Below are 72,089 nucleotides of genomic sequence, written 5' to 3' on the forward strand. Positions count from 1 at the left end.
ATATATATATATATATATTATATAAAGCTCGATTCCTACTCACTGACTGACTGACTGACTGATCAGGGGTATTTTTGGGGTATTTAGAGGGGAGGGGGGTAAAATTGTTGGTGTTTATTTTTTACTAGATTTTTTGACACCCAGGTTTTTTAGATTTTTTGAACCAAAAAACAAAATGGCGGCATTTTTTGAGACACCAACTTTTTTGTCTTTGGTCCTGAATTTTTTCTTTTTTGGTGGATTGTTGGGGTTGCCAAGGTGTGCTAAAAAATGAGGGAAAAAAATGGAAAAACAAAATGGCCGCGCCGCCATTTTGGATTGAAAACGCGTTTTCAGGGGTGTTTTTGGGGAGGTGTCATTCCGAGACGCGCAATTGTTTTTGAAAAATTTTTTTGGTCATTAAGGCGTTGTATAGTCTGCTTCAGAGTCCCATTCACAGATTGTCAAAAAACAAGATGGCGGCTGAGCCGTCGGCCATTTTGTTGCGAGCATAAAAATTCCCAAAGTTTGACAGCAATTTTCCGGTAGATGGCGACACCGGAGTGGGGTACAATGTTCCGGGCGATTGTTGGTCTGTTATTCGAGTGTTGCCATGAATCGGAAAAAACTACCATTTTGGTAGAAAATTTTCCACCACGGCCCCGGATAGTAGAAAATGGAAATTTCCAAAAATTCCAAAAACTTGGTATGCAGTCTGGTGACGTTTGGGGACCCAAATGACATTTCACCAATTTTATGAAAAAAGTCTGGCAACACTGAAAGTTATGGGGAAAAGATTTTTTTGCGACATGGGTGTCTTTAAAGTTAGTGACAGACAGAAAGAATTATGGCAGAAAAAAGATAAAAATGACGTTTGGTCGCATATACGACCCAGATTATAGGAAAAATCCGAAATGTCAGAAAATCAAGATGGCGGCGGCATGGGCGGCCATTTTGTGAAAAGTTGAAAATTTCGAAATTTTGGAATTCATTTTTCGAGTAGTTGGCAACACTTTGGAAAGTCGAGTTGTATGAGGCGGTTGTGTGTCTTGTCGAGAGGTTTTGCTTGGGTGACAATTTTTTTCCAGTGTTGCCACACTTTGGGAGATTTGGTCCAAAAATGTCGAAAGTAGAAATAACGACTTCCGGTCAAAAATTTGGACGACGCCTCCTGCAAAGGGGTCGTGCAAATGACATTTGACCATTTTCATCTCGATCACCTGGCAACACTGGGAGCTACGGGGAAAAGTATTTTTTTCGACATGGGTGTCTTTAAAGTTAAGGACGGACAAAAGGAGATATGGCAGAAAAAATCCAAAAATGGGGTTTGGTCGGTTATACGACCCAGACTATGGGAAAAATCCGAAATGTCAGAAAATCAAGATAGCGGCTGAGCAGGCGGCCATTTTGTAAAAAGTTTCAGATTTCTGATTTTTCAAATGCATTTTTCGGGCAGTTGGCAACATTTGGGAAAGTCGAATTGTATGGGGCGATTACGTAGTTTGTCAAGGAGTATCGTTTGAGAAAACTAAAATTTCCAGTGTTGCCATACTTTGAGAGTTTTGGTCCAAAAATGTAAAAAATGAAAATAACGACTTCCGGTCAAAAATTTGGATGACGCCTCCTGCAAATAGGTCAAACTAATGACATTTGACTATTTTTATCTCGATCACCTGGCAACACTGGGAGTTAGGGGAACTCAAAGTTTTGGGACAACGGAGGAATAAGGAATTGTAGAAACAAACTAGCTTTGGTCGCCCGCTACGCGGGCTACAAAAGCTAGATCTGCGATGCTGGCCGCTCCGGGCTTCGCCCTACGCGGCGCTCGGCCTGCGGCCTCGCATTCGGAGCTCGGCCTTCGGCCTCGCAAAAATTACAGGGGGTGTTTATTATCTGTCTCTGTGCTCTTGTGCTTTTTTGACGCAACACAAGTAAATCTATGGCGACTGTCGAGATTTGAACCATCGCTCGGCCTTCGGCCTCGCCTTTCTGTCTGTTACTGGGCTCTAGTCCTTTTTTGACGCATTAAAAATAAATCTATGGCGACTCACAGGCTTTAAACTATCGCTCGGCCTTCGGCCTCGCCTTTTTCTACGTTAACTGAGCCCTCCTGCATACAATTTCTATGGAGAATTTAGTCCCTTTAGGAAAACGGGTGAACGCTTGGCGGCCATCTTGGATTTCCAAAATTTTGCATTTTTGCCTTAATCTGGACCATTTTCCGCGCCGAACCCCATTTTCACTTTTTTTCTAACTTTACCCAATCCCGAATTCATTTGTTTCTACAATTTCTCATTCCTCCGTTGTCCCAAAACTTTGAGTTCCCCTAACTCCCAGTGTTGCCAGGTGATCGAGATGAAAATAGTCAAATGTCATTAGTTTGACCTATTTGCAGGAGGCGTCATCCAAATTTCTGACCGAAAGTCGTTATTTCCATTTTTTACATTTTTTGACCAAATCTTCCAAAGTATGGCAACACTGGAAATTTTTGGTTTCCCAAACGATACTCCTTGACAAACTACGTAATCGCCCCATACAACTCGACTTTCCCAAATGTTGCCAACTGCCCGAAAAATGCATTTGAAAAATCAGAAATCTGAAACTTTTTACAAAATGGCCGCTCACTCGGTCGCCATCTTGATTTTCTGATATTTCGGATTTTTCCCATAATCTGGGTCGTATAACCGACTAAAACCCATTTACAGTTTTTTTCTGCCATATCTCCTTCTGTCCGTCCTTAACTTTAAAGACACCCATGTCGAAAAAAATACTTATCCCCATAGCTCTCAGTGTTGCCAGGTGATCGAGATGAAAATGGTCAAATGTCATTTGCACGACCCCTTTGCAGGAGGCGTCGTCCAAATTTTTGACCGGAAGTCGTTATTTCTACTTTCTACATTTTTGGACCAAATCTCCCAAAGTGTGGCAACACTGGAGAAATTTCTTCACCCAAGCAAAACCTTTCGACAGGACACACAACCGCTTTATACAACTCGACTTTCCAAAATGTTGCCATGTACTCGAAAAATGAATTCCAAAATTTCGAAATTTTCAACTTTTCACAAAATGGCCGCCCGCTCAGCCGCCATCTTGATTTTCTGACATTTCGGATTTTTCCCATAATCTGGGTCGTATATCCAACCAAACGTCATTTTCATTTTTTTTCTGCCATGTCTCCTTCTGTCCGTCACTAACTTTAAAGTCAGACATGTCGTGAAAATTTGTTTTCCCCGTAACTTTCAGTGTTGCCAGACTTTTTTGATAAAAATGGTGAAATGTCATTCGGGTCCCCAAACGTCACCAAACTGCATACCAAGTTTTTGGAATTTTTGGAAATTTCCATTTTCTACTATCCGGGGCCGTGGTGGAAAATTTTCTACCAAAATGGTAGTTTTTTCCGATTCATGGCAACACTCGAATAACAGACCAACAATCGCCCGGAACATTGTACCCCACTCCGGTGTCACCATCTACCGGAAAATTCGTGTCAAAGTTTGGGAATTTTTTGATCGCAACAAAATGGCCGACGGCTCGGCCGCCATCTTGTTTTTTGATAATCTGTGAATGAGGCTCTAAAGCAGACTATACAACGCCTAAATAACCAAAAGAAATTTTCAAAAACAATTGCGCATCTCGGAATGACACCTCCCCAAAAACACCCCTGAAATCGCGTTTTCAATCCAAGATGGCGGCGCGGCCATTTTGTTTTTCCGTTTTTTTCTCACATTTTTTAACACACCTTGGCAACCCTAATAAACTCCCAAAAAGGAAAAAATTCAGGATGAAAAACAAAAAAGTTGGAGTTTCAAAAAGTGCCGCCATTTTGTTTTTTGGTTCAAAAAATCCAGTAAAGCTGGCAGTCAAAAAATCTAGTTTAAAACAAACACTAACAATTTTACCCCCCTCCCTTCTAAATACCCCAAAAATACCCCTGATCAGTCAGTCAGTCAGTCAGTGGTAATCGAGCTTTATATAATACTAGCTTTGGTCGCCCGCTACGCGGGCTACAAAAGCTAGATCTGCGATGCTGGCCGCTCCGGGCTTCGCCCTACGCGGCGCTCGGCCTGCGGCCTCGCATTCGGAGCTCGGCCTTCGGCCTCGAAAAATTACACGAGGCGTTTATCGTTCGTGGCAAGGCTCTTGTGCTTTTTTGACGCAACACAAGTAAATCTATGGCGACTGTCGGGAATTGAACCATCGCTCGGCCTTCGGCCTCGCCTTTCTGTCTGTCACTGGGCTCTAGTCCTTTTTTGACGCATTAAAAATAAGTCTATGGCGACTCACAGGCTTAAACTATCGCTCGGCCTTCGGCCTCGCCTTTTTCTACGTTAGCTAAGCCCCCCTGCATACAATTTGTATGTAGAATTTAGTCCCTTTAGGAAAACGGGTGAACGCTTGGCGGCCATCTTGGATTTCCAAAATTTTGCATTTTTGCCTTAATCTGGATCATTTTCCGCGCCGAACCCCATTTTTACTTTTTTTCTAACTTCACCCAATCTCCGTTGTCCCAAAACTTCGAGTTCCCCTAACTCCCAGTGTTGCCAGGTGATCGAGATGAAAATGGTCAAATGTCATTAGTTTGACCTATTTGCAGGAGGCGTCATCCAAATTTCTGACCGAAAGTCGTTATTTCCATTTTTTACATTTTTGGACCAAAACTCTCAAAGTATGGCAATACTGGAAATTTTTGTTTTCCCAAACGATACTCCTTGACAAACTACGTAATCGCCCCATACAACCCGACTTTCCCAAATGTTGCCAACTGCCCGAAAAATGCATTTGAAAAATCGAAAATCTGAAACTTTTTACAAAATGGCCGCCCGCTCAGCCGCCATCTTGATTTTCCATGATTTCGGATTTTTCCCATAGTCTGGATCGTATAACCGACCAAACCACATTTTTGGATTTTTTCTGCCATATCTCCTTCTGTCCGTCCTTAACTTTAAAGACACCCATGTCGAAAAAAATACTTTTCCCCGTAGCTCCCAGTGTTGCCAGGTAATCGAGATGGAAATGGTCAAATGTCATTTGCACGACCCCTTTGCAGGAGGCGTCATCCAAATTTTTGACCGGATATCGTTATTTCTACTTTCGACATTTTTGGACCAAATCTCCTAAGATATGGCAACACTGGAGAAATTTCTTCACCCAAGCGAAACCTCTCGACAGGACACACAACCGCCTCATACAACTCGACTTTCTAAAGTGTTGCCAACTACTCGAAAAATGAATTCCAAAATTTCGAAATTTTCAACTTTTCACAAAATGGCCGCCCACGCCGCCGCCATGTTGATTTTCTGACATTTCGGATTTTTCCCATAATCTGAGTCGTATATGCGACCAAACTTCATTTTTATTTTTTTTCTGCCACTACTCTTTCTGTCCGTCCTTAACTTTAAAGTCACCCATGTCGCGAAAATTTGTTTTTCCCGTAACTTTCAGTGTTGCCAGACTTTTTTGATAAAAATGGTGAAATGTCATTCGGGTCCCCAAATGTCACCAGACTGCATACCAAGTTTTTGGAATTTCTGGAAATTTCCATTTTCTACTATCCGGGGCCGTGGTAGAAAATTTTCTTCCAAAATGGTAGTTTTTTCCGATTTATGGCAACACTCGAATAACAGACCAACAATCGCCCGGAACATTGTATCCCACTCTGGTGTCGCCATCTACCGGAAAATTGCTACCAAAATTTGGGGAATTTTTTGATCGCAACAAAATGGCCGACGGCTCAGCCGCCATCTTGTTTTTTGATAATCTGTGAATAAGGCTCTAAAGCAGACTATACATGTCACAAATACTCAAAAGAATTTTTCAAAAACACTTGCGCATCAAAAAGTTACAGCTCCCCAAAAACACCCCTGAAAACGCGTTTTCAATCCAAGATGGCGGCGCGGCCATTTTGTTTTTCCATTTTTTTCCCACATTTTTTAGCACACCTTGGCAATCCCAACAAACCACCAAAAAAGAAAAAATTCAGGACCGAAAACAAAAAAGTTGGTGTTTCAAAAAGTGCCGCCATTTTGTTTTTTGGTTCAAAAAATGTGGTAAAGCTGGCAGTCAAAAAATCTAGTTTAAAACAAACAACAACAATTTTACCCCTCTCCCCTCTAAATACCCCAAAAATACCCCTGATCAGTGATGAGTGAGTCAGTCAGTGGTAATCGAGCTTTATATATTATAGATTATATAATATAGATAGATAGATAGATAGATAGATAGATAGAAAGATAAACTCTGATTTTTAATTCGACGGAATTTTGACATTTCAGAAGTGTTGTCAACATTGAAACATTCCCATTATGAATGGAGAGCATTTTCACAAATTAAAAAATAACCCTTTCTTAAATTTAAGGTTTCACTTGAAAAACTAAGGCTTAAAAATGTACTGATCATTTCAAAATGGTTATTTGAATTTTTATTTTCATATTTTTGAAGTTACAAAAGAAATTGGGAAATTATTTTTCTATTACTGGACTCCCTGGCCAATAATCCATGGGTTACAAACCTTTTTTATGAAAATCCTTTTGTTAATAAAATCTTAGGTTCATAAAATAACCAATTTAACAAGATGCCAATTTTATAATCCAAGTTGATTATGACGACGATAATGATGATTGATGATCAATACATATTTTCGTAAATGATAATATGTTGTTTTACTGTGTTAAAAACGCGTTTTTTTTCTATTTAAACTCTAAAATGTACACAATTATTAGTGTACATTGAATTGACACAACAAACAATAGTTCATTCTTGTAAGTTGTACTTGATGAAATTTCATTTCATATTATTTATTAATAATTCAAAACAAAAAAGGCTTATTACATCTGAATTGTCAAAAAATGACAGCTGTCAGAATTCCGTCGAATTAAAAATCGGACTATAGATATCAAAACGTTCAAAAGTTTGGCTGTACACGAGCACCTACACAAGATGTTGTTCTCTTTTAAGAAATTTGTTAGTACTAAGGTTGAATTATTAAATAATCACTGTTAAATGTGATTAATTTATCACTTTTACCGCGACTGTCGGTAATTATTCATAACTAGCTTTCCGCCCGCGGCTTCGCCCGCGTGGAATTTTGTCTGTCTCAGAAAAACAATATCGCGCGCGTATTTACTCATCGTTTAGACCTGGACTACGACAAACATTTTAAAACCAAAATCAGCTCAATCGGCCCAGTCGTTCTCGAGTTATAATCAGACTAACGAACATCAATTCATTTTTATTTAAATAGATAGATAGATGATAGCTAGCGGCCGCCCGCGACTTCGTACGCGTGGATCCCGTTTTACCCCCTTCATCTATCTTCAGCGGTTAACTCCCGTTCCCGTAGGAATTTTGCAATATCCTGTTGTAACTAAGCTTTAAGGTTACTAAGGTACCTGCATGCCAAATTTCAAGCGTCTATCTTACGCAGTTTAGATTTTTTCATACATATGTTTTTTCCCGCTAACTCCCGTTCCCGTGGGAATTTTACGATATCCTGTTGTACCTAAGCTTTAAATTTACTAAGGTACCTGCATGCCAAATTTCAAGCGTCTATCTTACGCAGTTTAGATTTTTTCATACATATGTTTTTTCCCGGTAACTCCCGTTCCCGTGGGAATTTTACGATATCCTGTTGTACCTAAGCTTTAAGTTTACTAAGGTACCTGCACACCAAATTTCAAGCATCTAACTTAAGCGGTTTAGATTGTTCATACAAAAGGATTTTTCCGCTAATTCCCGTTCCCGTGGGAATTTCGGGAATTCCTTTCTTAGTGCACCTCTACGGTACCTAAACTACGTCCCTTCCAAATTTCAAGTGCCTACGTTTAGCCGTTTAGGCTGTGCGTTGATCTGTCAGTCAGTCAGTCAGTTTCTCCTTTTATATATTTAGATAACCGGTTATTATTAATAATTTTCAATTTATCACATTAACCGTAACAGTAACATAGTGCCGTGCTCGTGTTCTAATGCGGTTTCCTATTATCGATAAATAGAAGTAAATTATAATTTTCTATTTTGTAATTTTAAATAAAAAAATGATGTGTTACTTGCGATTATAAAATTTTACAAAAAAAATAATAAGAGTAGAAGTAATTAGTAACTGTCAACTATGTAATTACTAATAAGAGCTAGTTGAAAGCCTAATATAGGCATTATTTTTGATAAACATATGCGGTACGCAGATCGCCATAATTAAAAAGTAAATGCAAGATAGTAGTTAATAATAACGTATAATTTTCAACCGACTTCAAAAAAAAGGAGGAGGTTCTCAATTCGACCCGTATGTTTTTTTTTTTCTATGTTTGTTACGCGATAACTCCGCCAATTATGAACCGATTTGAACAAATCTTTTTTCGGCGTATAGGTAATACCTCAAGGGTGGTCCCATTTAAATTTAATAATAGAAAAAACAACCCCCAAGGGTGGAAAATTGGGGATGAACTTTTTTATACGCAATATCTCCGCTGATTATAAATCAATTTGAACGATTATTTTTTTGTTGAATAGGTATTATCAAAAGGGTGGTTTCATGCGAATTTGAAGAAAATATTTCACCCCCAAGGGTGGAAAATTGGGGATGAACTTTTTTATACGCAATTTTTAGTTTTTTTTTGTGTTCACGCATTTGAAGTCGGTTTTATTTTTTTTAAAAGTTAATTATGTGAAACCGTGCCGTGTGGGGACGGCCGGAAAGAATACAATTCCCCACCGCCAACAGGAGGCGTGTCGTAAGAGGCGACAAAATCCTGTAGCGCGAGATGGGCAGCAGCGTCTGCGTGCGAAACATATAAAAAACTGCGCTCGCCAACCCGCCTGCCAAGCGTGGCGAGTACTGGCAATTCCCCCACAATGAAATACACAAAAGCAACCAGGCCCCCAGTCTCCGGTGGCCCCGCTGTTCCTGGCTACGGTAGCGGTCAGGGTGACAGCGGGGCGGGGGGTGCTAAGAATCTCCGGAGGCGGATTGGCTACCCACACCAACGACGACTGGCCCTGGTAACGCATAATATACGCACATTGAGGACTGACGAAAGGCTTATAGAGCTGGAAGATGAAATGAGTAGGTTGCAATGGAGCATCATGGGACTATCGGAAGTCCGACGAGAGGGCGAGGACACGATCACCCTGAAATCCGGCAACCTACTCTACTACCGGGAGGGCGAACAACTGTCCCAAGGTGGTGTCGGGTTTCTCGTCCACAAGTCCCTCACTAACAACATCGTCACCATCGGAAGTGTGTCGAGCAGGGTTGCATACCTGATACTCAGAGTATCTAAAAGATACTTGTTGAAGGTAATTCAGGTATACGCACCGACCTCTACACACCCAGATGAGGAAGTAGAGGCTATGTATGAGGACATAAGTAGGGCCATACATACTACTAAAACCTACTTCAATGTTGTTATGGGGGACTTCAACGCGAAGCTGGGCATGCGAGGTAATGATGAGCTGAGAGTGGGGCAATTTGGATGTGGGCAACGGAACCCCAGGGGACAGAGGCTGGCCGAATTTCTGGAGAAGGAGGACCTCTTTGCCATGAACTCCTTCTTTCAGAAGCCGCCTCACAGGAAGTGGACCTGGATAAGTCCCGATGGTTCCACGAAAAATGAGATTGACTTCATCATGACCACAAAGCGACGAATATTTAGCGATGTCTCCGTGATCAACAGGGTGAAAACCGGAAGTGATCACCGAATGGTCAGAGGCATACTAAATATTAACGTCAAGCTAGAAAGGTCCCGTCTGATGAAGTCTACGCTCCGACCCTTAAATTCCCATATTCACTGCCCCGAGAGCTTTCAGCTCGAGTTATCAAATCGCTTTGCATGTCTGGAAAACTGCGAGTCAGTGGACGAGATTAATAACGGGTTCGTTGAAACTGTCCAAGCTGCTGGGTCTAAATTCTTCAGACCTCGTCGCAAAAACAGGCCGCAAAAGTTGACCGACCACACCCTCAACCTCATGCAAGAACGACGCCTAATGACACTGCAGACCTCCGTTGACGCTAAGGCATATAGGCAGCTCAATAGACAGATAAGGAAGTCCTTGCGACACGATATTCGCAACTTTAATACCAACAGTATTAAAGAGGCGATAGAGCGGAACCAAGGCTCCAAAGTGTTCGCAAGAGACAACTCTATTGGGGAAAGCCAGCTGACTAAGCTAACGACGGCGGACGGTAGTGTAACGTCAACAAAAGCCGAGGTTCTGGGTGAGATCGAGAGGTTTTATGGACAGTTATATACCTCAGTCACTAAACCTGTTGATAGCTCAACCACAGATCCAAGAGCTAAACTAACTCGACACTATACCGAAGATATCCCGGACATCAGCCTATACGAGATTAGGATGGCTCTCAAACAGCTAAAGAACAACAAGGCACCGGGTGATGACGGAATAACATCGGAGCTTCTGAACGCGGGTGGAGCACCGATACTGAAAGTCCTTCAGAGACTCTTTAACTCCGTCTTACTCCAGGGAACTACGCCAGAGGCATGGAACAGAAGCGTGGTGGTGCTCTTCTTCAAGAAAGGTGATAAGACCTTGCTGAAGAATTACAGACCCATCTCGCTTCTGAGTCATGTCTACAAACTGTTTTCGAGAGTCATCACGAACCGTCTCGCGCGTAGGTTCTATGACTTCCAGCCTCCCGAACAAGCCGGATTCCGAAAAGGTTATAGTACCATAGACCACATCCATACGCTGCGACAGGTTATACAGAAGACTGAGGAGTATAACTTGCCACTATGCTTGGCGTTCGTGGACTATGAGAAGGCCTTCGATTCGATTGAGACTTGGGCAGTGTTACAATCTCTCCAGCGGTGCCGTATTGACTATCGGTATATCGAGGTGCTGAAGTGCTTGTACAAAAACGCCACCATGTCGGTCCGAGTACAGGAGCAGAGCACGAAGGCGATTCCACTGCAGCGAGGCGTTAGGCAGGGAGATGTTATATCTCCGAAACTGTTCACCGCTGCATTGGAGGACGCTTTCAAGCTCCTGGAATGGAAAGGATTCGGCATAAACATTAATGGCGAGTACATCACTCACCTTCGGTTTGCCGACGATATTGTGGTCATGGCAGAATCGTTGGAAGATCTTGGCACAATGCTCGAAGACCTTAATCGAGTTTCCCAACAGGTAGGCCTGAGGATGAACATGGACAAAACGAAGCTTATGTCGAATATCCATGTTGCACCCTACCCAGTTTCAGTTGGGAGCTCAATTCTCGAGATTGTCGACAAGTATGTCTACCTCGGACAAACGATCCAGCTAGGTAGGTCCAATTTCGAGAAGGAGGTCAATCGTCGAATCCAACTCGGCTGGGCAGCGTTCGGGAAACTACGTAACATCTTTTCGTCCAAAATACCCCAATGCCTGAAGACGAAAGTCTACAATCAATGTGTGTTACCAGTGATAACTTATGGCTCGGAAACGTGGCCTCTCACTATAGGCCTTATACAGAAGCTCAAAGTTGCACAGCGTGCTATGGAGAGGGCTATGCTTGGTGTTTCTTTGCGAGATCGAATCAGAAATGAGGAAATCCGTAAACGAACTAAAGTCGCTGACATAGCCCGACGGATTAGCAAGCTGAAGTGGCAATGGGCAGGGCACATAGTGCGCAGAACTGACGGCCGATGGGGCAGCAAGGTTCTGGAATGGAGGCCGCGTACCGGAAGGCGCAGCGTGGGACGTCCACCTACAAGGTGGACCGACGACATCGTAAAGGTAGCAGGGAAGCGCTGGATGCAGGCCGCTACCAATCGATCAATGTGGAAAGCATTAGGGGAGGCCTATGTTCAGCAGTGGACGTCCTATGGCTGACATGATATGTGAAACCAGTTTCGAGCCTTGCCCCTAGCGATTTAAAGTATCGATATCTTGTCGACTCCATTTTATCTTTGTTCTCTCACTAGCGTTTTCAAAGTGTGCGTCACGTCACACGGCCATTGATTGGCCATAAGGCACGCCTTCTGGCCAATCACAGCACTTTTAAGCCGGTTGCACATGTTGTTGTAGACTCTCAGTCGCTTTGTTTTTACACAGTTGAATGTGTGTGTGGGAGCTGTGGTGGGGGAAATGTGGGGACACTGGTTCTCGTTGTAGTTACGCGCGACTTCATATCTATTCTCTTTCTATGATCTGAGTTCACACCTATTTATTCGTGATCGGCTGTACTAAAGTGAACTAAAGGAATTACTTCCTGTAAGTACATAGTACATGTACTACACAAGCCTATTTATTACTCCTCCCATCATCCGGTGTCGATGGTGACGGTTTCGCAGTCGCGTCGCGCTGTAGGTCCGCACTCTCCGTATTTAGTTTCCTTTGGGCAGTGCCACCCTTTTTATTGCCCATACTGCCGCAAATGAGACACGTAACGATTCCATCACAAACAAGCTCCAGAAAAACATTGGACGGTGTCACTTACAGTTGCAATCCACCCTCAAACGAGTCAATTCGCGCGAGCTATGGCGGCAGCCGTACGATCTGTCACGGCGCCTACAAAAATCACCATGAGGGCTACGTGAATACCTATTCACGATTCCTAATAGGACTACGACGCGGAGTGCGTACACATCGCCTAGGTGACCTACCTCGATGCACACGTTCATTTAACGGCGGCATTCGAAATTCGAACAAACCCGACGTTTAACTGACCTACTTTTATCACGACACTGTCTACGAGAACAATCACGTTCTTTTTTATCTAGACGAACGCCCGGTCGTCTTAACTTTTGCACTGATAATCAAACTTGCACTAACACTGCACTGATAATCAAAAACTAAGGCAAAAATAGATGGCAAAAACGGTTAAAACGCGTGGTCAATCCCACTTCTGATCTTAAGGATCAGAGGTGAGAGTGCTTTTTTAAAAGTAATGTACGGCACCAGCAAATATCGATTTAATAAATAACCGAAAACAATAATTCCACAAATCAAATTAACGTAATAAAGAAATATGCTTATGGCAGAAATAATGATCTAGGTCACAAATATCACAGTCCCTGAACCGAGAGAACGTCCGTCACAGCCAAGCGCTCGAGCCACAGAATACATAATAGTAGCAACAGAAATTGCACTCCTTTGTGTAGGATCAGATGCTCGAGCTAAGTGTCGCGGTGCGCCGGCGGCCGGTTTCTCGTGCCTTCCCACTCTAACACAGAATCGAACGACATGACGTCACGCTGACGTAGCGGGTGTTATTTCTAAGAACAGAATATACCGCTTAGTTTAAAAGTTATTACTTTCTCTTTACAATAACTAATTGGAAGAAAAAAAATTATACAGTGTGAGTCACGTTAAAGTGTACATATGAAAATAGATGAAACTAGACCTATTTTTATTTGTTGGTCTTTTTTGTTTATTTTATGTATTTTTTTAGTATCGCCTGTTCTTTAGCATTATTACTGTTTTTATTTTAACAGAATATACCGCTTAGTTTAAAACTTATTACTTTCTCTTTACAATAAGTAATTGGAAGAAAAAAAATTATACAGTGTGAGTCACGTTAAAGTGTACATATGAAAATAGATGAAACTAGACCTATTTTTATCGATAAAAAAGAGATCAAAAATTTTTTGAGATTTTTTTAAATTTTTTATAGAATTTTTTTTCTTCCATTTACTTATTGTAAAGAAAACGTAATAACTTTTAAATTGAGCGGTATATCCTGATAAAATAAAAACAGTGATAATGCTAAATAACAGGCAATACTAAAAAACCGGCCAAGTGCGAGTCGGTCGCGCACCGAGGGTTCCGTACAAACCTGCAAGGTTTACAAAGTTCGTTCATTACGACAATCGAGTCATAACTATGGTATTTTTATTGCAAAATGAAATTCATAACATTACAATGGGGAAAGTAACTACTTAAAAGGAGAATGCCCAAAAGTGGTATCGCTCGAAATCTAATTGTACATTGAGGGTACCACACCGTAAATTCCTTTCTTCATTTGTAATGATTTGCGAAAGTAGTAAGAAATTGTAAAACCTCCGGAATAAAATCAGATTTTAATAAAAAGTATTGTAACAATGAGCTGCAATCAGCAATGAACACCTATCACCGAGCAACGACACTACGTAGTTCGCACGGTTGTCAATAGATGGCGCTGTTCGTAGTTAGCTCGCGGTATCATTTGATTTTTTCCTGTCCTTAAGTAGTCAGGGCTAACCACAAATCCCTTTCCCCTTGCAAAATGGTATAAATAACATTGGTATGCACGCAAGATTATTTTGTGTTTATATCTGATCCTTATCAAATAACGCTAGCTTTGGCGTAGCTAGGGTTTTTTTTAGGCAGGGTAACTATCTACAAATATAAAACAAGTATTCTAAGGTAAAACCTGTAGCTATGCCAATGGACACCATTCATTTCACTTAAACCAAAATTACGTCAAGTCCGGAGTTTTATAAAAAAAATATATGCGGTATGATTATTTTTTATTTATTAATTTTTCCTATATTTGCATTATAGGTAGGTTAGGTTAGGTTAGGTTAGGTTAGGTCTTTATATCTGATCCTTATCAAATAACGCTAGCTTTGGCGTAACTAGGGTTTTTTTTTAGGCAGGGTAATTATCTACAAATATAAAACAAGTATTCTAAGGTAAAACCTGTAGCTATGCCAATGGACACCATTCATTTCACTTAAACCAAAATTACGTCAAGTCCGGAGTTTTATAAAAAAAATATATGCGGTATGATTATTTTTTATTTATTAATTTTTCCTATATTTGCATTATAGGTAGGTACCTACCTCAGCGTTTTGAATTTTTGCGTTGATTTAGAATTTCTCACAGTTTAGAGGCAATTAGATTTAAGAAGTGTTTGATATGAATTTCAACTTTAATATCTCTACGCGTTCATGTGAAAAAGGGTAGGTAGTAAGTTTATAATTATTAAAAAAATATTTTATGTCATGTAAGCAAAAATAATATTTTAAATTTTATATAACTTCAAATTTATCATTTTCGCAATTTTTCCTTTATCTGTACTATATAACGTTGCTTCGTGCCGAATTTCAAGATTCTGAGTTCACAGGAAGTACCTTGTAGGTTTTGATTCCCTAGCGTGTGACGGAAATTCGTCTAAGGTGTCGGTATAAACTGCTGTATCTTTTGATCGCGTTAACTTAGAAGTTTGATTTTTTTACTTCTTAAAGGGACAATAGATCTAGGTATTTGGTATAAATTTCAATTTGATACCTTTATTCGTTCGTGAGAAATAAGGTAGTAAGTTTCATTTTATTAAAATATTTTTATTATATTATATAACTAAAAAAATGTAATTTTCGCAATTTTTCCTATATTTGCATTATATGACAATGCTTTATGCCAAATTTCAAGATTCTGAGTTTACGGGAAGTATCCTGTAGGTTTTGATTCCTTTGCGAGTGTCGAAAATTTGTTGAAAATATCGACATAATCGGCTGTATCTTTTGATTGGCTTGGCTTAGAAGTTTGATATTTTCACAGCTTAAAGGGACAATAGACTCAGGTCTATCATATCTCTATCATATATCTATTTCATGTGAATTTCAGCTTGATACGTTCACGCGTTCTTGAGATAAAGGGTCTTGACAGACGGACGGACGGACAACAAAGTGATCCTATAAGGGTTCCGTTTTTTCCTTTTGAGGTACGGAACCCTAAAAAATACATGAAATACCCAGAAAATGCCAACTGTGCCGGTATGCACAATACTTAATCTCTTCATATCTTATCTTGATCACGTTTACAGTGTCAGCACATTTATCACGTATAGTGCTGATGCTGTGACGTCATTTATCTATAATCTATATCGTATAAATATACGTGTAGTCCGCGTTAATAAACAGACTAACGTCAGAGACTAATACCAACTGTTGTATCATTCATACGGTCCCCCAACATGGCACAAATTGGTGACCCCGACGAAGAAGAAGAACCCGACGACGAACCCGACGAAGATGGCACAAATTGGTGACCCCGACGTGATGTGGGACGTAACCTCCATCACCACCATCTTCGGTATCAGCCTGTGCCAGCTTTCAACAAACATGGAATCAAATTGGTTACTCCGACTGAGCAGAAAATTTCGCGTCCGTGTCATCAACATCAATTATCGTGAAATCAACATCAATCAGCGAAAATTAATGAAGTCTCAGCAGTTAGCAGTCAACGACAACATCAGCAAAAATTCAAGACCAAACAATGGAAAATGTGCTAACACAGCTATAACATGTGCAATTGAAATAATGATTGTGCCATGACCGTGAAAATTTGCGACGCAGCAGTTACAGGCCAAGGTCGCCTAGTCAAGTAAGAAGATTTTGTTATTTAATAATATGTATCAACGTATGCAGATAAATGCGAAAAATCATGTGATTGGAAACAAACGAACCAAGAAAACTAAAAATCGGACAGCCAGCACGGCTTCTGTGCTATCTACCCGTCTAACCGCCTTATTGTTACCGACTGAAAAAGTGGTATGAGGTTTTTAATCGTCACGGGAGCAACATTTCAGTGATAATAATCAACAATGCTAAATGAGCAATATGTTATATACCACGAATGGTTCAAAGATAAACACTTACGGTGAGAAAAAGCTGACTCTTAACTTGGGAATTCAATCATTTAGAAAAATGTGAGTCCCTCCAGAGCGAATAATTTCTTAGGTTATCCGATAACCAGCCAAGGAATCGCCCAACAGAGCAGAAATCAAAGCAATCGATGAAGTGAAACACAGTTAAGGAATTGAGAAAATTACGCAGCCGCGTATCAAAGTATTCATAATGAATATTTAAAGAATGATAATTCGCCTATCCTTTGGTCTTCAGAAGCCGATAACGCTTATGAAATGTGCAAGGACACAAGGCATGAACGCTGTGACTACTGTTACTACAGCGCACCCATCGCGTAACGCCGAGCTTGCGCGAGGGCAACCCACGACTGTGAAAACGCCAGATAAGGAAGAAGCCAGTGGTTATATTTTGTTATATTCTCATCTTTATAAACATTTAAACATTTTTCACCACATGATTTGTATAACGTAGATAGTTATTGTAATTTGTATTATGTAATTAGCACATTATTTTTATTTCTTGTATGTAAGTATGTAGAGATTGAACATTGAACCTAATACAGGTTCGTAGATAATTTATGTATGTTATTGTAATTAGCGCATTATTTTATTTTTTCTTATTTAAAGGGGGGGAGTACTGTGCCGGTATGCACAATACTTAATCTCTTCATATCTTATCTTGATCACGTTTACAGTGTCAGCACATTTATCACGTGTAGTGCTGATGCTGTGACGTCATTTATCTATAATCTATATCGTATAAATATACGTGTAGTCCGCGTTAATAAACAGACTAACATCAGAGACTAATACCAACTGTTGTATCATTCATACGGTCCCCCAACATGGCACAAATTGGTGACCCCGACGAAGAAGAAGAGACGAACCCAACGAAGATGGCACACCAACAAATAATAAAAAATGATACTTTTTGAAAAAAATCTGCTTAAAAATTCGTATTTTTTTGGTTATTTGATAAATTTCTCCAAAAAATGCCCCTATAACAGGTGGTTTTTATTACTTTTTATTATTCTCTATCGTATTACTTTTGTAAAACCAAAAATCGCATGTCTCCATCCCTATCACAACGTTTGCAATGATCGCTCACACTGTCACACTCACACTGTATAGTATAGATAAAGGAAAAATTGCCAAAATGATAAATTTGAAGTTACATCTAAACTTATAATAAATCTGTAGAGAGGTCAATTCTGTACATGAAATATATTTTCAAAATAACTATCAGGGGGTGATAAGTGATCGATACTGATGCCAAAAATGCAATCAGTAAAATTTTTGTCTGTCTGTCTGTCTGTCTGTCTGTCTGTCTGTCTGTCTGTCTGTCTGTCTGTCTGTCTGTCCGTCTGTATGTTCCTTATAGAAACAAAAACTACTTGACGGATTTTAACGAAACTTGGTACAATTATTCTTCATACTCCTGGGCACGTTAAAGTATACTTAGGAATTCCCACGGGAACAGGAATTAGCGGGAAAATCCTTTTGTATGAAAAATCTAAACCGTTTAAGTTAGACGCTTGAAATTTGACATGTAGGTATCTTAGTAAACTTAAAGCTTAGTTACAACAAGTAATTCCCGAAATTCCCACGGGAACGAGAATTAGCGGGAAAATCCTTTTGTATGAAAAATCTAAACCGCTTAAGTTAGACGCTTGAAATTTGGCATGTAGGTACCTTAGTAAACTTAAAGCTAAGTTACAACAGGATCAGGATCAGGATCCTGTCCTCAGCGCCAAGGGCGAGCGAAAGGGTGTGTTACTTATATGCGTTTAACGCTGTAACGCTGCCAATTCGCTCATTGCACGGTCTGTCCCGGCCGCTTGCTTTGGTGTTGGCCTTGAGGGAGAGCGCTGGTTGTGTAGATCCTCAAGGCAAGCCTGACTGTTATCCTTCTCGTGGTTGCCGCCTGTTTTTGGTCTGGTTCCTTATGAAACAGACGTAACGGAAATGGTCAGACGCATCCCATGCTCCTTAACACCCTTTTCCTACCCCAATCCTGCTTTGCTTTTGCATTTCCTTCCTCTCCTAGGGATACCACAAACCTTGAGGTCCTTAGCCTCCTCAAAAAGTGTGGTCATGGCTACCTTGGGAAAGTACCATGGACGATTTCCCCCTAATTCAAGGTGTGATGCGAACCGTGCCGATGAACGCGTGGCTGAGAGGGAGCTCAGTCTTGAACGGTGCCTGCCCGAGACCAGAGCGATTCGGTGCAGTATTCAGCTCTTCCCTGGGCATGCGGGGCTCTGCCGAGGGTGACCGATTACTTCCCTAGCTACTCGTGGGAACTTTTATGAATACTTTTATAAAAACACCCAAAACTCCTCCCTTAGGGGAACAATTGGACAGGCCTGACGGAGAGCCTTCATTGACCTCCAAATCGCCTTGCTCCAAAATTTCGGAGAGTCTCTCGGCTATGTCTGTGGGGGGCACTAGTGCTGAACCACAAACAGGGTCGACAAAGACCCCGAAGGACACAAAGCGTGCCAGGCTTTGTGGTGCGGCCAGGAAGAGGTTCCGGAGGCTGATTGCAGCGGAACTTGGTGCTGAACAAGCCCTTGCTCTCTGCAGGAAGCCCTGGGATCAAATTCCGGTCGACAATCCTCCTCCCGATCCAAAGGCGAAAAAACGCCTACGTTCGGAGGAAGAATCCCCGCGGGAACAGCCGAAGAAAACCTCTAGGCTGGACGTCACGGCAACCCCCCTCCCTAAGGTACAATACAGCGTTGTAGCTGGCGCCGTGCGAGTGGGTGTCCGAAATTCGGCCCCCATGAGCGAGGACCAGATGCGACTGCTGCATGACGCCCTTCTCGAGTCCATCGCCAAGATGGCCGGGAAGAAGGGAGTCCCGCGACCAAGATTTGCTGGTTTCTCCTACAAGACGGGGTGGGTCCTGGTTAACTGTGAGAACCAGGAAAGCCATGACTGGCTTGTAGGAGAGATCAGGCAAATCAAACCGTGGCCTGAGGCGGAACTCTCGACCATACCCGAGAGCGAACTGCCTAGGCCACAGGTGGGGACCACTTTCATACCCATCAGCGAGGCGGCAACGGTCGAAAAGGCTTTGCCGCTGCTGGAGGCGCAGAATGATGGTCTCAACCCGGGGCTATGGCGAGTTCTCCATAAGCGGGCCGAGGCGGGAGGGACTGTGGTGACCTTCTCGTTGGACGATCCGTCGGCGGAGACTCTCCGTGCAAATAACGGCAGAGCTGGCCTTGGCTTTAAATATGTAATATTTAATGTCAGGGGGGGCTCTGCCGCGGAACAGCCCAACGTGGAAACACCTAGGCCGTCGACTTCTGCTGGAGTGCAAGAGGCAACGAAGAGCCCTGCGGGGACCTCGCGCCAAAGGCCTCCGCTGAGGTCGACCAAAGGCCGGGGTGGAGCCACGAGGGGCGGCACAAGTCGTAGGGGGGTAAGAGGAGGCGGAGGGAATAGAGGACGTCCACGTCCCCTACCCAAGAAGCCTCACACACCCGCCCTACGCTAAGCCAATGGCTCCCTACAACAGCAGAGCGAGGATCTTGCAGGGTAACCTCCATCATGCAGCAGCTGCGACTGCGGTGGTGGAGTGTTGCTTTGCCAAACAGAACATAGACCTCGCTCTGATCCAAGAACCTTGGATATCCAACGGCAACATCCAGGGGCTAGGGGCCGCCGGTAAGATTCTCTTCAATAATGGTGGCTATAGACCCAGGGCGTGCATCGTTCATAACAAAAATATTGACCTTTTACCTGTTCCAGAGCTTTGCAATGACGACCTGGTCGCAGGATACATCAATCTCCAAGGGTGGAGTGGGGCTAGAGTAATCGTCTGCTCAGCCTACCTCCCCGGTGATAAGCCCAATCCCACAGAAGACCTGGTGAACGCTGTGGCCTACGCACAAAGACACAACGCCGACCTGCTTGTGGGATGCGATGCCAATGCCCACCACACCTCGTGGGGGAGCACCGACATCAACAAAAGAGGTGAGTTACTTTATGACTTCCTTCTATCTAACAATCTGCATACACTCAACCTAGGATGCACACCGACCTTTGTAACGTGTAACAGACAAGAAGTTCTTGACATAACTTTCGCAACGAATGCCTTAGCCAGGCACGTCATCGACTGGCAGGTAAGTAATGAAAACTCTATGTCAGATCACCGACACATTCGATTTAACCTGGAAGCATCGCTGCCAAGGCGAATCGAAACCTACAGGGATCCAAGGGCTACTGACTGGGACCATTTCAGGGACCAGTTAAAAACCAACCTTGATGTGATCCCAAAAATCATCAGAACTGTGGAGTGCTTGGAATTAGCAGTGGAGGTAGTCACAGTAGGAATAACCAAAGCCTACGAGGACAGCTGCCCTGTGAAAACCAAAGCATCCACAAGTAAAGTCTCATGGTGGAACTCTAAGCTGCAAAAGCTACGAGAAGAAACCAGGAGACTCTTTAATAGAGCTAAAAAATCCCATGAATGGGACACATATAAGAAAGCTCTAACCAAATATAACACTGAGATCAGGAAAGCAAAGAGAGCATCGTGGAGGAAACTGTGCGAGGATGTCGAAAGTCTTCCTCGAGCAGCAAGACTCCAAAAAATGATCTCCAAAACTCCTGTTAGGCAGATTGGGCTTCTGAAAAGACCCGATGGAACTTTCACTTCATGTGAAAACGACACATTGGAGCTGCTGGCAGCAACCCACTTCCCTGGATCGGTGGGCAGCAATTGCTCGGCGACTACACATAGCAACCTTCGCAGGCCGAAGAATGACGACTGGCGGAGGGCTGCTATAATCATAAGACCCAACCAGGTAAAATGGGCCATCAGCTCCTTTAAACCATATAAAGCGTGTGGCGAGGACAACATATTCCCTGCTCAACTGAAGGAGGGGATGGAAATCCTCACTCCACATCTGGTCAAAATCTTCAGAGCCAGCTTGGCCTGGGGACATATACCGGAACGATGGACCACAGTAAAAGTCATATTCATTCCAAAGGCTGGCAGAAAGGACTACGCCTTGCCAAAGTCCTTTAGGCCAATAAGCCTCTCATCCTTCCTTATGAAGGTTATGGAAAAGGTAATTGACATCTATATTAGGGACGTAGCACTAAAAACGAAACCTATTCACCACACACAGCATGCCTACCGCAGAGGTAAATCTACGGAAACAGCCCTGATCAGCCTGATTGACAGGGTCGAAAAGGCACTGGAAGACAAGGAAATCGCGCTTTGCGCATTTCTAGACATAGAGGGAGCTTTTGACAACACTCCTACTACACTGCTGGTCGAAGGTCTGGTTGCAAAAAGCCTTGACCTGACGACCACGAGATGGGTGGAGTCGATGCTCTCCAACAGGAGAGCTAAGGTATCTCTGCTTCAAACCACTATGGAAGTTACAACCACCAGAGGATGCCCGCAAGGGGGCGTGCTTTCGCCCCTTCTCTGGACTCTGGCGGTTGATACACTACTGTATAAAATGGCCGACCTCAACATTGACACTCAAGGGTACGCTGACGACCTTGTTGTCATAGTAAGGGGCTTCTGCCAAAGTACAATATCTTCCATAATGCAAAGAGCGCTAAACACCATAGGTGGGTGGTGCAAAAGAAACAGTTTATCAGTTAACGCTGATAAAACTGTCATTATTCCATTTACCAGGCGTAGACAGTTGAACAAACTAGTCAAACCCTCTCTAAATGGAAAAGAGATCGAGTTTTCCACGGAAGTCAAATATCTGGGCGTCACTATCGACCAGAAACTTACATGGAATACTCACCTTAATAACATCATACAAAAGGCAAAAATTGCCTTAGGCTCCTGTAGCCGCATGATGGGCAACAATTGGGGCTTGAATCCCCGATCTGTCTTATGGCTGTATACCACTATCGTGAGGCCGACTATATCGTACGCCTCTGTAGTGTGGTATCACAAAACCAGCCAAAAGACAGTAACAGATAAACTAGGTAGTCTGCAAAGGCTTGCCTGTCTCATGGCAACTGGGGCAATGTCAACCGCACCTGGGGCGGCCCTGAACGCACTACTGTGCCTAACGCCCCTAAGTATGCACATTGCTAAGGAGGCGGAGGCAAGTGCCTACAGGATAGACGCTCAGGGGGGCTTCCATTGCATATCCCAGAGAATGAGAACATTACTGGAGGCTATAAAGAGCACACCTACTCTTTGCATGACTTCTGACATCATGGTTCCAAGTTGTAGCTTCCAAAAGAACTACAAAGTGGAAATACCACACAGGGAGGACTGGTTGAACAAGCTAGTCACCTGTGAGAAGGGCAGCCTTATATGGTTTACTGATGGGTCAAAAATGGGCCCTAACGTAGGCTTTGGCGTGTATGGAGAGCAGCCGAAGCTTAGGCTATCTCAAAGCCTGGGCAAATTTGCCTCTATCTTTCAGGCAGAAGTCTACGCCATTATTGAATGTGCGGAAGCTAACCTGCGAAAAAATTATGCCAACCACATAATTTACATTAACTCAGACAGTCAGGCCGCGCTGCTGGCCTTAAACTCCAACTTAATCACCTCAAAGTTGGTAGAAAACTGCATGAGTCGACTAAATACTCTAGGAGAACGGAACAGAGTAACGCTGAGATGGGTTCCAGGTCATGCGGGAATCGAGGGCAATGAAAATTCCGACGAACTAGCCAGAGCGGGAGCGGAGGGAACACAATATGGTCCAGAACCCTTTTGTGGTGTTCCCAAAAGTCTCGCTCGAATGACCCTGGAGAACATCTATTTAAACAAATCCTTTATGGCATGGTCAGACACGCCAGGATTAACTCATTCCAAAGCTCTCATAAAAGCCTATGATCGAAAAAGCTCTAAGCAGATCATAGGACTGAGTAGGACCAAAATGCGCATCTTAGTTCGAGCCCTCACTGGACACTGCAGCTTAAACAAGCACTTGTCCACTATGGGACTGTCCGAAACAAGAACGTGCAGGATGTGCCAAGAGGCAGATGAAACACCACTACACATTCTCACGGACTGCGGACCTCTGATGCGCAAGCGGAGCTTACACCTGGGCAAACACATCCTAAGCCCACAAGATGTAAAACATATCGCCCCCCAAAAGATACTGCACTTCCTAATGGATGCAGGACTCGGAGGCGAACTGTAAGGAAAACAGCGGCGATCACAATAGATCGATAACGGTCGCAGTGATACTAGGACTTTATTGAACTAGAATAGCCGCTCAACACAAATAAAAAAAAAAAAAAAAAAAAAATGTCAAGAAATAAAGATTTTACATTGGTTTCATTGAATTTGAGCAATTTTATATTTTTTGTTTATTTAGAAAGAGCGAGTCTGCCCACAGAGAGCGAGATAGTGATACTTAGTTTGTGCTTCAAGTAGGTATTCAGAGTGTGGCCTCCATTTTTACCCGACTACGGCAAAGCAAAAGGAGGGTTATTACGGCAAAGCAAAAGGAGGGTTATGAGTTTGACAGGCTATGTATGTATGTATGTATGTATGTATGTATGTTCATGTGTTCCCTCGTAACTTCTAAACTACTTATCAGAATTCGACAAATGACATATCATTAGAAGCGTCTTAATTGTCCGCTGGTTATAGGCTATATGGGGTTTCACAAAATCGAATGTGGCGCCCTCTAGCGGACAAAACATACAGAGTAAAAAAATAAAGTTAAGATAAATATGCCGTGTTTGGTATCATTTGAAAGCGCTTTACTTGTACATTTTGAATATATATATACAGGGTGTCCCGTAATGTAACGTCAAGCCGGAACTGGGTGTTGAGGCAAGTTGTGCTGGTTATCAGAAAAATATAAAAAAAAATCTATGTGGCATATTTTCAAAATAATAGGCATTTAAAAAAAATCTAAAAATTCTACTCCAGGTGACGGTCCTTTTACTCGTGTTGCCACAAATTTTTACTTTTTCCAAATTTTTTTTTTGTTATGTAACCCTGAATAATGCTTCTCTAAATTGTTATCAAAATTACAAAACCAGCTGCTCCAACTTGGCTGAAAAAAATACATTATTCCCAAAAAAAAAATCAAAATAAAAATTTTGCCTAGTTTAAACTGACTGTACTGAAAAAAAATTGTACTACGCGAGTGTGGCAAGTGACGTCATAATTTGGCGCATTTAGTAAGGATTCCAAAATGGTATAACACTTGGTAAATTTTTGCTGTAATTGTCGACAATTTTTGGTTTTTTGGAAATAGTCCCGTTTTTAACTTTATCTACCTTGGTTAAAAATTATTATTCTAATGTGCCCAAAATTCAAGTTTCTGTGACTGACTACCGTGCAGTCAGTCACAGAAACTTTTGTCACCATGACAGTAATAATAATTAGTAGTTGACATACTGTGACAAAAGTCACCCGTGCGCGCGCGCCTTTACTTTACTACCTGCTCTGCCTGCACTTGTACTTGGCAACAGGGATAATATGGATATTATGAAGTTTCGGTTATGGATACGGTTACGGATATTAGAATAATATTATACCGGTTTCGGTTACGGTCACGGATATGAAATCATTTCAGATTATCCGAAAGTTTCGGATAATTTCGATTACGGAATTATTAGAATTTCAAAAATGTAGGTATAATACAAATAGCAAGATGCTGCGTGAGCGTGACCCACATAGCTACTTTATGTACCAACTAAGACGACACCTATGTATGATAAAGGTAAAACAGGCTGGCATATTAGATGGTGCCAGCGAATGCCAGACAAGTTGGTAACAAATATTAAGATTTAAAGTACAATTCCAAGATGGGCCGCAGACCGCAAACTGCAACCGCAAACTGCAAAACTATGAAATCGACAGCGAGGCATTGCAGCTGCGGCGTGTATGTATACTGCAGATTTCATAGAGTTTTGCAGTTTGGAATGGTACCCTTAAGACTCCGCCTTTATCCGAAACTATCCGTAACTTTTGAATCAGTTTCGGTTACGGTTATGGATATTTTTTTATTTCGGATATCCGATAGTTTCGGTTACGGTTACGGATATCCATAACATCCCTGCTTGGTAAGATGGCCCTCTCCGTCCCGCTCATACCTTTTAAAATGGCTTCTCCACCTCACTTAAGCCAGAAACTTGAATTTTGGGCACATTAGAATAATATTTTTAACCAAGGTAGATAAAGTTAAAAACGGGATTATTTCCAATAAACAAAAATTGTCGACAATTACAGCAAGATTTTACAAAGTGTTATACCATTTTGGAATCCTTACTAAATGCGCCAAATTATGACGTCGCTTGCCACACTCGCGTAGTAAAATTTTTTTTCAGTACAGTCAGTTTAAACTAGGCAAAATTTTTATTTTGATATTTTTTTTGGGAATAATGTATTTTTTTCAGCCAAGTTGGAGCAGCTGGTTTTGTAATTTTGATAACAATTTAGAGAAGCATTATTCAGGGTTACATAACAAAAAAAAAAATTTAGAAAAAGTGAAGATTTGTGGCAACACGAGTAAAAAGACCGTCACCGGTAGTAGAATTTTTTTATTTTTTTTTAAATGCCTATTATTTTGACAAAATGCCACATAGATTTTTTTTTATATTTTTCTGATAACCAGCATAACTTGCCTCAACACCCAGTTCCGGCTTGACGTTACATTACGGGACACCCTGTATATTACTAGCATTTGCTTGTGACTTTACCTGTATTCATGGGCTGATTGCATATAATTCAGATCTTTTCGTTCATAGCTTCTTTACTACTTATAAGTTCATCAATTTAACTTTTGTTAATACATATTATGCGCCACAAATACACTTTAACACCAAAATAGTACAAATAATAAAAAGTAAAAAAACTAAAACCCAACTACGACAAAAAACGACGCTGAAAAAGTATAAAACAAGATTTTCAGAATACTGAACTGAACGAAGTTGCCAATGTAGTTGCATAGTAATTTTCATGTTTGGAAAGGCGTAGTCACACGTTACTTAAACCTACCTACCGTAGCACTTTGACAACTTTGTGAAGTAGAAGGTACGTATTACATATTAAACCAAAAAAATGTTCCTAAAGCCTATTAATTAATTAAGATATATGTAGAAATAAAATGAAAATTCGTATTTTTTCACGTTTTTCTGTATTTGCGAGACCAGGAACTACATGGCCCCTCATGTCCCCGGGCTGGATTTTTTATATGAAGTAGCCACATATGTGAGCTTCAAAAAATAGTAGGTTGTAGACAGCACACTGAAGCACAACTTTGATTTTTTTGCAGAAAACGTAGTGGCGGTGACCAGAAGCGAGTTTATCGAGATTACGAATGGTTAAAACACACAAAAACAATACAATTTCAGGACTATTCCATTATTTCTTAGCTAGATAAGACTAAAAAGAGGTGATGGAGAGTTGTTTAAGAAACATTATAAAGAATTTAGTCAGATTAGCTCAAAATTTGGCAAAAAATGGGTTTAGTTTGGTAAAATTCGGGACGATTTTGTGACAAGGCCGATTGGTGTTGAATGGCTGAATGGTGAAAACTTCAAATTGATACACGTGTTTTGCATCCATCTACGTCATCTTCAGAAAGTCAATCTAGTAGGTACTTCAAGTCCTGGTCGCCCAAAGATTGACTTCGTCCAAACCGCGTTCAAAACAAAAAGAAGACGCAACGAGTTGACGATTTATTTAAGTCCTACAGTACCTACTGACGATTTGGTAATGGCCGCCCAAATATTGTTATAGTTTTATTTAATTTCCATTATTTATTAACCAGCTGTGCTCGCGTCTTTGTATGCGTAAAAATAGTTTAAATAATACTTCCCGTTTTTGCAAAATTTTTCTTTACTGCTCCACCCCTATTGGCTGTAGGGTGTTATATCGACTAATGCCTTTCTTGATAAATGGGCTATTAAATACAAAAATAATTTTTCAAATCGGGCTGTAGCTTAGTTCCTGAAATTAGCGCGTTTAACCAAACAAACAAGGTCTTCAGCTTTGTAATTTTCAGTATAGAAAGCCATATTTAAAAGTAATTAGGCTTAGGTTTAGCATTATACCTTAGTACTTTTACAGAACTAGTGCAAAGATGTTAAAATATCAAGTACCAGTATAAAAAAACAATAATTTACAAGTCCAGTTTAACTAGACCTCCATACACGTACAAAATTTTTAATAAAGAGGGTCAGCTTATGCTGGTTTTTAGTTTTATAATTATCAAAAGCTTTCTGTTCATTTTTTTTAACATATTATATCAAAGTAAGAGTTTTTAAAGCGTTTAGTACCTATTCCAAGCCTTAAATAATTTTGTCCAGCTAGATTGGCCTTTTAGTTCACAGTGCGGCGGGGCGCTTCGCTGTAGGTAATTATCGGATGTACCGCGCGGAGTGAGCCAGGCCTGCCGCAAGTGCCTTGTGGCTTATCAGCCGTCGCTAGAAACCGCTCGGGTTCGATTCCGGCGCAGAGCGCGCCTACGCCGCCCACGCAGCGAGTAGTTGACGCCATCGCGGCGCAGCTGTCCCTTTTACACGCGAGTGCGCTGTCTATGCCGCCATCGCCATCACACGCGCAGCCTTCGTGCATTCATAGTAAGCCGGCCGCGGCGCCGATGGGCGGAGACGTCACTCCGGCCGCTCCTCAATGTAACGCATCCATCGCCGCGTCAAATAAAGTAAACAATCATTCTACTTCTGCGTGTAAGCAGCGATGTATGACGAACTCAACAATATTATTGTCAACTGCGACAGTGATTGTTCGGGACTCATTTAATAATGAACACCTCGTTCGCTGTTTATTAGATAGCGGTTCACAAATTAATTTTATCACCGCAGACTGTTGTAAACGATTAAGTTTAAGTAGTCAATTTTCAGATACTCTCTCTGTCAAGGGTATCGGTGGTACGGAAAAATCCGTTAAGGGTTCCGTATATTTTCAATTCGCGTCCCGCTTTAATTCAAACGTCAAATATAACGTAGATTCGTTAATTGTCGATGAGATAACCGACGATCTTCCTACCGTTCCGGTAGATACTTCCGCATTGCCTTATCTAATGGGTTTACCGCTCGCCGACGAATCGTTTGGCACCCCCGGGCGCATCGACGTGCTGATCGGGGCTTCGCTTTTCCCGCATCTGTTGCTACCTCGCGTGGTCAGCAGCAACTCCTCCGCTCCGCCTGCTGTGCAGACCGTCCTGGGCTACGTAATTATGGGCAGTGTGCCCACGTTGCCTGCGCGACGTAATAAAACATCGCTCGCTTGTTGTTCTTATATTCCGCGTCCGTCTGACATAAACTCATTAGAATCGGCTCTAAAACAATTCTGGCAAATTGATGAGGCTCCTGTCACTCGCTCGACAAGTAAATCATTTGACGAGTTGGAGTGCGAGCATTTCTACGCAGCGACCACGGAACGTGATAGTAATACTGGCAGGTACACAGTTGCCTTACCGTTTCACTCTGATGTTTTCTCTTTGGGAAACTCAGTAGATGTCGCGAAAAAACGCTTCTTCTCGCTTGAGAGAAAATTAGAATCCGCGCCTGAATTACGAGCCGCCTATAATGACGTCATTCGCGAGTATATTGAGAAAGGTTATCTATCTCTTGTATCACCCGATATATTCAACGACAGTCTTTCTGACTACGTTATCCCGCATCACACAGTTGTACGTTTAGATAAATCTACTACTAAACTACGCTCTGTCCTAGACGCTAGCTCTAAGACAAGTTCTGGCCTTTCGCTTAATGACATCCTTCATAGTGGCCCGAATTTACAGGGTGATTTATTTAAAATTCTTTTGAATTTCCGCCTTTTTGAAGTCGCTCTGTCGGCTGATTGTCGTCAAATGTTTTTACAAATTGGCGTAAGAGAAAACGATCGTCGCTATCAACGCATTTTCTATCGTTTCGACATGAACGATCCTTTGGTATTATACCAATTTAACCGCGTTTGCTTTGGACTCAAGTCGAGCCCGTACCACGCTCTCCGCACCGTACAACAGTTGGTTGAGGACGATGGCCATATTTTCCCGCTCGCCCGCGCCGTCGCTTCCGACTCGCTGTATATGGACGATATAGTTTTTAGTGAACTGTCTGACTCGCGCGCTATACAAGTCGCTAACGAATTAATCCTACTTTTCAAAGGAGGTCAGTTCGATTTAGTCAAGTGGACGAGCAATTCCCAATCTGTACTAAACAACATTCCTGCATCCCACAGGTTGTCAGAACAACTAGAATTCGATAAGACCGTAGAACAGAGGGTTCTCGGCCTTCGCTGGTGTAGGTCGAACGACTCCTTTGAATTTCCCATCACCGCGCCCCCTGATACGTGTTCAAAACGCGCTATTTTGTCTGTTGTCGCCCGTCTGTGGGATATTATGGGTTTTGTCGCGCCAGTGATTCTATACGCGAAATTGCTTATAAAAGAGCTGTGGCTGTTGAAGCTCGACTGGGACGATGAGCCCCCGCTTTCTATTATAAATCTTTGGCAATCCTTTCGCTCTGCCTTACCGCTTTTAAATGACTTTAAAATTCCGCGCCATTTAGGTGTGTTTGAAAATTGTATTCTTCGCATAATTGGTTTCTCGGACGCGAGCGAGCGCGCTTACGGCGCCGTCGTTTACGCTCACATTACTTGCGGTGATCAAGTAACTGTGCAGCTGGTCTGTGCCAAGTCTAAGGTTTCGCCAGTCAAACCCATGACCATTGCTCGGCTAGAGCTTTGCGGTGCAGAGCTTCTGTCGAGGTTACTTCGTCGTGTTCATGACACATATGACCCGCGTTATAAGATTACCGGACTTTACGCATTCACCGACTCAAAGGTGACTCTTTGTTGGATTAATTCATCCCCGCACCGCTGGCATACATTTGTGGCCAACCGGGTCGTCCGCATCGTAGACAATGTTCCCGCGGAGCATTTTTACCACGTAGCTGGCACTGAGAATCCCGCGGACTGTCTCTCACGTAGCTTGACGCCCGATAAATTCATTGAGCATCCATTGTGGTTGCACGGACCTGCTTGGGCCCAGCGTGACCCATCTGAATGGCCTATTTTTAAAAATATCCGACTTGGGTTCAAATGCCATTCCAGAGGAAAAGGTACACGCATACTCAGTGGTTTCCGACCCTGAAAATTCTCTTATTCTCGAACTTGCAGAACGCACGTCATCGTGGACGAAGTTACTGCATATTATCGTTTTCATGTATCGTTTTATGAAAAGGATACCTCGCCGCTTTAGCGCAGTCACCGCGAGCGATTTAATATTCGCTGAAAATATCTTGTTACGTCACGTTCAGAGAAGACATTTCTCTAAAGACTTAGAGTGTTTAAATGATAACAAATATTGTTCACCAGCTCTTATAAAACTCAGACCATTTCTTGATAATGACCTGATTCGCGTCGGTGGTCGATTAGATCACTCGGCTGAAGTTTACAGTACAAAACACCCTGTGGTGTTACCACGCCGCGACCGCGTAGTTGATCTTCTTATAGATTATTATCACAAAAAATATTTGCACGCCGGTCCCGAACTTGTAATGACATTATTACGTCATAAGTATTGGATCTTGTCGGCCAGGCGAATTATCCGCTTCAGAATTTATAAATGCAACGCTTGCCACAAGTGGAAACCGCGACCTCTAAATTCGCCGTTAATGAGCGACCTACCTAAATACAGAGTGACCGCTGCTAGTAAAGCATTCTTACATACAGGCTGTGACTACGCTGGTCCTATGCAATATGTGCCCATCCGCTCAAGGGGTGCGAAGAGCCGCAAGGGCTACTTGTGTATATTTACATGTATGACTACACGCGCAATTCACATTGAATTGGCTACCGATCTTTCTACCGCTTCGTTTATCGCCGCGCTTAAACGTTTTTTGTCTCGCCGCGGACCGGTACAATGTTTGTACTCGGATAATGCTACAAACTTTCGCGGGGCCAATTCTTACTTACGCGACTTATACAATTTTATCAATAAAGATTACCGCCCGTATTTTGAGGAAGAGCTCGCTGAGCATCGCATAAGCTGGCAATTTATTCCACCCGCTTCGCCCCACTTTGGTAGCTGTTGGGAGTCCATGGTCAAAACCGTGAAAACTCATCTTTTTAAAACTATAGGTCAACAACTTCTTTCTTATGAAGAGCTTGTTACTATAATAACTCAGATCGAGTGTTTATTGAACTCTAGACCCCTGACCGTTCTTAGTTCTGACCCTTCAGAACCTGAGGTTCTTACGCCTTCACATTTTTTACACACATTCCCGCTTTATTCTTTGCCTGCCGCGGAGATAGGTCCTTCCCTTGAGAACCTTATCGAACGACACTCACTTATGGACAAGATGGTCCAGTCGTTTTGGAAGAGGTGGCGAAGTGAGTATCTTCATAGTTTACAAACGCGTCTTAAATGGAATAAACCCGATGGAGACACGATTAGGGAGGGAACAGTAGTAATACTTATTAATGACAACGCGCCTCCACTATCGTGGCCTTTAGGTATTATCGAGAAGTTACATACTTCTAAGGACGGTGTCACACGGGTTGTATCCGTACGCACTTCTAAGGGTACTCTGATTCGACCAGTGGTACGCTTGTGCCCAATTCCTACGCAGTAATTTATAACTTTTCTCACGCCATTCCCCTCATTCATTTATTAACCGCTATATTTATTATAATACATTTCTTTAAAGGTGACCCTTTAAGGCCGGGGGGGAATGGTGCCGCCATAATATAATCTTTTCTATTTTTAAACTTTCGCGCCTAATCTAAGGTTTTTTTTTCTAATCACATGAATATCGGTGTTTCGCCAGCAAAACACTAAAATCCTTCCTCCTTCCGCATTTCTTATCTTCCCTCTCCCTTGCACGCATACAAGGTGCCCTTGAGCGAGCGAGAAGAAAGCATCGAAAGCGAGTGCAACATTTTGCGCCCACTACGTGGACTGGAAGATTTTTTTTGGCTCGCAATGTGACGTTGGAAAGAGCTCCCGCGCCGCGTTCAGTCCCACAGCTCTGGACTGAATTTATTTATCGTTTTATATTGTGTTAATCGCATTTTGGAGATCTCCCGCGAGTGTATTTCGTGGACCACATATGGTGCAGTACATTGGGTGTGTGAAATACCTCCTAACTCGATCATCATCATCGAAGAAGACGTCCACGTAGACGATACCACCTGGATGCCAGCGCCCGGAAAACCCAGCTCATCATACCAAGGATCTTGCCTACAAATATCTCTCGTGAGTCTTTACCTTTCACATTTCCATCCTTCCCATGTGTTTTGCTGGCCCACGTTCACTTTTATTTCTCATTATTTTATGGAGATCAATAAATTGTCATTCAAAGCAAAATAGTACAAACCGCAAAACCAACACCTACAGTCCACTCCAGGAGTTTCGACTCCTAACCGCGGTGTGAAGGGAATAATTTACTTTCATACTAACGGTGGCTCCATATTGTTTTTGGCCACACCACATATATTATCAAAAAAAAAATCAAAAACAAACAATATTATTTTTTTGTATAGGGCTTATTAAAACACCGTGTTCGAATAAGGCCTACACATAAAACCTTTTAAATAAATCAGTTTAGGAACATCATTTAGTCTTGAATTTTTGTAAACAAAATGAGATCTCAATTTTTGTTAGAACCAGGGCATAAAAAGGCTTTTGAATCATCTTTACGAACTCCTACACAATCTTTGTGATACCACCAAAAGCAGTCCTTTATGGTAGCATATCTGCTACATTGTCTTCGATACAGGCACGATAATACCTTTCCTTTAGAATTATACATACGCCTTTTTTTATCTTTTTTTTTTATTGGTTTTGTATTTTGTTTCTTTTTTTACAGGTTTAGTAATTTTTATCGACTTTGTTTTCTTTTTCTTTTCTGTGCTGTAAGTAACATTCTTATTAAATAAATATTTAGTTACTCTTTGACTCATTTAGTTTGATGAATTTTTCCGTAATCACGTGTTGACATAAGTATCTAATATGGCCTACCATGCTGAAATAAGGCCTAGGCCTTATTAGATATCTCGCTCTTGTTGTCTTTAAAAATTTACAAATAATGCATCTATAGCCAGTAGTACAAATTAATGTAATTATTAGCTAGTAAGAAATATGTAGAAACGATTACCAAGAAAAGCTTAATCTAAAACAGCGTCATTTTACCGAAAATTTAAGATGAAATCGCCAGATTTTTATAAGAGGGCACGAAATCACCCACCACCTTAGAAGAACGCGTGCCAATTGGTGCTGGGATCGTGGATCGGGACGCTCTTGCACTCTACCGGGTTATAGGGCATATGAGTACGTGTCCTTGAAGTATTATCCCGGTTGGATTTATTTATCTGTGTTTTCTGATGTATAGGCCTTATTAGAACGTAGGCCTTATTTGTATCAAGTACCTTAGTTAATTGACTTTGGATGAAATACATAGAATGCATTCTTGTGATTATATTATTATAGCCACAGATGCTAATTCACATTAATATTATGATTGAGTTTACAACGAATAAATTACACCTTAATAATTTATAAATTTTTCTGGTTATTACTTTCAAACTAGTTACACATTAACAATATCACAAATATATTGTACACCTTGATTTTAAATCGAATGAATAAATAATACATTACAGAATTTGCTTATTCATCAAATTATAATATTAAACATGCAATTATCACTACATATTATTAAACAATAACGCTTAAATTAAGATCATGCAATTTTATTACAACAAAATTAATTACAAATAATTAGTTAACGGTAATTAACTCGTATTTATTTGAATGTTAACTTATAGTATTGTTTCTAGATTTTATTTATTATATTAATTTTATCACATTTTGGGAATTTTCATTTATTAAACTTATTTACTATCACTACATTATTATTATTTCACATTAATTTGTGTTGCCTCTTAAGGCAACTTTAAATAACTTATTATTTAAAGTTAGGAGACGTCTTGGTTTTGTGATACATAAGATAAATTGAAACATTTCATTGTAAGCAGATTGTATTGTGAACATAGGTGATGCTTTATGATAGGTACATTTTTGAATATATTCCGATACATAAGATAAATTGAAACATTTCATCGTGAGCAGATTGTATTGTGTATATTGGTGATGTTTAGTAATAGGTACATTGTTAAATATATTCCATTTTAAAAAATTACATTTACATAACTAATTTCAATAATTCAGTATTCCATTCAAAACATTACATTTACATAATTAACTTTTAATAGTGTAATATTTTATTTAAAATATTGCATTTATACATAATTAAATTTCAATAACACTAAAATAATATTTTTCAGTTATAATAATTTTTGCAAGTGAGATTAAATGAATATCTACCATAAATGCTTGCATCATTACCTTGGTATTGGAATTCCAGGATGAGAGTATTCCAAGCGATCAGGTGGTCTCACTATCCTGCCAAAACGAGTTATATATTGATTATTGTTATTATCACTGAATATCGGTGACAGAGATGTTAACTGAACGCTGGAGCCTATGTTTGTATTTATTTGTCTTGGGGCCTGCGCGGGCTGGCCTTCCCTGCGCTGACACGGCTGGGACGCAACTGAGGAGTTGACAGTTATATCATCATAGCTATGATTATACTCATTACGTGCACGCTCCTGGCAATCGATTATGATATGTTTCCTATTTCTACGAATTACATTGTTAGTTTCTAGTCTAATTAAATATGACCTATTATCCAAAACACATTCCACAGTGCCAGAAATCCACTGATTGTTAACTCTGGCTTTTACTTTTTGTGCTATTTTGAGAGGTTTTAAGTTTCTAGCACCCCTGTCAAAATATTTCTTTTGGTATACCTGACGCTCTTTTAGTTTATTTGATATATCTTTATGTACCTTAGGTAACAGAAGCCGTGGTGAACGTAACTTCCTATTATACAACAATTCAGCGGGGGAGGGCAAGTCGCTATTAATTGGTGTGTTTAGGTACTCTAATAGTGCTAAATTGAAATCTGAATTATCATAGGCCGTCTTCCTCATCATTGTTTTAACAGTTTGAACCGCTCGTTCTACTTGCCCATTTGATTGAGGGTATCTGGGTGGCGTCTTTCCGTTCTATACATGGCCAGAACGCACCCATAGGAAACTGCTCGTGTATATTTTGGAATGTCCCTTTGTAAATCGGTCACAACAAACTATACACGAATTTTGCGTACTGATCGTGTATAGTTTGTATCGTGGATGGATTCCGTCTTCGCTCCAAACTATACTACACCACTTACAGTTGACTAGTGTGTTTAGTTGATTTGATTTAGTAAAATATGGAATTATTACTTTTATTAGATATTATGCTCGTGCTTTGTCCTCGAGATTAGAAATAAGAACTACCTATGTAGTATCACGTACGGTGATGCCATTTTTTATACTTATAATAAATCTGTAGAGAGGTCAATTCTGTACATGAAATATATTTTCAAAATAACTATCAGGGGGTGATTAGTGATCGATACTGATGCCAAAAATGCAATCAGTAAAATTTTTGTCTGTCTGTCTGTCTGTCTGTCTGTCTGTCTGTCTGTCTGTCTGTCTGTCTGTATGTTCCTTATAGAAACAAGAACTACTCGACGGTTTTTAACGAAACTTGGTACAATTATTCTTCATACTCCTGGGCAGGTTATAGGATACTTAGGAATTCCCACGGGAACGGGCATTACCGGGAAAATCCTTTTGTATGAAAAATCTAAACCGCTTAAGTTAGACGCTTGAAATTTGGCAAGCAGGTACCTTAGTAAACTTAAAGCTTAGTTACAACCGGATATTGCGAAATTCCAACGGGAACAGGAGTTAGCGGGAAAAAACATTTGTATGAAAAAATCTAAACCGCGTAAGATAGATGAAGGGGGTAAAATGGGATCCACGCGTACGAAGTCGCGGGCGGCCGCTAGTTATTACATAAAATATTATTATTTTACTGAATCTACATACATATAATAAATCTAGATTTATAACACTAATGTAAGTGGTTTCTGAAATTAAATTGATTAGGTAGATTTAAAATTAAATAACAATTATTTATTAGTGTAATCATAAATTCATTTAAAATGAGAGAGAGTGAATGAAGAAAGTTAAACGTGCGTTATTAACTAAAATTGTCGACCGTTTGGTGTAGTGGTTCGAAACGGATAACTGTTCCGGAGGTAGCGGGTTCGATTCCCGCACAGTACAAACATTAATTTGTGTGCATGAACATATTTGTTTGTATTGGACTGGGTGTCTTCTATGTATAATAAGTATGTATTTACAAAAAAAAGTATTTAAGTATGTTTGTTTATATCCGTTATCTAGTACCCATAGTACAAGCTTTGCTTAGTTTGGGACTAGAAGCGCAGTGTAAAATGTCCAGGGATATTTATTTTTATTTATAAGCTTTTATCTCAAGAACAAAATCATTTTGACATACATAATTCTTAATTTAAGAGTTATTGGAGAATTGATAAAATATCAGCCCCAAAACAAATATATTTTCTATGGCAGAATACAAACACCAAAAAACTCAGTTATGAATTAATATGTAATAGAAAGAGAGGTAAATAAGTCAAAATGACGAGCATGCAACTACTCGCGTATATATTGTAATCGCGAACTTATTACAATACATACATGATTAGTCCGTATGCGTACTGACGATGGAGGAAGATAATTAAAATAAAAAAAGAAGAAGAATAAAAATTTTGGAGGAAGATAATTGACCTAAGTCACTACAAAGTATACGCGAGCAGTACGCAGCGTATGCGTACTGGTCGTGTATAGTTTGGAGGAGCTTAGTAAAAAAAGTCATATCCAAACTATACTCGATTAGTTTCACACCCTTGCGTTCTGGCTATGTATAGAACGGAAAGACGCATCTGGGTGAGGAAGTTATGTGTTTAAAATTCAAATTTATTGAAAATTCTCTAAAAGTTTTTGATGAGTATTCAGGACCATTATCTGACATGACAATTTGCGGTATTCCTTGACGCCTAAATATTTGTTTTAACTGTTTTACAATTTCTACTGACGTTGTCGTACGCAATTCTACTATTTCTATAAATTAACTGAAATAATCTATGACTATTAAATAACATTTCGTGCCAAAGTGAAAGAGATCCGTTCCAACTTTGTACCACGCCCTGTTAGGTATTTCATGCGATATAAGTGGTTCTTTTGTGTTTTGTTTTTTATAAGTTAAGCAAGCTTGACAACGTGATAAATGATCTTTTAATTGTGATGACATGTTCGGCCAAAACATAATTTCTTTAGCTCTAAGGTTGCACTTTTCTATTCCTAAATGACCCACATGAATGCTTTTAATCATTGCACTTCTCATAGACTTAGGTATAACAATCCTACTACCTTTCCACACCAGGCCGTAATTTATTGTGAGATCTTGTTTGCTATCCCAATAAGGTTTTACAATATCACTTACTTCACTTTTATGTGTAGGCCAACCACGTTTAATGACTTTAAGTAATTCTTGTAGTTCCCTATCTTCTTTCGTGTGTTTTTGATTTGTATGAAGTGCGAGTCGGTGAGCGGATTATCTGCCGATATTGCACATACTTGCGCCTGCGCATCGAGATGGTCGCGCGGCGACGTGTTGCTATAATTGCCGGGTACGACTGCCCTAGACAGCGCGTCTGCTATGTATAGGTACCTACCTGGTTTATACACTAGCGTGAATGAATAAGGTTGCAATCGCATTAGCATCCTTTGTAGCCTCGGAGTGCCTCGGAGGTGCGCTCGCTAACGGTTTGTTTATAATGTTTACTAGTGGTTTGTGATCTGTTTCTATGACTACGTCGTGGAGGCCGTAAATATACATATAGAATCTTTCGCATGCAAATACACACGCATACAGCTCTTTCTCAATTTGTGCATAGTTTTGTTCAGTTTTAGTAAGCGACTTTGAGGCGTAACATACAGGCAAGCTGTCTTGCATTAAGCATGCACCTAACCCATTTTTACTAGCGTCCACTGATATAACAACTGGTTTCTGTAATGTGTAATATTTTAAATTGGAGGACTTGTTAACTGTTCTTTGATTAAATTGAAGCAATAGTCGTGTGTGTGATCCCAATGCCATGCTATATCTTTTTTTAACAATTCCCTAAGAGGAGCAGTTTTTTCAGAAAAGTTTGGGATAAAGTTACTTACATATGTTACGATGCCTAAAAATCGTTCAACATCTTTTACATTACTCGGCTTGGGCATGTTTTTTATTGCTAAAACATGTTTCTCGTCTGGTTTGATGCCATTTTTTGTGATTTTATGACCAAGATAAGTTAGTTCATTTAATCCAATTTTACATTTTTGTTTGTTTAATTTAATATTTATTTTTCTACACCTCTGTAAGACTGAATATAATATTTTATCGTGAATTTCTTTAGTTTTAGCGTATATTAAAATATCATCAATAAATTGAATTACTCCTTCTATGTCATCAAAATGTCCGTATAGCCTCTTATGAAAGATTTCTGAAGCTGAACTTATACCGTAGGGCATTCTCAAGAATTTAAACCTACCAAATATCGTATTGAACGTACATAGGTCCGTAGAGCTGTCATCTAGTTTAACGTGCCAAAAGCCTTGTTTGGCGTCCAATGTGCTAAAGTACTTAGCACCCGATAAGCTAGCTGCTATTTCCTCAAAAGTAGGCAACTTAAAGTGTTCTCTTTTAATTGCTTTGTTTAGGTCACGTGGATCTAAACATATACGGAGGTCACCATTGGGTTTCTTTACGACTGTCATACTGTTAACCCAGTCTGTTGGACCCTCAACCTTTTGAATAATACCGTCCTTTTGCATTTCTAATAATTTATTCCTAACTTGCTCTTTCAAAGCTACTGGTAATTTCCTAGGAGCGTGCACTACAGGTTGTGCGTCCTCTTTTAATTCTATTTTATAAGTGCCTGGTAAACAACCTATGCCTGAAAACAAATCTGGAAATTTATCTAAAATGTTGACACTGGTGTTTGTAATATGTTTAACTGCCATGACCCGCTGAATTAGGTTCATTTCTTCACAAGAACTCCTTCCCAATATTGGTGGGGATTGAGTATTAACAACAATGAATCTCAGTATGTATACATTTTGTTTATAGATAACTTTAAGAAAACATTTGCCTAGTACTTCAATTTTGCTACCAGCATATCCTTGTAATTTCAGGGTTATCCTAGCTAATTCCCTGTCTAAAATGTTGAGATCTTTTAAGTAAGTTTTTGGTAAGATGTTAACATCGGCTCCAGTGTCTAATTTAAAGTTGATTGGTGTGTTTTTTATCAATAGTACAACTGACCAGTCATTATTACTAGAATTATTATTTATTGTATAAATTACCTGATCACTGGACTCCTCCTGGACCTCGTAAACTTGGCACATTCTTGCGTAATGATTCATTTTATTGCAAGCAATACAGCGTTGCCCAAAAGCTGGGCAGTTGAATTTGTTGTGATTTATTCCACACTTTCTACACATTATGTTTTTATTGCCTTTGGATGTGGATTGTTCATAATTATTTGAAAACACATTTTTCCGCCTCACTGTTTGTTGATTGTGCGATGACACTTGCGTTTGCGCGGAACCGGTGCCGCTATCGCGACGTCGCGCAGGTTGCCGCCATTTTGAAGTTCGATGCGTAGCTGCTGGCGAGTTACGCGGTCCGCCGCGTCTAGTAGGGAATTTAGTGCAATGATTTGTATGGAGACCCCTCCACTTTGGTATAGAAGGCTCATTTTTGCAACAGTGTTTCTTTGGGTGCTCCTGAGTGGATTTCCGTCGGTAGACATCGGGAGCCCCCCCTGTGGTAGCAGGGGGAGGGGGGGGCAAGTTTCCTTCCGCCGCGCTTCACTTTAAGGCCCATATCTTCAAAACTATGGGTATTAGGGCAAGTGTTGTATCATTTTCGGATAGTTAAAGGATGGCGAATTCATTTCTAGAACAAACTTTTTGCCTTTTCATACAAAAAAATTGAAATATTGAGTAAAATTCACAAAAATCAAAAAGTATTTTTTTTAAATAAACGTCGTTTACTTTTAAACCACTGGAGATAATCTAATAAAAAAAATATGACCTGAAAGCTACATTTATCAGGATTATAAAAATATAACACTGTATGGTACTTTTTTCGCAAAAAGTAGGTGAAAAAAATTTTTTCTTCAGGACACAGCGGGCGAATTTTATTGCGCATCGGAAAAAAATATTTATTTTATCCATGAATTCATACTATTTGGTTCATAAGCAAGCAAGAATTATTATTTTAGAATTTATTTAGAGTTGCTGGCACATCAATCTACCATGATTTGTATTTTTTCGTCAATTGATTTTGAACTCTATGTGTGAGACATAAGGTTGAAAATAATTTAAATACATTTTAATATTGAAAATATCATAAGAAGAAAGCACTAAATAAAGAACTTTAATTTGTCTAAACGTCTTAATGATTATTATTATTTTAATTAACACTTTTATTTGTACATACTATTGTACCAGTGATTTAACGGAAAGGTAAGTGTGAGGAAAATGAGGTTTCACAATCATAGTACGGGAAATATTTTTAGCACAAAGGTTACGGCTGTGACCGTTTTAGTTGTTTTTTTCAGACAGCACCAGCTTCTGCACTACTTCTTGCACTTACATCTCACCATTTCCAGGCAAGCCTCGGCAGCTACGGGCAAACCGGTCCATGTAGGCTCCATCTTGCTATCGGCTCTGGTCCACCCCCAACCAGTCGGGTAAAGGGAAGACTGAGTCGGTTGCTTGCAACTAATCCTATACGCGAACCCCTTGGATTGATCTAATAAGAAAGTGGATAGATCTTGAACAAGGGACGACTAGAAAAGAGGACCAAAATCCCAACAGAACAGCCTAATCTGGTTTACTGATAGCTCAAAGATGCAGTAGCGGCGTAGGGGGGGGCCGGGTGCCAAGCATCAGAGGGTGACACATGTCGCACAGATAAGTACTCACTGGCGCATCTGCATAGCAAGTCTGCGGTCTATGTCATTGTCTTTCAATCTTGGAATCGGTAGGTAACCCCAAAATCGTGGGGGTTACCAGGGGGTGCCTTAGGACTTACGCCGCCACTGTAAAGATGGCCTTGGGAACGGGTGTAGGGAACCTACATTATTATTACACTTATACTATTTATTACACAAAACAATCACACAAAAAATATTTCTACAGCTTATAATTATATTATTAACACATTAAAATCATACACATTACATTCATACATCACGCTAACATACATACATTACGCAAATACAAAATATTTATCCGCACAAGCAAACCCGAATGATACCTCGAGTATGCGGCGGGCGATATACATCGATGCCCTATAGCTACGTATGCGCGTGGAATGTTCAGGACTGGGCCGCCGCTCGGCTGCGCCCGCGGCGATATATTATCGCCAGTCGAGAAAACACCGTCCTACGCATGACCCGTGCCGCTCGACGCGCCCGGCTCGCCTTCCGCGCGTTATCGTATTTGTTTTCGCGTGATAACAATCAACTTTCTGTATCTTTCTTCTTTCTGACTTTCTACTTCACGTGCTGTGTTACTCCTTCTATTCTGTGTTGTCAAATAAACTCTAATAACTGTGATTTGGAACTTTATTTATCACAGTAGTTTACCTACCATAGACACAATATTTAATAGCGATACTCAAACGCTATACGGGAACGGGCGTCTACTGTAAACACTTCGAACATAGTGAACGCTTAAGGAGGTTTGCTACAGTGTTTCAAGCTGAATTCTACGCTATAATATGTGTGCACTAAAGAACAGGGGTGTAAAAAACGCAATATTTACATCCTGATCCACAGCCAGGCGCAACTCAAACAAAAAGCCATCGCCTCAGTGAAGGTTGAGTCTAGAATTATTCTAGATGCAATCTTAAAGATGAACAAACTCAGAAGGCATGAAAGTGTCCTTGATGTGGGATACCTGGACATACACGGATCAAATGCAATGGGAGAGCCGACAGTCTAGCGAAACTAGGGTCAGAGGCGATACCTATTGGGTCAGAACTGATACTTACCTTTATCTAACGGCATACCTCATGGCCATAATATGGCCATATCCAAGAAGCACAGTGCTGAATGGGAAAGCTCCAACGATATAAGATAAGCCTCTCCAAATCATTCCTAAAGGGAAACACAGGGTCATGGAGAAAACTCATTAAGCATTAAGGTATCTAAGCCCAAGCAATTACTGGTACGCAAACTGGGCATTATGGAACGAACCACATGTCCCACAAAATGGGCCTAACAACAGAAGACAGCTCTCGAGCATGTGGAATACATGTGGGGTCCATGAATCAATACTGTAAGGATGGGTCTGCTTGGGTCAGCATATCCGGCATCAGAAGACTTAGAAGGCTTTCACTCAGACGCTTAATTCACCTAATGGATAGGATTTTTTTGGATGATAGGGAATAAAAAATGGAGCATAAAGATCCTAATGGGTCGCTGTGGACTACGCTTAGACCCTACATAAGATAACCCAGACAGCAGCAGCAGCTTTGTATCAGCCTTGGTTACTGGCAGTATATCAAGGGATTCGCGTATAGGATCAGGTGCAAGCAACCGACTCGAGTCTTCCCTTTACCCGACTGGTTGGGGGTGGACCAGAGTCGATAGCAAGATGGAGCCTACATGGACCGGTTTGCCCGTAGCTGCCGAGGCTTGCCTGGAAATGGTGAGATGTAAGTGCAAGAAGTAGTGCAGAAGCTGGTGCTGTCTGAAAAAAAACAACTAAAACGGTCACAGCCGTAACCTTTGTACTAAAAATATCTCCCGTACTATGATTGTGAAACCTCATTTTCCTCACACTTACCTTTCCGTTAAATCACTGGTACAATAGTATGTACAAATAAAAGTGTTAATTAAAATAATAATAATCATTAAGACGTTAAGACAAATTAAAGTTCTTTATTTAGTGCTTTCTTCTTATGATATTTTCAATATTAAAATGTATTTAAATTATTTTCAACCTTATGTCTCACACATAGAGTTCAAAATCAATTGACGAAAAAATACAAATCATGGTAGATTGATGTGCCAGCAACTCTAAATAAATTCTAAAATAATAATTCTTGCTTGCTTATGAACCAAATAGTATGAATTCATGGATAAAATAAATATTTTTTTCCGATGCGCAATAAAATTCGCCCGCTGTGTCCTGAAGAAAAAATTTTTTTCACCTACTTTTTGCGAAAAAAGTACCATACAGTGTTATATTTTTATAATCCTGATAAATGTAGCTTTCAGGTCATATTTTTTTTATTAGATTATCTCCAGTGGTTTAAAAGTAAACGACGTTTATTTAAAAAAATTCTTTTTGATTTTTGTGAATTTTACTCAATATTTCAATTTTTTTGTATGAAAAGGCAAAAAGTTTGTTCTAGAAATGAATTCGCCATCCTTTAACTATCCGAAAATGATACCACACTTGCCCTAATACCCATAGTTTTGAAGATATGGGCCTTAAAGTGAAGCGCGGCGTAAGGAAACTTGCCCCCCCTCCCCCTGCTACCACAGGGGGGGCTCCCGATGTCTACCGACGGAAATCCACTCAGGAGCACCCAAAGAACTACTGTTGCAAAAATGAGCCTTCTATACCAAAGTGGAGGGGTTCTTGCACTAAATTCCCTACTATCTAACAAAGTGTACACAGGTCTCATCTTGCCGCTGATCAGATACTATTTCGTCGACATGATGCATCTGGGTGTCTGTCTTTATGCTGTTCGCCTGTAGTCTTGATATTTCAGCCAAAGTACAAATGTCAACCGCTTTTGACAATGTTAATTCCGTTTCTCTTAATAATCTTTCACGTAAAGCTCCATCCCTTATTCCACATATCATTCTATCTCGTACTAATTCATACTATTCGTACTATTCCACATATCATTCTATCTCGTACTAAATCACTCTTCAGTTGTTTAAATTCACATTTTGCCGCTATTTTGTTCAATTCGAAAACATATTGTTCCACCGATTCTAATTCTCGCTGATTCCGCGTAAAGAATGCATGACGTTCAATCGTAATGTTTTTTCTCGGTAAGAAAAATCGATCGAATTACTTCAATAAATCCTCTATAGTTTTAATGTCGCCTTTGAATTTCTCATATACCTCACGACACTTTTCGCCTATGATATGCAATAAGATGTTTATTTGTACCTTATTATCCTTTTTCTGTAATTCACAGGCTTCGAAATAAATCTTGAAGGCATTTTTCCACTTTTCCCAATCCTTACTCAGATTTCCAGAAGTAACGTTCGTTATATCATTTTCAAAAATAAACGGTTGCGGTGGTTGCAGAATTGACTCCATAATTATTGCTTGAGGCTTCTTTGTTGATAATAAATGTTGTTATGACACGTATGAACTTCATTAATTCCCACTTATTGCATTATGTTAATGCTAACATAAGTTCTTTTCGTATTTTACGACCTCCGACTGCGCCATGTTAAAGTGTCAGGGACGGGGCGCGTTAGTGAAACAAGCTGGCTAGAACAAGACTGATTTATTTCTATCATTCGTGGTTTACACCTACCTCACATTGAGCAATATAAAAATATAGAATTACCCACAGGGTGTGGTTTTGTAAAAAAAACGCTCATCTCAGGGGTGTTAGTGCACATGAAAGTAATTACAAGAAAATATAAATATTTTTTTTTTACTATTACTTTATTAGTAAAAAACCTTGTTCAAACGTATCTTAAAACTTTCGAGACGCGCTTGTTACCGTCCGCCTCATCCCCCCGCTTACCCTACACCCCGCTACACCACCGAGCACAGGCGGGCCGCCGCCTCGAGAGAGCGGGGGGAATGACCGATAGCTTGCCCGCGTAATAAAACCATAATTTCCTGATTTCATGGATTTTCCTTGAAAATTTAAGGTATTTTTTTGGCATCAGTGTCGTGTATACTACCACCCCTGAGATGGTTGTTGTTTTACAAAACCACAACCTGTATTTTGAAATTGTAAGCCCAACCGAAAATAAACATTTCTTGATTTTTAATACTTTACTACATCGTGTTAATGAAAAAGCGCAAAGCCTCAGACACAACAACTTTTTTTTTTATAAAATAATTATAATTATAGAATTTAATTTACGAGGATTATTTACGAAAACTAGTTTTTTTTGTTTTCTTGTATTTTTACAAATTAAAAAGTCTATAGTAATTACGCTCCATCTAGTGCGACGTTGCCGCTCCGCGTGCTGCCGCAATTTTTATTAAGTCAAAGCTTTGTGGCGAGCTGTTGGTGAGTAGCGACACCACGGGGTCAGTCGTTAATCCGAGTGCTCCCAAGAGTCGGTCAAGACCGCCGTCTTCGGTTTGCCGAAGTGGAATCCAAGAGGTCTGCAGGTCTCTCACCTCTGGCTTGCCTTAACCGGCCGGCCAGAGTGGAGTCGCTAGAGCTATACGCTCCAGGGGTGGAAGTGTTCAAGGGCATAACGCCGAGAGTAACCTCGGAGAAAGCGCAGCACACCTCTCTAAGACCCTGAGCTGGCAGACGCCAATGTTGCCCCTCAGTCTGGTCTATACGACCCATGACGCCAGGGGGGCCCATTTAGTCGCTGGCTAGTCACAGAGACTATGAAGCAGGCAGGTGACCCGTAATCTCCATCCATAGCCCAGTAACCAGTCCATCCATCCTTCATCCATAACCCTAGTCCATTCTTCAATAACTGCAATAGCTCCTATGCACAGGTTGGGGATAGTCTCTGGCTACATTCCATGATATAGTCTAAAACTAGATCCAGCATGTGCACCACTTTCACTTTTGTAAATTATTTTGCGCTTAAAACGGCCTCTACGTGTTGGATCTGTATCCCCACGCAAGCCTTATAAAAGACCGGGCCACTTTTGAATAATAATAATAATACATAATTTTTTTTTCAAGTTTTAAGCTTAGCACGCTATCAGCAGAGTTTTGAATAGATAAGTTCACGGTTTATTGACATTTTATTTAAACTTGACATTTTTGAACAATAAATATCCAAGGCTAGATGACACAATTTCAATTATTTGTCCGTCAGACAGATAATTAGAAAATATTACTCATATTTTTTTATTTTCTTTCATAATTAAATGATAACAGTGCTACATCGAGTTGAAATGGCGCGTTACGTCATGCTTGAGTAGATTTTTTACTCAAAAGTGACGTCACGCGACATTTCAACTCAATATAATACTGTAATTATTCGACTATGAAAAAAAAATTGGTATAATGCCTCCAAATTTTTTTTTTGTTTTCTGTCTGACGGACTAAATAGAATTTCGATTTCATTACCCGTCATCATCCCTTAAAGATTTAGATAATTTCCTTTGTTATAGATTTCCATGGACACCGTGCGGCGGAGATTAAAAGAAGCCGGCAAAAAATGTTGCCGTCCAGCCAAAAAAATTGAGCTCAACCAGAACCATAAAGAAGCAAGACTTAGTTTTTGCTTAGAGTTCTACAATTTTGACTTTGTAAACAATATCGTAATTTTTGTGGACGAAAAGAGTTTTCGCTCCGATCTGGACGGACGAAAAATATTATGGCGTAGCCGTAACTAGCGTTACTCGGAAATAAATACACTTCCTAACAGAGCTAGTGGGAGGATAAGTTTAAATTTTTGGGGGTGGATGAGTTCGATGGGTCCGGGTGAGTTAGTGGAGGTGAGTGGTCGGAAGGGGTGCGATGTTGAGCGACCTCCTCGTGGTGCACCCTGGGCAACGTCCGCGTGGTCTGTTCACGCGGGCGGCTAACTTCTCACCTGCGCGGCAGGTCTCGTCAACTCGGCGGGTCTGTCGGGCAACCCGTAACCCACAATTGAGTGGGCCGGGGGCCGTCGAGGCATTTGCCCGGGCCACGATGCAGGGGACATCTTTAAAAACCCCCACAGGTGGGGGCTGGCGGGGCGTTTGCCCGGGCTCATTCTTTGGAGGGCCGCTCTCGGTACTTCTCTGATCAGCAGAGCTGACCGAGCAGCGGCATAGAGCAGACCGTAACCCGCTACGGCGGGCCGGGGGTCCTGTTATACCAAAGCCGCGAGGAGAAAACCTCTATAAAAAACAACTGGAGGAGGGGACTGGGGGTTCCCTCGAAGCCAGAGAGGCTTGCTCGTGAGCGAGCCTCTAGCCTGAGGCGGAGCTGCGGACGAATGTCCAACCAGGACAATAACTCGCGGCTCCGTTTCTTTGGGCTCTGGTGGAAACCGTCGGGTTTTAGTGGGTAGGCCCCGCCTTTAGTGGGTAGGTGGGGAGAGTCCCACATAACCCACTGGCCGTCCCCATAGACCAGTGGGTATGCGCAAAGCATTTCCCGACGAAAAAAAAAAAAAAGAAAAAAAAAAGGTGAGTGGTCGGATGAATGCCGAGCAATATGTGGAGATACTGCGAGACGTCATGATTCCCACCGTTCGCCTTCACTATCCAGAGGGTATTATTTATTTGTGCCAAGACAACTGTCGGGTCCACACCTCCCGAGTAGTGGAGCAGTGGCTGGCGTCACGTGACGACGTTGTTCGCCTGCCATGGCCCGCAAAGAGCCCTGATCTCAACCCGATCGAGAACTTGTGGGGTCTCATGGTTCTCGATTAGGACGCCACAGACATTCGCAATAACGAAAACTTGCGGCGTGAGGCACACACAACATGGGAGCGTCTTCGAGGTACCGACACTTGTTGGAATATGGTGACTGGCATGCGAAATAGGTTTGACGCTGTGTTAGATGCGCATGGAGGTCCCACCCGATATTAAATTATGTAATTTATTTGTTTATACAGGGTGGAAACGATAAGTGATCTCACTCGATTATTTCTAAACTATACAAGATATCAAAAAACTAGTTACTGATCCTGAAAGTGCTTCACGAGCTCTTTCAAACGGTACCAATAATAGGTTACAGAATAAACTGGAACTATCCGAAAATTCAATGTTTCCAGCTTCCATAGATTTGGTAAAGTTACATAATATTAAAAACTACACAAGATATCGCAAAACTAGTTACTGATCCTAAAAGTGCTTCACAAGCTCTATCCAACGGTATCAACAATAGCTTACAGAATAAATTGGATCTATCCAAAAATTTAATGTTTCCATCTTCCATACATTTAGTACTATCACCGTCATGGCACTCATCTCTTGATAATATTATAGCAAGTAAAACCTAAAACTAATGTTTTCCACAAATAATTTTAAATAAGATGCAAGTTACGAGCTTATTTAACCGACTTTTAAAGTTTATTATTTAACAAAAATTAAATTACACTTCTAATATTGTGTGGTTGGTATACATTTAGTATGAAAGCTGGAAACATTGAATTTTTGGATAGTTCCAGTTTATTCTGTAACTTATTACTGGTACCGTTTGAAAAAGCTCATGAAGCACTTTCAGGATCAGTAACCAGTTTTTCAATATCTTGTATAGTTTAGATATAATCGAGTGAGATCACTTATCGTTTCCACCCTGTATATTTTATATATTAAATTATGTAATTTATTTGTTTATAATTGCCATTAGTCGTTTGATTTTATAATTTAAAATTATTTATAAGTATTCGTATTTATTTATTTAAAATATGTATTTACATTATTCTCTGAAGACGCTTCCATGTTGTTTTTTTTTATAAGTATTAAAAGCCAATCTTATTGCATGTGTCTGGGGTTAGGTTTTGTGCTCTTTACAGGCTATGGACAAAACCTTCATTGCGAATAACACCTGAGCAAAATTGGTTGACAAATGTTAGTCACGTGGTTGTTTTACGGCATAAATAAATAAATTGCCATATAATTGTCTCGAAGCGCTGGTAGGGCCCAAAAGATAAGGAGACATGTAAAGTGTCCCATAAGGGCTATCTTTTTTTATTTACTACTAGCTTTTGCCCGCGGTTTCACCCGCGTGAAATTTAGTTTGTTACAGTATGTCACAGATCGTCATAAAATATAGCCTATATGTTAATCTGGTTTATAAACAGTAATACTGTAAAGTTTCAACAAAATCCGTGCAGTAGTTTTTGCTTGAAAGAGTAACAAACATCCAGACATCCAGACATCCAAACATCCAGACATCATGACATCCAAACTTTCGCATTTATTATAATATAATATAATATATAATAATAATATAATAATAATAATATATATATATATATATATATATATATATATATATATATATATATTCCTACTTAATATATATATATATATATATATATATATATATATATATATATATATATATATATTAAGTAGGATATTTTGACGTTCATAAGTGCCACCAGTGGTCTAAATTGAATAAAATATTTTTGATTTGATTTGAAAAAATGCACTCTTTTGGTGATTGAACTCATCTATTGCCCATCTACAGCAGAATGGAGAATGTTCACTAATTTTGTTTTTTAGCTTTCTATATTCTCTGTAAAAAATAAAAAATACACGTCAAAGAATTATTTGGATAAGTCAATTAGTTTTCAAGATATTAAATTTAAAAGTCGCGGCCGGCCAAAATTTGTATGAGTGGAGTCTTGCAAGCTGAATTAAATCCACTTCCAGACAACCAATTGAGCTGAATTTTCGCATACGCATGTAATTCTAATATGCTATTACGAGTATTATATGCTTGTCTTTCCATAGCTCTATTTGGTATGTATTTATTTAAGTTGTTCGTTATTGCTGTGTCGTAATAACTCTTTTCATTGTTCTATAATTCAGTTTTACATTTTTGTTTAACCTTTATTACGAGGATGCCAAATCAATGTGATTATCTAAGCAAAAACTAACTCTTGCTTTCTGAAGGCTTTTAAAACTATCAATAGATATTCATTACTTTTGTTATTTTCATTTGAAATTATTTTATTTTAAACTAGCTTTTGCCCGCTGTTTCACCCGCGCATAATTTAGTTTGTTACAGATCATCATGAATTATAGCCTACTAGCTTTCCGCCCGCGGCTTCGCCCGCGTGGAATTTTGTCTGTCACAGAAAAACAATATCGCGCGCGTATTTACTCACCGTTTAGACCTGGACTACGACAAACATTTTAAAACCAAAATCAGCTCAATCGGCCCAGTCGTTCTCGAGTTATAATCAGACTAACGAACATCAATTCATTTTTAACCGACTTCAAAAAAGGAGGAGGTTATATGTTCGACTGTATGTATGTGGCCTGATGATCTGAAATACAAGCTTCTTTTAGCTTAGTTTAGGCATCAGTCTCCCACAATAATCGAATTCTACCAGGCCTCCGTCACTCGCCTATGTCGGCCGAGATAATTACCTACAGCGCGCGACAACTTCAAGTTGCAAATCAGTCCGGGCCGCCACGCGCCTGTTTGCACACGCGTATCTATACACGCTCGGTCGATCATAGTCGCAATCAAAGTTTATTGTTCCAACAGCACTGTTATTCTTCTTTAATGAAAAATTTTAATATTTAGGAATAATAATTAACTGTAGTGATTTAAATAATAAAAAAAAACTACACTTTTTAAATAATAAATTATTTTGAAATACTTATGACAAAAAACTATAGCAAAAAAATTATTTTAGCTAATAAAAACATTAACTTTACTTCACCGTGTCTATTTTCCGACACTACACCTTTTAAAACTGCTTGTTTAATTTCGAATTATCGCAACACTGAAGTTTATTAATAGGTACTTTAGAGATGGTACGATTATACAAACTCCACTAGATTAAAGTTTTCTAATCGTAAATACAATAAATGCTTCTTAAAATTAAGTTTTTATTTATTTTACTTTGCTCATACAACCCTGACGCTTGAGCGGTGACGTAGATCAATTCTAAACACAAAAAAAATGCGCTCTTGTGAGCGTAGTAGTAAGGTGCGATTTCGAATGCACCATGTGCGTTGGATATTTTGCATTATTATTATTACCGTTAAAATGTCGGCATCTGATCCTACACAAAGGAGTGCGATTTCTGTTGCTACTATTATGTATTCTGTGATTCTACTATAAGTCTAAATTGTATTAAAAATATTGTAATGATTGTTGTGGTGAGGAAATAAAGCATTTTTATTTTATTTTTATTTTTTTATGTTTTTTTTTTCTATGTATGTTCACCGATTACTCCGTCAATTGTGGACCGATTTTCAAAATTCTTTTTTTGTTTGATAGGGTACACTTCTGAGGTAGTCCCATTGTCACCAAGTCAGGATCTGATGATGGGATCCTAGGGAAATCGAGGGCAACCCCCAAATTTTATAGGCACGTATATCGTTTTTCAAACGTTTTCTTAAGTTGTTCAAGTATTTGCTCCTGGAAATCATCATATCATATTGATAAGCTGATGATAGAAGGTAAAACTCCTTAATGTTTAGGAGTTGGAGGGTAATTCTTTTAATTTTATAGATAAGTATAGTTTCTAAAGTTATTCAAGTGTTAGCATTAGATAGTCATCATCTCATCATGATGAACTGGTCATGGTACGTACAACTCCTTAACGCTTAGGAGTTGGAGGATAATTCTTTAAATATTATAGGTACAAATAGACCAACAGTTGTATTTTTTCATGTTTTTAAGGTGGGCTGACGGTTTAAGGTCTTTTTAGGTTGCCGATATGGTAACCTGTATTTTGTAGGGAATATTATTTTACACTTGACATGAAGAATATAGTCTCAATGTACTGCCTACCTTCAGTGGTAATACGTGGTACAATAAGTTAACTAAAAAGCAAGAAATAAGTTAATTTGGAGTCGGTGCAGGCAAACTTCACACGTTTCATAATCTTGGCACCGACTCCAGAAGTATCAATAATGGTATACATAAATATTAATTCGTCCTAATAAATAAGTAATTACCTAGTAATTATTTTTCTACTTTTTAGTGTATGTTTTTTGGAGTCGGTTTTATTTTTTTTAATAAAAATTATTATTTATATAGATAGATAGATGATAGCTAGCGGCCGCCCGCGACTTCGTACGCGTGGATCCCGTTTACCCTCTTCATCTATCTTCAGCGGTTAACTCCCGTTCCCGTAAGAATTTTGCAATATCCTGTTGTAACTAAGCTTTAAGTTTACTAAGGTACCTGCATGCCAAATTTCAAGCGTCTATCTTACGCAGTTTAGATTTTTTCATACATATGTTTTTTCCCGCTAACTCCCGTTCCCGTGGGAATTTTACGATATCCTGTTGTACCTAAGCTTTAAATTTACTAAGGTACCTGCACACCAAATTTCAAGCATCTAACTTAAGCGGTTTAGATTTTTCATACAAAAGGATTTTTCCGCTAATTCCCGTTCCCGTGGTAATTTCGGGAATTCCTTTCTTAGTGCACCTCTACGGTACCTAAACTACGTCCCTTCCAAATTTCAAGTGCCTACGTTTAGCCGTTTAGGCTGTGCGTTGATCTGTCAGTCAGTCAGTCAGTTTCTCCTTTTATATATTTAGACTAGCAGCCGCCCGCGACTTCGTACGCGTGGATCCCGTTTTACCCCCTTCATCTATCTTCAGCGGTTAACTCCCCTTCCCGTACGAATTTTGCAATATCCTGTTGTAACTAAGCTTTAAGTTTACTAAGGTACCTGCATGCCACATTTCAAGCGTCTATCTTACGCAGTTTAGATTTTTTCATACATATGTTTTTTCCCGTTAACTCCCGTTGCCGTGGGAATTTTACGATATCCTGTTGTACCTAAGCTTTAAGTTTACTAAGGTACCTGCACACCAAATTTCAAGCATCTAACTTAAGCGGTTTAGATTTTTCATACAAAAGGATTTTTCCGCTAATTCCCGTTCCCGTGGGAATTTCGGGAATTCCTTTCTTAGTGCACCTCTACGGTACCTAAACTACGTCCCTTCCAAATTTCAAGTGCCTACGTTTAGCCGTTTAGGCTGTGCGTTGATCTGTCAGTCAGTCAGTCAGTTTCTCCTTTTATATATTTAGAAGATAGATGATAGCTAGCGCCCGCCCGCGACTTCGTACGCGTGGATCCCGTTTTACCCCCTTCATCTATCTTAAGCGGTTTAGATTTTTTTCATACAAATGTTTTTTCCCGCTAACTCCCGTTCCCGAAGGAATTTTGCAATATCCTGTTGCAACTAAGCTTTAAGTTTACTAATGTACCTGCATGCCAAATTTCAAGCGTCTATCTTACGCAGTTTAGATTTTTTCATACATATGTTTTTTCCCGCTAACTCCCGTTCCCGTGGGAATTTTACGATATCCTGTTGTACCTAAGCTTCAAATTTACTAAGGTACCTGCACACCAAATTTCAAGCATCTAACTTAAGCGGTTTAGATTTTTCATACAAAAGGATTTTTCCGCTAATTCCCGTTCCCGTGGGAATTTCGGGAATTCCTTTCTTAGTGCACCTCTATGGTACCTAAACTACGTCCCTTCCAAATTTCAAGTGCCTACGTTTAGCCGTTTAGGCTGTGCGTTGATCTGTCAGTCAGTCAGTCAGTTTCTCCTTTTATATATTTAGACTAGCTTTCCGCCCGCGGCTTCGCCCGCGTGGAATTTTGTCTGTCACAGAAAAACAATATCGCGCGCGTATTTACTCATCGTTTAGACCTGGACTACGACAAACATTTTAAAACCAAAATCAGCTCAATCGGCCCAGTCGTTCTCGAGTTATAATCAGACTAACGAACATCAATTCATTTTTATTTAAATAGATAGATAGATGATAGCTAGCGGCCGCCCGCGACTTCGTACGCGTGGATCCCGTTTTACCCCCTTCATCTATCTTCAGCGGTTAACTCCCGTTCCCGTTGGAATTTTGCAATATCCTGTTGTAACTAAGCTTTAAGTTTACTAAGGTACCTGCATGCCAAATTTCAAGCGTCTATCTTACGCAGTTTAGATTTTTTCATACATATGTTTTTTCCCGCTAACTCCCGTTTCCGTGGGAATTTTACGATATCCTGTTGTACCTAAGCTTTAAATTTACTAAGGTACCTGCACACCAAATTTCAAGCATCTAACTTAAGCGGTTTAGATTTTTCATACAAAAGGATTTTTCCGCTAATTCCCGTTCCCGTGGTAATTTCGGGATTTCCTTTCTTAGTGCACCTCTACGGTACCTAAACTACGTCCCTTCTAAATTTCAAGTGCCTACGTTTAGCCGTTTAGGCTGTGCGTTGATCTGTCAGTCAGTCAGTCAGTTTCTCCTTTTATATATTTAGAAGATAGAAGAAGATTAGATGATAGCTAGCGGTCGCCCGCGACTTCGTACGCATGGATCCCGTTTTACCCCCTTCATCTATCTTAAGCGGTTTAGATTTTTTTCATACAAATGTTTTTCCCGCTAACTCCCGTTCCCGTAGGAATTTTGCAATATCCTGTTGTAACTAAGCTTTAAGTTTACTAAGGTACCTGCATGTCAAATTTCAAGCGTCTATCTTACACAGTTTAGAGTTTTTCATACATATGTTTTTTCCCGCTAACTCCCGTTCCCGTGGGAATTTTACGATATCCTGTTGTACCTAAGTTTTAAGTTTACTAAGGTACCTGCACACCAAATTTCAAGCATCTAACTTAAGCGGTTTAGATTTTTCATACAAAAGGATTTTTCCGCTAATTCCCGTTCCCGTGGGAATTTCGGGAATTCCTTTCTTAGTGCACCTCTACGGTACCTAAACTACGTCCCTTCCAAATTTCAAGTGGCTACGTTTAGCCGTTTAGGCTGTGCGTTGATCTGTCAGTCAGTCAGTCAGTTTCTCCTTTTATATATTTAGACTAGCTTTCCGCCCGCGGCTTCGCCCGCGTGGAATTTTGTCTGTCACAGAAAAACAATATCGCGCGCGTATTTACTCATCGTTTAGACCTGGACTACGACAAACATTTTAAAACCAAAATCAGCTCAATCGGCCCAGTCGTTCTCGAGTTATAATCAGACTAACGAACATCAATTCATTTTTATTTAAATAGATAGATAGATGATAGCTAGCGGCCGCCCGCGACTTCGTACGCGTGGATCCCGTTTTACCCCCTTCATCTATCTTCAGCGGTTAACTCCCGTTCCCGTTGGAATTTTGCAATATCCTGTTGTAACTAAGCTTTAAGTTTACTAAGGTACCTGCATGCCAAATTTCAAGCGTCTATCTTACGCAGTTTAGATTTTTTCATACATATGTTTTTTCCCGCTAACTCCCGTTTCCGTGGGAATTTTACGATATCCTGTTGTACCTAAGCTTTAAATTTACTAAGGTACCTGCACACCAAATTTCAAGCATCTAACTTAAGCGGTTTAGATTTTTCATACAAAAGGATTTTTCCGCTAATTCCCGTTCCCGTGGTAATTTCGGGATTTCCTTTCTTAGTGCACCTCTACGGTACCTAAACTACGTCCCTTCTAAATTTCAAGTGCCTACGTTTAGCCGTTTAGGCTGTGCGTTGATCTGTCAGTCAGTCAGTCAGTTTCTCCTTTTATATATTTAGAAGAAGATAGAAGAAGATTAGATGATAGCTAGCGGTCGCCCGCGACTTCGTACGCATGGATCCCGTTTTACCCCCTTCATCTATCTTAAGCGGTTTAGATTTTTTTCATACAAATGTTTTTCCCGCTAACTCCCGTTCCCGTAGGAATTTTGCAATATCCTGTTGTAACTAAGCTTTAAGTTTACTAAGGTACCTGCATGTCAAATTTCAAGCGTCTATCTTACACAGTTTAGATTTTTTCATACATATGTTTTTTCCCGCTAACTCCCGTTCCCGTGGGAATTTTACGATATCCTGTTGTACCTAAGTTTTAAGTTTACTAAGGTACCTGCACACCAAATTTCAAGCATCTAACTTAAGCGGTTTAGATTTTTCATACAAAAGGATTTTTCCGCTAATTCCCGTTCCCGTGGGAATTTCGGGAATTCCTTTCTTAGTGCACCTCTACGGTACCTAAACTACGTCCCTTCCAAATTTCAAGTGCCTACGTTTAGCCGTTTAGGCTGTGCGTTGATCTGTCAGTCAGTCAGTCAGTTTCTCCTTTTATATATTTAGAGATAGATTTTACGATATCCTGTTGTACCTAAGCTTTAAATTTACTAAGGTATCTGCACACCAAATTTGAAGCATCTAACTTAAGCGGTTTAGATTTTTCATACAAAAGGATTTTTCCGCTAATTCCCGTTCCCGTGGTAATTTCGGGAATTCCTTTCTTATCTTATCTTATCTTATTTTAGGGCCGCGCATGGGCGCAGTGCACGTCGACCCATTGGGATCTTTTGTGCTTCCCTATACCTTTATCCCCCCTCATCCGCAAAGATCCTATCCATATAGTGGATCAAGTGCTTGGGTGAGAAGGACCTATATTCTTCTGGTGTCGGATAAGCCGACCCCAGGAGACCCATTCTAGTTCTAGCTAACGCGTCACATTCGCAGAGTAGGTGTTTCATGGACTCCGCATGTTCTCCACATGCTCGACAGCTGTCATCCGTAGTTAGGCCCATTTTGTGGAGCATGTGGTTTGTAGTGTAGTGTCCTGTTAGCGCACCCGTGATCACTCGGGCTTGCCTTCTGTTTCCATTGAGTATGAGCTTTTCCCATGATCTTGTGTTTCCAACTAGGAATAGTTTGGAGTGGCTCATACCGTTGGAGCTTTCCCATTCAGCTCTGTGCTTCCTGGATATATATTGCCTCATGGCCATGTGTACAGTGCTTATAGATAAGGGCACTATCGGCTCTGGCCCAATAGGTGCCGCCTCTGACCCTTGTCTCGCTAGACTGTCGGCTCTCTCATTGCCTTCGATTCCAGTATGTCCAGGTACCCACATGAGGGTCACCCTGTTGTGCCTTCCAAGTTTATTCAGTGCCAAGATTGCCTCCAAAACGAGTCTGGATCCAACCCTCACTGAGGCAATGGCTTTGAGTGCTGCCTGACTATCACTTAATATGTAAATGTCACGCTTTTTATGCGCCTGTTCTATATTCCTTACTGCGCACATGATTATAGCATAGGTTTCAGCTTGAAACACTGTTGCAAACCTCCCTAAGCTTTCACTGTGCTCAGATTGTTTGGAGTAGACGCCCGCTCCTGTTCCTGAGTTCATCTTGGAGCCGTCAGTATACCAGATCAGGCTGTCTTGTTGACGTTTTGGTCCTCTTTTCCAGTCTTCCCTTGTTGGTATAGACACTTTAAAATCCTTGCTAAACATGTACCTAGGCTGCATTGTATCACAACCCATGTCCATTATTGCATCTAATTGAGGATCGCTCCCCATCCTTGTGTGCTTGGTGCAAGGTTTGGATGTACTCCAAAGTCCCGCCCCCTTCAGTCTGTGCAGCGCCTTCCTTGCATCTACTTCTAGCGCCAAGTGCAGTGGGGGCAATCCCAGAATAATTTCCAATGCTGCAGTTGGCGTAGTTCTAAACGCACTCGTTATTGCTAGGCATGCAGTTCTTTGCAATTTGCCCAGTGCCGTTCTGCACGTCTGTAACCTAATTCTAGGCCACCAGACAATGCTGCCATAAAGTATTATTGGTCTCACCATAGTTATATAGATCCACCTCATCACTCTGGGACTAAGTCCCCATGCCTTCCCGTATGCACCACGACACATTCCCATCACTCTCATAGCCTTAGCTATGACCGTATCTTGGTGTTTACGCCATGTAAGTTCCTTATCTAGGATTACCCCTAGATATTTCACTTCATTGGTCCAGGTTATTTGCTTACCATAAAGGTAGAGATGTCCTAGCCCTGTTGTATTTCTCATTTTTGTAAATGCAATAGCATTCGTTTTTCCCGGATTCACCGAGAGGTGGTTTTTATCACACCACTCTTCCAGTGTGTTGAGGGCTCTTTGCATGATGTCTGTCACAATAGTTGGGAACTTGCCCCTTACCATAATTACCAAATAATCTGCATATCCAACCGTGTAGAGTGGTCCTTTGTTTAGTTTCACAAGTAGTGAGTCCACGACCAGGCTCCATAGCAAGGGTGAGAGTACCCCCCCTTGCGGGCAGCCCTTGACAGTCCTTACACTCATGCACTCTCCTTGCAGTTCTGATTGAATAATCCTGCCTTTAAGCATACAGTCTATCCACCGGCATAGAGGTAGTGGTACCCCATGGTCAGAAGCAGCAGCTCCTATAGAGCAGAAGGTAGTGCGGTCAAATGCCCCCTCTATGTCGACAAATGTCCCAACAGTAACCTCCCTACTCTCAAGAGCCGCCTCCGCCCTGCCGGTTACATAGTGTAGCGCAGTTTCTGTCGATTTCCCTGCCTGGTATGCACATTGAAGCTCATGTAGAGGAAATCTTTTTAGTGGTCCTTGTCTTATGTACTTATCTACAAGTTTTTCAAGCGATTTGAGAAGAAAAGATTGTAGACTTATTGGCCTATATGCCTTAGGGTCGTTGTAATCCGGTCTACCTGGTTTAGGTATAAAGATCACTTTGACTTCTCTCCATACCTTAGGTATGTATCCAAATGCTATGCAGGCCTTGTATAACCTGCATAGATGAGGAGTCAGAATGGAGATTCCTTGCTGCAAGAGAATTGGGTAGATCGAATCTGGGCCTGGTGCCTTGTATGGTTCAAAGCTCCCGATTGCCCATCTCACCTTAGTCTCATCCACTACTCTCTTAGCCGTAACCCAGTCGAGCTTGTTTGTTGTTCTATTTTGTTCCTCCACGCTGATTGGATCTTGATCATCGTTTAGGACCTGTGATTCAGGAAAGTGCGTTGCTATCATTGTTTTCAACGTATCTTTGCCTGCTTCCGTATATCCCCCCCTCTCACTCCATACTGTAGTGAGTGGGTTCGCTTTGGTTGTTGACATGGCCTTTGTCAGTCTCATGCCCTCGGGAACTGAGTTGATCATCTCACAATGATCCCTCCATGCCTTCCTCTTTGCCTTTCGCACCGCTTTGCTATACTCCGTCAGTGCTCTTCTATACTCGGTAAAGTCATTCCTAGCTCTTGCTATATTGAATGCCTTTCTTGTCTCCCTTCGTAAGAGGGCTATTTCCTTGGTCCACCATGGAAGTTTCTTCGATCCCGCCTCGCGTTCCGGGCAGTTATCCCTCCAGGCAGTCTTCAAGGCATTGGTAATTCGATCAGCGTCAAACTCTATTTCAAGCACAGAGTTGAGTTTGCATTTTGGTTCACTAAGTTCCGTCCTTAGGTCCCGTTTGAAGTCTTCCCAATCAGTGTTCCTGGGATTCCTTCTTTTAATTGCGTCTTTTCTTATAGGAGCATTATACTTAAAGCATATATAGTTATGGTCAGACAATGATATCTCGTCCGAAACATACCAGTTAGTGATTTTCCGGACTGCCTTCTTACATGCAAGCGTCAGGTCAATCACCTCTGCCCTCCGGGCATTGAAGAATGTAGGTTTGTTACCCTTGTTAATAATATGTGTTTCAGAACTCACCAGAAAATCCAGTAACCTCTCTCCTCTGGCGTTGTTGTTTGAGCTGCCCCACACAACGTGATGAGCATTCGCATCGCAGCCAATGATGGTTTCCAGATCTTCTTGGTTGCCGTGTTGTATCAGATCCTGCATTTGCCTTGACACAGGATCTGCCTTTTCATATGGGAGATTTGCCGATGCCACTATCACTCCTCGCAAATCCCCCTCCCTTTGGATCTTCACTGCTGTGAGATCCCTGTAAGAAAACCTGGATAGAGGAATCGCACTTATCCCATTTCTGACATAAATGCAAGTCCTCGTATCATTAGTAGAACAATCATATATTTATATTCCACCTGTGCCGCCGAGTCCTTTCACCTCACCTTTGTACAGGTAGGGCTCTTGGATTAAGGCGATATCATATCTTTTGACCTTGAGCTCTCGTGCCATGATGGCAGTCGCCGCTTTGCAGTGATGCAGATTAATTTGTACGCACCTTAAACCCCCGAAGAGAGCTGCAGACGTCAAATTCTGTCCCCGAGCTCGGTCTCCTCATCCGCGGAGATATCATACTCCAGCGGCGAGGACCGTCCCAGGTCCAGGTCAGCTATGGCCTCCAGCGAGCCTATGGATGCGGGAGACGGAGCGGCAGCAGGTTCATCTACCACCAGCTCCTCCCCCGCACCCCCAGTCCCTCCGGATAGCCCTTCACTGGCACTAGGTCCCGCTATTGGTTCCAAGGCCTGCTCCTCTGTCCGCGGGCAGTCTTCCGGCACCGCCACCGCATCCCCTCGCTGTTCAGCCGTCACACTGGCACTGACCGGTTCATCCCCACGCCTTACATCGTACTCGAGGAGCTTGAAGATGCTCCGGTCAATCCCAGTGTTCAGGATGTACTGGCGGTCTTTGATGTACGCCGCAGAGGCCTCGTCCATCAGGACGATTCTCCTGACCGTCATCCCCTCTACAGTGGAGCCAACAATGCTCCAGTTCGAGGTCTTCAGGCTCGGATGCAACCTCTGCAGCAACCTCATGACCCGCCCTGTGTCCTGCCTCGTGACGTTCCTGGATTTCCAGGCCATCTTCACCGGCTTTGGGAGGTTCTTAGCCTCCACCACCCTAAGCTCCACACCATTGACGGCAGTGCCATCGAGTGTGCGAAGCCACTTCATTGAGCTCTCCCCCTCACATCTGAAGAGAATCGCTCCTGACTTCAGGTTTCCCATGCTGACGACGGGGATGGGATCCGGCGTGATCTCCAGTTTATCAAAAATGATACCCTGAAGCGCCAGATACTCCTCCTCGCCTAGCCAGGTCCCTGGAAAGTCCTTAGCGGTGATCGCCATCTTATAGATGTTCAGAGCCGCGGCATAGGACTGAGTTTCCTCAGTCTTAGCACGCTTGGCGCTGACCAACACTTGGCTCTCTCCGCTGATTTCCCTCGCCCTTTTAGTTCGGTCTGCCGTTGAGGTGGCGTCCTCAGCCTGTTGCCTCCGCAACTCAGCCTTCACCCTCCTCTGGCATCCCGACCGCTTTTTGCGCCTCCTTCTCCCCTGCAGATCGCCGCCCTCCGCTGCATTAAGCGCAGTGCCACTGGTGTTACCCTGCGGCCCTAGCGCCTCACGCACATCAGGCAGTCGCTGCTCGGGTGGTGCACTGTGTGGAGCCACACTGCCAGAGCCGCCCCCATGGTTCAGGCCGCCTTCGCTTCGCACAACGAGACCCCGTGGGTTCTCGGCGCTCCGCTTAGGTGCCCGCCCCATGTGGGGAGCATTCCCCGACGGTGCCACCCCACTCCCTGCACCTGGTGCGCCCTCCACTTCACCTTTCGGTGCCTTTATCCCTTTCGGGACCTTTGGCCCTCCCAATTTGGTCTGGCCCCTGCTGCCTCCTGCAGCTCCTCCAACACGCAATTGCTTGCCCCCCCCAGAATACGTAGGGCAGCCTGAGCGATGCTCAGGGAGGGATTCTCCAGCCTTGCTGGTACCCTCCTGGGGTAAATCAATTTTTGCCTTTGCGCTCATGTTGGTTATTGGGGATATTTTTGAAACCCGTGATGCCTCCCCTAGCACCACTGCCACACTTTTTGCTCAGATTTTCCATCGCATGGCTTGTGGTAGCCGGTTGTGGTTATACCGCCACTGTTCGGTTGGGTCCTTTCTGTGTCCATCCAAGGCCGCCCGCGCCTCCTCAACCTCTGGTTGGTTAATGGTTATACCGCCATTGATTCGGTAGCTTAGGACTTTTGTTTCAGCAGCGGTCCCTATAAAAGTTCGCTGCTATGACTCATCTATCATCAGGTTACAGCGCTTTTTCTTGGGGGTATACCACGCCATTGGCTCCCCCGCACCCTTCAAGATGAGCTGCCCGATTTCTGCATCCCGGTGGCATCAGGCCTGCCCCCTGAGAATGGACCCTCAGGGTGTGACCTAGGTGCAGTTCCTTTCTTAGTGCACCTCTACGGTACCTAAACTACGTCCCTTCCAAATTTCAAGTGCCTACGTTTAGCCGTTTAGGCTGTGCGTTGATCTGTCAGTCAGTCAGTCAGTTTCTCCTTTTATATATTTATATAGAAGATTAGATGATAGCTAGCGGCCGCCCGCAACTTCGTACGCATGGATCCCGTTTTACCCCCTTCATCTATCTTAAGCGGTTTAGATTTTTTTCATACAAATGTTTTTCCCGCTAACTCCCGTTTCCGTAGGAATTTTGCAATATCCTGTTGTAACTAAGCTTTAAGTTTACTAAGGTACCTGCATGCCAAATTTCAAGCGTCTATCTTACGCAGTTTAGATTTTTCATACAAAAGGATTTTTCCGCTAATTCCCGTTCCCGTGGGAATTTCGGGAATTCCTTTCTTAGTGCACCTCTACGGTACCTAAACTACGTCCCTTCCAAATTTCAAGTGCCTACGTTTAGCCGTTTAGGCTGTGCGTTGATCTGTCAGTCAGTCAGTCAGTTTCTCCTTTTATATATTTAGATATGTTATTCTGGGTTATAAACAATAATAGTAAATTTTCATCAAAATCCGTTCAGTAGTTTTTGCGTGAAAGAGTTACAAACATCCAAACATCCAGACATCCAAACTTTGCCATTTATAATATTAGTAGGATTTTATGATTTGTTAATGGCTTGGTTATCTTAACCAGTGATTTTATATTGTGTTAAGAGTGATTTAATTAATTTATAAAGAATATCCTTGGACTAATTATATTGTGTGATCTCAAACTAATTTGAAAATTATAAATATTGAAATTAATAATGAAAATTCGACGGGTTCATCCAGTGTCTAAGTAGCTCAGTTAGAAGAGCAGTCGCCCGGCAAGCGGAAGGTCGTGGGTTCAATTCCCGCCTTAGGCAGTTCGATTTATTCAATTTATTTAAATTTTCAGATTATAGTTCTAAATTGTGCTTTTGAGTTGTTAACTAGTTACATTTAGACACTTTTTATGTTACTAAATCTTATCTAGTATAATACAATTCATTTAAAATTGTCTTCGTTAGATCAATAGACGCTATTGAACTTAGGTTACCTATATTGTTATAATACCAGTTTCAAGATTAGTCAATCAACGCCCATTTACCATACCACGGATTTTTTGTAAAGTGTGGTTTTGTAAAACAACGAGCATCTCAGGGGTGGTAGTATTACACGACACTGATGCCGAAAAAAATTAAAAATAAAAACAAATTTTCATCAAACAAAATCCATGAAATCAGGAAATTATGGTATTATTACGCGGACGACCTATCGGTCATTCCCCCGCTCTCTCGGGGAGGCGGCCGCATGTGCTCGGTGATGTAGCGGGGTACGCGGGGGGACGGTATCAAGCGCGTCTCGAATGTTTTAGGATACGTTTAAACAAGGTTTTTTACTAAAAACCCTGTTAAAGTAATAGTTAAATATTTTATTTATATTTTTCTTGTAACTACTTTCATGGGCACTAAAACCTCTGAGATGGGCGTTGTTTTACAAAACCACATCCTGTATAAATCTTTTGAGTTAATTATCATTTTAACTAAACTTTGAAAGTGGGCTGAACAAAATGATGAATTTAAATATACCTAACTGTAATAAAAATAAAGTTTTTTTATTTGTCTTTTTCATCCCTGATTATCGACCTGGCATCCTTGATTATCGACCATTTCTTACGCTGAACAATTTAGCCAAATTCCCAGAAAAACTTTAAATATGTATCTTTGTCCTAAACAAAGCTTAAGAACGCCGTCCCTGGGCCGTTAGTTCTTATAAATTTACTTTTGTTTTATTCGAAAATAATGAATGAACTAAAAAAATATTATTTAGTTACAATAAGACATGAAAAATGCTTTTCTAAAAAATTTGGATTAACAATTATAGACTTTTGTATTAAAAAACTTTTACAAATATGAAGAAAATCAATTTATTTTCTTAAAAAGGGCTTCGTTTGAGCATTCATTCTTCATGTCTGATTAAACTAAACAAATAGTTTTATAAAGTTTATTCATTTTTTTCGATTAAAAAGTAATGTTAATTAACCTAATATTATATGTAAAAACGGCACAGAGACGGGGCTTTTAAATTAACTGGTTACCTATCATAAGCAGAATGCTTCCCAAATATTTGGGTGCCCCTTAAATAACCTTGTTTAAGTAAATAATTTATTGACTATTGCATTGCATACTAACTTACGTAAATTCGTTCATGGTAAATTCTTTGCAATAAAATACAATTTTATTTAGCCCGCTTGTCGCGCGCGTACCGGTAGGTAATAATAACATTTGAAATTAAACTCAACATACGGTATACGGTTTAGTGGCAGGCTGGCAGCATAATAACTTTGGCACGCTATTTTGAACCGTAACTGTTTAAGATAGTCTTTTTAATTCTAGAATTTCTAATTTAGTCTCGAACTGTAGCAGAATAAGGTTTAATTCGCGTTGCGGGCTGCACTGCAGCACGAAACATGTGAAGTAGAAACTGCGCAACGCTATTTGTCTCTTTCGTGCGATTCTGTCTGTTCATCTTTCTACGCGCTCAAGGTCAAAGTGTGGTAGGTTGATGTGCTAGCGACTGTACATTTAGCTGATCCTAATTTTCATACTCCGGCTGAGATTGACTTGATTATGGGCGCGGATCTGTTTTGGTGTTTATTAGGATCACGAAAAATTAGTCTAGGTACTAACAAACCAATTCTTTATGAGACCAGACTCGGCTGGCTGGTTTCTGGCCCAATTAACGGCGGCTATATGATGGACAGATCAAATCCTGTTATGTGTAATTTTACTAAAGTCGACAGTTATCAAATTTCTTCTGATTTATGCAATTTAGATGACATTCAAAACCAATTAACGCGTTTTTGGCAGCTCGAGGAGGTCAGCCGTCAGTCATCAAGTTATTCTATCGAAGAACAGAATTGTGAAGATCATTTTGTCAAAAATATGACTCGCTTAGAGGATGGCCGTTTCTGTGTTAAAATACCTCTAAAGAATTCTCCTGAGTTCTTAGGCGACTCATTACAAAGAGCAAAACGCTGTTTTTTATCCATGGAACGCAGAAATATGTCCCAGTCACCTCTTGACAAAATGTACAAGGAATTTATGTCAGAGTACATATCTTTAGGCCATATGTCTGAATTTGCAATTGATAAAAATAAAATTAATTACTTTTTACCTCATCACGGCGTACTGAGAGAACACAGTTTAGTGGTTTAACTACCAAGCTCCGCGTAGTATTTAATGCCAGTGCGCCTACTACTTCCGGTATGTCCCTAAATAACTTATAGATGGTAGGACCAACCGTGCAAGACGATTTACTGTCAATTTTAATCAGGTTTAGACTGTACAGATACGTATTATCAGCTGATATGGAGAAAATGTACCGACAGGTGTCTGTACATCCCTTTGACAGACGCAGCAAATCATCTGGCGTGATAATATGTCAAGTCCACTTAAGGTGTATGAGTTAAACACCGTCAGTTATGGCACAGCAAGTGCCCCGTTTCTGGCAACAAGATGCCTGAAACAAATCGGCATTGAATGTAGTGACAAGGATATCTCGGAGGTTATTATTCATGACTTCTACTTAGATGACCTGCTGACTGGCGCTGACCAAATCGACCAGGCCCTTTCAATACGCAATAAGGTTACTCAAGCTCTTGCTTCTGCTTGCATGCCATTGAGGAAGTGGAGGTCTAATGAGCCAGCCTTGTTGTTTGATAACCAAAGTCAGTCACCCTTCAATTTAAATATTGAAGATTCCGGCGTTCTTAAGACTTTGGCTTTGAATTGGCAAACGCAATCGGATGAATTATGCTTTCCAATTAATATTCCTTCCCCAACTAACAATACAAAGCGGAAAATGCTTGCTATAATTGCACGGGTTTTTGACCCCCTAGGATTGTTAGCTCCATGTGTCATCAAATTAAAAATCATGCTACAAACACTATGGCTTAAAAAGGTTACTTGGGATGAGCCACTGCCAGCTGATATTTTAACTACATGGGCTACACTTATAAAATCCTTTCCAACACTAAGCAATTTACGAATTCCTCGTCGTGTTCATATTCACCGATGCTTCGGAACAGGCCTACGGCGCTGCCATTTATATTCGCAGTATTAGTAAGAATGGTCAGGTACTTGTACAGCTACTGATTGCCAAAAGTCATGTCGCGCCCATCAAGCCTGTTACGATTCCACGGCTTGAGCTTTGTGCTGCTTTGGTGGGAGCGAATCTTTATGTCAAGGTAAATGACTCGCTGCGCATTCAAGCCTCGAACGTATTTTTTTGGACGGACTCCATGGTAGTACTGGGTTGGTATGGCGCTAGATGGCTATATTCTAGATGGCGCTGTTGCTATGGTCAACATCGAGTCCGCGTTTAAAAAAAACCGGCCAAGTGCGAGTCGGACTCGCACACCGAGGGTCCCGCCGTAAAAACGTAGCGGTTTACAATTTATGACGTACTAGCAGCCGCCCGCGACTTCGTACGCGTGGATCCCGTTTTACCCGTCTTCATCTATCTTACGCGGTTTAGATTTTTGCATACAAATGTTTTTTCCCGCTAACTCCCGTTCCCGTAGGAATTTTGCAATATCCTGTTGTAACTAAGCTTTAAGTTTACTAAGGTACATGCATGCCAAATTTCAAGCGTCTAACTTAAGCGGTTTAGATTTTTCATACAAAAGGATTTTCCCGCTAATTCCCGTTCCCGTGGAAATTTCGGGAATTCCTTTCTTAGTGCACCTCTAAGGTACCTAAGCTACGTCCCTTCCAAATTTCAAGTGCCTACGTTTAGCCGTTTAGGCTGTGCGTTAATATGTCAGTCAGTCAGTCAGTTTCTGCTTTTATATGTATATTTAGAAGATTAAATCAAATTACTTACTAAAGCCCGGTCCGTGAGCACGTAGAATTTTGTCCAATGACCCCTAGCTACCCATCCTTATCGCTCGCGCGTAATTATATTGCTGTCGCGATTGTGCGACTGACACCCGCAGCAGGCCTGGCTCACTCCGCGCGGTACATCCGATAATTACCTACAGCGAAGCGCCCCGCCGGCGGGTATTATATCAGTCGAGTGTCACGCGCGCGCCCGTCAGGACGCTGGCGTGCGTTGTAGTATGATTATAATTCTATGATCGAAGTATTATTTAAAAATGGACATAAAGAGAAAGAAATATTGTGCGGCGTTCGGGTGTTTAAATTCGAAAAGAAATCTACCGGATTTATCTTTTTTTTTCGCTTCACAAAGATGCTGAAAGGTATGTTGGCCATGTAGGTAATCAATAATTCTTAGGATAGTATAGGAACCTAACCTACTATTACTACTGCTCAGAATGCGTTCGTTCGTTTCAGCCAAATGACGTCCACTGCTGGACAAAGGCCTCTCCCAAGGTTTTCCATAATAAATGCATACTTACCTACATACGTACTTCATTACAAATAAGTAGATTAATTATTTTTTCACTAGACAGCAACCCTAACAGCGTAAGAAGAGTTCAGAGGCACGCGATAGAAAGAGACAAAACTTGTAGGTGAATAAAATTGTAGGTACGTAGTGCTGTGCGAGCTGAATTCCACTGTATCGCGTCGTAGCAAGACTCGCATTTATTTAAATCGTCTTGCGGAGTAATCCTTCTGTACCTGTACTATTACTTATTCTGTGCCCGCAGTGAGTATGCGAGCGCGATAGCAACATAATTACGCGCGAGCGATAAGGATGCGTAGCTAGGGGTCATTTGACAAAATTCTACGTGCTCACGGACCAGACTATAGATATCGTAGTAGTCTTTATAGTCCAATCAACGAGGCGTTTGTAACCCGAATAATTCGTCCGTCAATGAAACTTGGCACATGGTGAAAGTAGGTAATATAGATCATAGATATGCAAAAATCCAACAAAATTTTTTTTGGGAAGTTATGTTTTTTGACCTAAACATGAAAATCGTTAATAACTCTCTGTGTAAAAATTCTCAGCCTGAAATTCTTTCTGTATACGTACCTATGTACTACTTAGAATATGTATGTAAAAGAATCCAACACTTTTTCGATTTCAGAGATACCTGAAATTTAACTTTTAACATTTTGCACTATAACTTCTTCTGAAAAATTGCTCTGCTGATTTTTATTTTTTAAGACGCTTTTATATGTTCAAATAAATAGCTTTTCACAGTAATCCAATAGATTTTCCTTTACTATGTTATAGTTCTTATTTTTGCGTAATTACGTCGTTTGAATAATTGCTCCGTCCATTTTTATACATCAATTGGCCATTTGGTAATATATTAAAACAGATTTATCAATAATCCAACAAATTTTCCCACGTTTATATGCTTTTTAAGTAAATACTAAACGCAGTCACGCGCGATCAGCGATACGTCCTTATTACTATTCTCGTAAGGTTGACATTTGTAACGAAAGGTAAGCGCATGTCCGTAGCGAGTTTTTCACCATACGCCTTAATTTTAAGTAAGTAGTAGTAAGTATTTGGTTAAATTACTTACAGGTAACACCTAGATAATCGATATTAAGTATTTATTATTATTATAGATATTAAGTAGGTAGTTACTAAGTAGGTATTTTGAAGTAATTACTTAAACTCAGGTAAATTAAATAAGTTTCTTAATTATTATATTTTCAATAATCCAATTGTAATTCAACTTAATAATAAGTTCGAATGAAGAATCGCCAATAAATTATCCGAATCAGTCCTAAGCGTAATATAAAAAAATTAAACCAAGTAATTTTTGTTTTATATTGTTGTAACAAGTTGGAACTCGCTGGATCCAGTTTTTCTTTAGTAGCTACCAGTTGTAACGTAACGGGTCCGTGGCCGAGTCCCCCAGTATTCGACGCACCCGTGGTGGAAGTCCCCGATTTAAATAAATTTAATATCATATTTTTTTCGCCTTTTGCACTAAGTACAGTCAACGAAAACCATGCATGTTTGGCGTTATTTAAAATTATGTATTAATTTTTTTGTTAAAAATACTTAAAACTTTTATAATTAAAACTTTTATTTGTAGTTAGTTAAATGAAGAGAGAGTAGAGTTATTATAAATACTGATTGTTACAATTATTTTGATTAGGTAAAACGATTTACATGTTATTATAGGTAAATAAAACCTATGATAAAATATGATAGGTTAAAATAAAACCTATTATATTTTTAGGTATCATTATGGTAAAATAATATTAAACATTTATTTGTACGATCAGTATAAATATTTATTCGTTTATAAATATATTTGTGACTGACTGTACATTTGATTAAAAATTGCTTCTATCTGATCGGGGGCGTCGACCACGGGTGCGTCGAACACAGGGGGACTCGGCCACGGACCCGTTGTAACGGTTAGCGTTAGCACCGCTGACTTTTACCTTAATCTAAACTCTAATTTATTTACTATAACCTACCTAAATAAATTAATAAACTTTACTAATAATATATCTAAATCTACGTTAACTACCAAACTAAATAACTTAATTAAATAACTAAAATTGTTCTACACCAATAAAGTAAATAAAATAATAAATCTACAAGCACTACTTGCGCGAAACCAGTTTGTTCAGCGAATCTTTTGTTCTCTGTCGAGCGGGCGGACTGTTTTTTATTATGCATGCGCAAGCGCCGCGCCTACGGTTGCGATGCCCCCCTGCCCCCTGCCGAGTGAGTGTCCCAACCCCAGTCCGAGCGAGAGCGTTAGTGAGCACGTGTGTGTCCGTCACCGCCGGACCCGCGATTTACGTAAACTTCTAAAATGTAATATCTAATCGCGTATTGGTGAACCCCGCTACCAGGTGAGTGTTGCAAAAGTGTTTTTAATGCCTAGATTTTATACTTGCGCTAATTTGTAAGTACCTAGCCGCCATTTTATTCTGGAAATGTGTAATCCATGTATGTCCTCGATGTCATTTCAAACAAATTAACTACTTCTTTATCTTGATAATATCATATTTGTAGGGTGTGTAATGTATGATATAACTACATATCATATAATACTTAGAAGATATAACATCAAATTATATAAAATCATTTAATATAATAATTATTTACTATAACAACAGTCTACAGCATTTTTGCGCACGGGCACAGAATAAGTAATAGTACAGGTACAGAAGGATTACTCCGCAAGACGATTTAAATAAATGCGAGTCTTGCTACGACGCGATACAGTGGAATTCAGCTCGCACAGCACTACGTACCTACAATTTTATTCACCTACAAGTTTTGTCTCTTTCTATCGCGTGCCTCTGAACTCTTCTTACGCTGTTAGGGTTGCTGTCTAGTGAAAAAATAATTAATCTACTTATTTGTAATGAAGTACGTATGTAGGTAAGTATGCATTTATTATGGAAAACCTTGGGAGAGGCCTTTGTCCAGCAGTGGACGTCATTTGGCTGAAACGAACGAACGCATTCTGAGCAGTAGTAATAGTAGGTTAGGTTCCTATACTATCCTAAGAATTATTGATTACCTACATGGCCAACATACCTTTCAGCATCTTTGTGAAGCGAAAAAAAAAAGATAAATCCGGTAGATTTCTTTTCGAATTTAAACACCCGAACGCCGCACAATATTTCTTTCTCTTTATGTCCATTTTTAAATAATACTTCGATCATAGAATTATAATCATACTACAACGCACGCCAGCGTCCTGACGGGCGCGCGCGTGACACTCGACTGATATAATACCCGCCGGCGGGGCGCTTCGCTGTAGGTAATTATCGGATGTACCGCGCGGAGTGAGCCAGGCCTGGCACGGGTTATGCATAGCTTATTTTTATTGCTTTATGACCTAGAAATAAGAATAACAACAAAAAATGTTCTGAATTTGCTTTTATGTGTAAAAAATAGAAAAATTCATATCAATGAATGTATGAAACATGAACATAGAGATGATTTAATTTGTTGCCAAATATATTTTTTTCTTTCTTTCTTTCATTCTTTCTAATTATTAAAACATACCAAACATCCATTTAAGATTCATTCTCACAAGAGAAAATTTTAAATAGAGTCCAAATATTTATTAAAAATGAAAAGTTCTAATTTCCTGTCATGTTCCATAGAAGATTTTTCGCATAAAAATCTAACCCTATCATGCTTTCAGTATACTGGCCTTGGTAACGTCGTCTCTCAAATCTCACTATATTTTGATGAAAGCGTGCCCCTTGTTCTTGCGAATAAGCCCCCATAATTATTTATAAATATATCCCAATGAGAATGGGACGTGCACCTTTAGAGACATTCTACTATGAAGATGGAAAATTCAAATCGCTATAACTTCTTAAAAAGCAAATATTTTCGATTTGTAATCGCACTTTTTTATATAAATTTGCTTATATAATCAGAATATAATAAGTAAAATCCATGCGCAAAAAAAAAAATTTTTTTTGTTGACCGGTGTAATAAACGAATAATATAATTTTAAAACGAATAATTTTAAGACAAATAACTATTAACTGATATAAAATGGTTTGATATAATGAATATTTTCTATAAAACTTACAATGTATAAAATTTAAAACAAATAATATTCAAATCATATAAAAATAAAGTGTCGAACAATCAAATGAGATAAAATTCTTTTCCTGTAAAACTTAAATCATATAACAATAATAATTTTATATAAAGTTCAATTGTTATAATAAGCATTGCATGCAGCAAGCAAGCAAGCAAACAAGCAAGCTAGCAAACGAGAAAGCAAGCAAGCGAGCAAGCAAGCTAGCATGCAGGCAAGCAAGCAGGCAAGCAAGCTAGCAAGCAAGCA

Source organism: Ostrinia nubilalis, chromosome W (genome assembly GCF_963855985.1).
Source record: "Ostrinia nubilalis chromosome W, ilOstNubi1.1, whole genome shotgun sequence".
NCBI lineage: Eukaryota > Metazoa > Arthropoda > Insecta > Lepidoptera > Crambidae > Ostrinia > Ostrinia nubilalis.